The sequence below is a fragment of the Schistosoma mansoni genome, chromosome 5 (genome assembly GCF_000237925.1).
Source record: "Schistosoma mansoni strain Puerto Rico chromosome 5, complete genome".
NCBI lineage: Eukaryota > Metazoa > Platyhelminthes > Trematoda > Strigeidida > Schistosomatidae > Schistosoma > Schistosoma mansoni.
In genome coordinates, this window is record NC_031499.1 from 2907926 (window position 1) to 2980014 (window position 72089).

The following is a 72089-nucleotide window of genomic DNA, read 5'->3' on the forward strand; positions in this document are numbered from 1 at the left end:
TCTTAAATTCATTTTCTGGTTCCATAACAGATATTTTTATTGATTCCAATCATTTTAAGAACCAACTATTGACAATTTTCACTTAATTATTAATAGCATACCACTTATCTATGACTGCACTTTAGATTTCGTGCAAAACACACTAGAAACAATCTTAATTGTGATTGGTCAACTTAAGGTCGTCCGTATGCTATATTTTTTTTACTGATTTCTTCCTTCTTAACTATCTTGGTGGTTGTGAATGACCAGTTCAGATCAATGCATATTGTTCATCAACAACAGAGTATAAATATTACTGATGAATATTAAATATTTTTCAAAGATAAAAGTGAATACCATAGTATACATTTCTTTGTTTACATCACGAATAATTCTTAGTTAGATAACTAATGAAAGTTAGGTAACTTTGGATAAATATATTGTCCTAGTATGAGACTCTTCATTCTTAAACATCCACAACTTTACCGGAAACGTTTATATCAGTAAAAAATAGCTATCCGATGCTTCTTGGTCTTCCATGATTATCTAAATAAGTTCAGTCTATTATGTAAACTATGAAAATCTATCAATTTCACAATCTTTCCGTTAATAACTTTTATATATAACGGAAACGTAAATAGGAAAAACGATAAAAATCATTTTTCTCGACTGGATCATGTTCATTTACCATTCTATTATGGGACACCTCAGTAGTGCGCATCCACGAACCCGCCACGCGAGATTCGAATCCAGGACCTATCAGTTTCGCGCGCGAGCGCTTAACCTCTAAACCACTGAGCGGGCATCCGACGGTGTTGATGTCTAACTTAGAAGGGAGTTTCACATAGTACGATATAAGTGCTGTCCACTATTCTTATGTATATATATATATATATATGTATTAAGTACAACCATGACGCTCCCATACAAACCGATTTCAACCAGTCTCATATCAGTAATTACAGTGTAACAATCAATACAAAAGTTAGTGACATTATACTTCTATAGCAAGAAGACGAGAATTAGTAAAAAAAGATTAAACTATCAATAAAAGTACATCATTATTATTATTAAATGTGAAACGAATAGAGAAAATAGTTTAATGGATACGGTACGATGAAAATATGTTTTATCATTAATACAGGTTTTAATAATCCCATTGTTAACATTCAAGACTTAATTTTGATCCGTCATGGATATCACCTTCGTCGAAAAGGTACAAGTATTCATAAACAGTTGTCTATAGGAGATACTCAACATTCACTGGCCGTATACTATAAGCAACGGCGTTTTATGGGAGAGGACAAACCAGCTTCCAGCTGAAGAGGAAATTAGGAAAGGACGTTTGAAGTGGATCGGACATATATTAAATCACCGAACTGTATCACGAGGCAAACCCTAACTTGGAATCTTGAAGGGAGGCGGAAAAGAGGGAGACCAAATAACACATTACGTCGGGAAATAGAAGCAAATATGAAAAGGATGAATAACAACTAAAAGGAGTGTCCAGGACGGGGTTGGATGGAAAATACTTGTGGGCAGCCTATGCTCCTCCACGAGGGGTAACAGGCTTAAGTAAGGAATGTATATCACCACCGTTGTGTCTGAAGAAGAATAAATGATGGGTAACTTTTGATAAGTATTTATGAACTGTCATTATTATATTAAATATATACTTTTTGTATAAATATTAAGTAACTAGATTATATATATATAGATATTTCTCTTATTCTAAGCTTTCATTAGACCTACTGGCTACTGCAATGCAATTTACTATTCCTAAGTTATTCCCAATCAATCAGTTACAGTCTCTCACACTTACAGCCACTTTTGTCTTGATCCTGTATAATTATTAGTTTTTATTTTATGGGATGATACGGTCTGGTATGCTTGGATATAAACCACGTATTTCTGAAATATACAATTTATATTAGCGGGGGCTGATATTTTTGTTCTAGACTGGACGGTCTGGGCTACTCTATACAGAGAGCCAAATAGGGACTCAGAGTTGACTCAAGGCTGCTCGTGCTGGTTAATTTAGCACAGGGACAAGACCAAATAAGTTGGTGTTTTAATTTGCGATTTTGTTACGTGATAATTGATGGGCCATAGGAGACAATAAACACTAGCTACAATTTATCCGTTCTAAAAACTTGTAACAAAACGATTTTATCCAGACAATCCATTCATGTTGCACAAATGCCGACCAGAACAAAAAACGATTAAAATTCAGTCATGAATAACGAAACTGAGATAGCTCAAACTCATACTTCTAGAAACAATATAAAGATTAAACAGGTTGGATAAGTTAGTGACTATCTGAATTGAACAGATTAATAGATAAAGCATAGATATTTCAAGAGAATGGCACTGTGCTCAAGTCTCAATATAACACATCAAAACTGGTATACAAATACATCCAGTTGATTAGGTCTAAACAAGATGAAGTATGTACAATGAATTCCACTACTAACCATAATTCATCCATTCTAAAAAGTTTTTTTCTAATTTCATACTTTATGTCAATTTCATTTAGTCTGTAGAGGTTTTTTAATTATTCGTTCCATTGCACAAGCAAGTGACTATCAGGAATCAGTAACGAAATGGATAACCCGATGGTCTTTGAAGCGAAAGGTACTGGGTTCGAGTCACAGAGTGAACATCAACTCTGAGATGCAGGTACATCCAACTGACGAGTTCCAAATAGGACGAAAGGCGTGTCCTGGATTCTACTGCTAACCACTATCCATCTTTGGTTTTAATGCTTATTCATTCCATAGTTCACATAAAACCCAAAGGCATGAACAGAACAAAAGAACAACATTTCTGTCATTACATCTTATTTGAAAATGTCAAATTTACAATATTTTAACATACAACTATTCGTCTATTTGTTGATTTGTTCAATAATACGAACCAATAAACTTATACATGCAACAACAAAAATTCACGCGGTTTTTATAAAAAAAATTTCTTTACATTCAAACACATGGTAATAGATATGAATACATATGTGTATCCATGAGTGACTGGGGGGGTATTTTATAAAGTACTGTTAATAACAGACAATTAAAGTATAGTTCTCGTTGAGGAAATTGTCTCGAAAGATTTCCTTGAATTGCTTTTTATCCAAAGAATGAATGACCTTGAAATTTGTTTGACTTGCAACTAATCAATAATTAGAAGGGGTTTTTGTGGAGATTTCAGTATTTTCATTGTTGAAATAATGAGTTAATTGAAGCTCACTGGTGACTGACTTCAAGAGATATTTCCTGGAGTTCTAGTGAGAAGCAGTGACTGATGGAGTTCAACCAGGTCTGTTGTGGGATAGGAACTCACTGAAGACAATTGGTGAATGGTTGCTCAACTTCGTGGATTGGTTGAAGTTAGACATTAACACCATCGGATACCGGCTCAGTGGTCTATCGGTTGAGTGCTCTGGCGCGAGACTGGTGGGTCCTTAGTCGGAATCTCGCGAGGCGGGATCGTGGATGCGCACTGCTGAGGAGTTCCACAATAGGACGAATCAGCCGTCCAATGCTTCCAGGTTTTCCATGGTGGTCTAGCTTCAATGGATTCATGATTTCAACTATGAAAACAATCAATAATTGATACATTTACAATTTGATATTGTTTCTTTATATCGATAGGATAAAGATATTGATTTATTAAATGTTAGAGTAAATGGCACAAAACATTTATGTATATACCTATTGTGAAGATATCAAATGGTTACAGATTGTATTTATGTATGTATAGTATGGTGTTAAAAAGTTACATATAAAACAAAATCATAAAAATTTAGGGAACTAGTTTAGGGGAAATCAACTTGTATGCTTGTTTGCTAGGTGTCTTCATAAATCAGTAGATTCATAGCACTTTTTTAAAGAACAGTTTAAACGGTAAACTATTTTCTACTTTACTGCTTTATAGATCAGACCTTTAGGTTGAAGGCTCCAGGTGTGGTCTCCTAAGGAAAACACCTGCTAGAGTCTGGGAACCCGGGCAGTAGCCCAGCCCACACACAAATCGATTGACTTGCGTGGCGCATATACATTCGGTGCCTCTTTGTACCAATATCTATGTGATCAAATGAATAAATAAATAATAAATACCATTAATAATTACTATTATCCTTTACTAATCATGAATCTAATATATAGTTAACTAATAAATGTAATGTTCAGTATCCTTTTAAAAATGATCTTGTCATGTACATATTAAGATCTACTGATGTTAATATGTGATGCTATGGTATTTAGCAGATCTAAAATATACAAGGTATCTAACTAGTTTCTTTTTAATATTGTAATGTTGGTGTTGTAACTGTTGAATCGATTTGATAATCCAATATGAGAAAAATGAATTGGATGACTTAATTAAGAATATAAAGACGGTAAGTGAAGATCAGGTGAGTTTTGTATAGGCCTATCGATTGTGAGCACTTATAGAGTAACTGAATTAGTTTAATCAGCTTTATTAGTTCACTGCAAATCAAAACACATGAATCTATAATATTAAAAAGGTTTAAGGTATGTTGAAGTGTGTAATACCTAATTAATCAGTATCATATAACGAGGAATGATAATGGAAATGTCTGAGAAAAAGTGTCACTATGATAATTCTCTTATCAGAAACCACTGGTTATATGATACTTCTAAGTAAATGATCCGTACATGATTACTAACTAATAACTAATGTTATATGTCTAATTGGGTTACCTGTGTTTTCACCAAGATGTCCGGCTAGCAACCAAATAGCGTGTATACTACTCTATTTTATTCTACTGAAGGTTTTTAATCAAAGATGTCTTCGAAACATTATTCACGTATAGTAGAACGATCGAGTGAGCAGTGTCGGAGCTAAGCATAGGGTGATAAAGGGATAAGACAAATTAGTTAATGAGGTAGTGAATCATTGGATGAAATGGTTGTAATACGTGCTTCGTGTATCCAGTCCCTGCCTACCTCGGTTACTGATATAAGGGTGAGTCGGAGAAAATCTAGGGATGATTAAGCTGAAATGTGGCATCGTTTCCCAAAGCGATTGACCACTAGTCTAAGTTATTTTAGTGGATTTGGTCAGTAGACTTAGTTGCAGTCCTCGAACAGTGGTAGGAGATGTTGAGTTAGATGACAGAAAATCAACAACACCTGTGCGATTGCAGTCACTTACCATCTTCTTCTAGATCTTAAGCTCTTTTGTAAATTGATACATACTCTTTCATTTTGTTCTTTCGCACCATCAGTAATACTACATTGTCTCGATCACTTTTGTGATTCATTTTTTAAACTCATTTTGTTGTGCAAATGGGTCAACACAAGACAATTGGCGGTCTGCTTGAATATCTGGACTACCTGTTCCTGCTATCAATATATTCCAACAAGTTATCTGTCTTCGTTTGTTTTACCACATCACTTTGTCAGTTAATGGCATAAGCTATTCAGATGCGTTTATGAAATGTCTACGATCTTTTACTGTATAAATTGAGAAAACGTACAATCAGAGATATCTTGGTGACTGGCAATATGTATTGAAAAGAATGAATATCATTCAGATATCGACTTCTGAAATATTTATCGTCAGGATCGATCAAGAAATAAAAAAGAAGACTTGTTGAAATACTTTGTGCTGAGAATTCCATGAAGGAATACTTTAATATTAACCGATTCCAGTACCAATCACTCTCGAAAATCTAGTTGATTTGTCAATAAAGGCGGGATGATATAGACATTTGATAAAACGTATAAATGTATTAATAATATGTGAACAATAATCACATTATTATTATCAATCTCAAATGATTATATAGCTTAATCACTATGGCTTAATTATAATTAGGACAACACATGTAAGCGAAAAATTGTTTTCAATTAGATCTTCAGTGTTAGTTCAGTTGATCATTCCCATTGAAATAATGTTGTTGTACCATTGAAGAGATTTTAGTACATAATTTCCAGCTTATAGTACAGTAAATCAACATTAATGATAACAAACTTATTCTTACTAATTTTTAGTAAACACTTTAAGGTGAAAAAAACTTGTTGTATTCATGTTATAGTGTATGAGTTTCCTTTTTGCTATATTAACGCCCAATGATACATAAAATACATACGAACAGTCTTGAATGCGTATTGGCCCTGCTATCTGCCTAGCCCAGCCAGTTGAGTCCAGACCACAAATAACAGCCTCGGCAATATGAATCATTATTCACAAGCATACTGGGTTTATATACTAACCAAACAGACCACATTATACCAAAAAATAGAAAAATAATATTTGTACAATAATTGGCCAATGTGGCTGTGGATAGGGGGAAAGTAATCAATAATAATAGTTCAAAGGTCAAAATAAAGGTTATGATAAGAGGAACACGAATACGATTAGGTCAGTTATTTAACAACTATACAATAGGAAATAGGCATATTACATTTGTCCATAAATAGACCTCAGATTTACCATTCATAATTCACCAGGGGATATAACAATTCAAGATAGGGGTTATCAGATTGAACACTTAAACGACTTCACTGAGAGATTAAAAAGAAATTGTTTGACGTCATTTTTTAAGGACTTGAAACAAAAAAATTAAATCAAATTGTGGGTGGCCCTAAAAAGGGCCTTTATTCGGTCTTTTAACAGTTCAAATTTTCCTGAACAATGGCATCACTATGATTCCGTAAAAACGGTGAACATGGGACAGCGGAATCCATGGAATTGTGGCAATTGGTCGTAAGCACAAAACAAATGAAACATTGCATTGCATCGACAAATAATCCAATCACCTCCATCAACAGTTTCACTAGACGACTGAGTAAGATTGCAAATGTCACACAGTCTGTTATCGTCGGCATATTCTTCATTGTCGTTGTCTCGTTCAGTAAACTCTTCTGAGTTAACAGAAACAATTTCTTCTTCATCATTACTTAACGTGGCATCCAAATCAACGTTAGTTTGATAGTTGGTACTTGTCATCTGTTGGATCAACAGCACTGTAACATCCGTTGAAGTGAAGGCCTTGATCTGAAACTCAGTAGCTGCAGATAATGTCAACGGTGTTGGAGATATTTTACCGTGAACCACTTGATGCTCACCGTTATAGACTACTCCACATTGTTCTTCTGACATATGCCTTATTAAGGGATACAATGATTTTTTGAAACTTTACTGTCCTACTTTGACAGCGTCCGTTAACTTGTGCATCCAAGAATTATTGTCGTACCTCAGGGAATTGCACTCATGATTTTGATGAACATTTCCACAAACAACAGTCCAGTAACCTTCAATAAACTTACAGAAGATGAAGACCGGACATTGAGTGTTCTTTGAAATCCTTAATGAACAATATAATAACACTAATCAAATTACCACCTTCGTCTAATCATGTTCTACGGCTATTCCTCCAACACAAAAATTTAAAATACGGTTTCTGATCTCTATGGAAATGAGAATCTTTCACCACATTATGGCAGTACGTCGCTCTCTCATAAGTTCTGATGGCGCTTTGTAACGCTTCAAGTGATTGAAATGCTATCAGATACAATGTATTCAAGAATATGTCATCTGTTTCTGTGACAACGTTAGAAACGACTGAGCTTGTATTTCGAACATTATTATCGTCCATAATTTGAAAAAATGGTACTCTGTCCTCAAGTACCTACATTTTGTACCAATTTCAAGTAATGAATAACCAATTATAGAGAATTTAAAACTAGCCATTTAATTGGACGAAATGGAATAAAAAAAACATTGGAAAATGGGGTAAAAAAAATTTTCCAAAAAGATGAAAAAAATCACAAAAACCGCCATCAAATATTTACATGTAACCGACTAACATTGAATCTTAAATAATCACTATGTAATATTATCTACCATTGATACAATCTTTAAATCATTCAATTAAATTATTACTTACCGACTTATAATCCATAAACAGTGATCATGTTTCATTTTATTTAACTAAGAAATGTATTATATTCATTTTTAACAAGATCACGATACACCTGAAAAGATCTATGCCGACATAAAATGAAATTCCTGGCAAAAAAAAAAGAAAGAAAAGATTACATTCCATCAATTAAAACTAAGTTATTATCAACCAATCCCATCATGATTCAATTTTTTTCAAACAATCAACAGAATATTTCTATAGAGAAAATAACGAAAACTATCCCATTGATGCTTAGGATTGTAAGTGGTGGACAACGCGATGGCGTTTGAAGTAAAAGGTACTGGGTTCGAGTCCCAGAGTGAACATCAACTCTGAGATGTAGGTACATCCAGTTGACGAGTCCTAAGTAGGGGTAAAACGCGCGTCTTGGATTCCACTGTTAGCCACTATCTATCTTTGCTTATAATGCTTGTGAATTAAGGCTATATTGAGGCAATACGCACAGTATGCACATATGCCAATAAAAGACTGATCAATTGCAGTCCTAAACATCAATGTGAAGATTCATACAAACAATACTAGGTGAATTTAAACTTCACCCCATTGCACAAGCAAGTGTCTATCAGGACTCAGTAGCTGAGTAGATAACACGATGGCGTTCGAAGCGAAAGGTACTGGGTTCGAGTCACAGAGTGAACATCAACTCTGAAATGCAGGTACATCCAGCTGACGAGTCCCGAATAGGACGAAACGCGCGTCCTGAATTCCAGTGCTAGTCATTATTCATCTTTGCTTACTTTTCCATCTTGTTATATTTGATAATTGAATGAACATTGAATAAACCCCTTAAATGTTAATAGTAATTAACAAAAAGTGTATGAATCTGAATATGAATGAATGTTATACAAAGATTTAAAAGATTCAAATCGTTTCACAAATAAGTCTGAAGTAAAAAGTCAATTTAAGTATTCAACAAAATGAAAATAATTCAATGAATAGATACTTCCTTTTTCTCGACTATATCATTTACTAAAAAACAATGTTGTACTGTTGTATCTATAGTTATTTGACATATGGTAATCTACAATAAGATCGAATATTGTCCTATCATTAACTAAGATAAAGAAATAATTGAATTCATGAGTCGATCTAAGCTAGACTAACATTGAAAACCTGGAAGCACAGGATGGCCATTCCGTCCTACTATAGGACTCCTCAGCAGCGTGTATCCACGATCCCGAATGCGGGACTCAAACCTAGGATGTTGGGTCTCGCGCAATAATGTTTAACCTGTAGACCACTGAGCCGTTATCTAACGGTGTTAATGTTTAACTTCGGTGGATCTTGAGTTCGGGTCGCGGGAGCACATTGCTTAGGAGTCTCGTACTAGGAAGAAACGGTCGTACAGTGCTTACAGGTTTTCGATGGTGGTCTAACTTAGATTGACTCATGAATTCAACTATTACAATTACTATAATTTCCACGAAAGCCCTATTCTAACAAGATAATGAAAGTTAATTAGACATTTTTAAGGGACCAATAGAAGTCCACAATAGTCGAAATGTACTAAAAATAAAAATAACACATAAATGGGAAATATAAAAGATAGGTGCCCACTTGAAAAATGTATATACGATTAAAATTAGATGAATATATGTCAAAAGCAACTCACAAAATAAGAACCGATGAGGGGATGTTTAGGATCATGTTAAAATAAACGAATAGACCTTCACTTACTGAACACTTAAATAACGTGATTGAATTGATAAATTACCTAGATATCCACTATAGACAAAATTCTCAACTGGTTTTCCTTAGAACTAGATAATCTGACTTTGTGAATAATTTTAAAAGAAGATTTTAGTGGAGATAAATGATCAGAATTGATTAGATGTTCATCAATAAAACTATTAAGTGATTTTCATTTACCGATAGATAACCATAATGAATAGTGCTTAGACGTCTATCAAGAAAGAGTACACCTAGTATGTCTAATAAATCATCCTTTACAGTAGTAAGGGCGAGACTATAATTTATGGACAAAGCAATCAGATTCAGGATAATAGGTTTCGGGTTTTGACGCCAAATTTATTCACCCATTTATCTAAATAGAGTTTTGGTATTTTAGTTGATGTCAGTTCGTGATGAAAAACCGTAAGTTTAATTTCTAAACCTAACCATCAACTGTAAAGCATAATCCTTATTATTCAAAGTGCCTTATAACCCTCATTTATTCCTAGTAAGTAGGTGGACATTCTCATAGTTACTAAAACGTCGCTTTAAGGTTGTCCATAAATTAAAGTCTCACCAGTTCGACTTTTAAAACTGTCCTAACTGAAATTGTTATTCATAATTTTTTCTCATTCATTATTAAACATTTAAATTATTGTTTTATATTTTTCTATTTGTTAGGTTTTTCTTGATGCATAAACCGTTGTTATAAGTTGTACCTTTCTAAAGACAGTTCTACTGTATGGGGAGGAAACCTGAAGAACTACGAAAGCCATCATCCAGAAGTTACAAGTGTTTATTAACAGTTGTCCATGCAAAGTATTTCGGATCCGTTGGCCAGACATTATCAGCAACAACCTACTGTGGAAGAGAACAAACCAGATTCCAGTGGAGGAAGAAATCAGAAGAAGTACTGGAGGTGGATAGGACACACACTGAGGAAATCACCCAACCGCGTCACAAGGCAAGCCCTCACATAGAATTCTGAAGGTCAAAGGAGAAGAGAAAGACCAAAGAACACATTACGCCGAGAAATGGAGACAGACGTGAGAAAAATGAACAAAAATTGGATAGAACTAGAAAGGAAGGCCAAGGACAGAGTGGGTTGGAGAATGCTAGTCGGCAGCCTATGCTCCATTGGGAGTGACAGGTGTAAGTAATTAAGTAAGTTCTTAAGATATTGTTAATGTATTATGAACCTATTACTCAGTTCTATTCATCTTATGCTGTAGTTATATTGTTATTGTAACTTCCGCGTTATTTTGATGTGTGGTCAAGAGTTTACTCTGTATTGTTACATACTTTATGTGTCATAAGTGAATTGAGTACAACAGAGTAATAACATCCTACGTATATATGTTTTCTGATTGGCCACTAGCTTAAAAGAAGTTTGTGAATAAATAGGTACTAAGATCTTGGTTGTGTATGTTTTGATCGGTACTTAAATAGTCACCGGTCCTACTGCCATTATAGATGGACTGGTCAGTAATCAGAACTCTTCCTTGTGAATTTAGCACATGATATCAATCAGTGTCACAATACATAACAACAAAACGTCTGTCACCTCATATGTTTAAAGACGGTCATAAGTTCAATGCAGATGGCTATATGATGATTCGGAAAACGTAGATCAAGTCTTCTTTGAAAAAGATAATTTCTAATAGGCTGTATATGTGACTATAAAATTCAGAAATCCGATGAATCTTGATAAAGCTTCAAAAGTGATTGACTCAAAGATTTCATAACCTCACTAGTAGCAAATTACAGTTCATTAATTACCCTGTTTTCAGTCCAGTTAATTATCGATTTTACCTATAACCCCAAGTTTCAGCTGATTAACAAAATTACGAGAGGATTTAAGGTTCACTTTAATAAAACTCTGAAGATTGTTTATACCAGATTCAGGTGCTGTATCTATCCTAAGTTGATTAGTGAATACAGCCTCTTTGAGTAATTCAAACCTAATGTATAACACCTAATGAAATGTAGTCATCTGTCCACCTTTAAAATAGTTATACTTTATTTCAATGATCAAATTCTTTTATAACCAATAAATGACAACTGTGTAAAAACGAGTTTTTTTCTCTCAAATTTATCTTCTTTTAAATAAATGATTTCTGTATTCCAGACAGTAGTAGATACATATCTCCTTGTTATTTTTTTAATGGTGAAATCTCTTGACAAACAAAACACAACTAAGACTTTTAACAGCATTTCAATCTAAAGTAATAAGAACATAAAAAGATTGTCTAGTTTTCATGTCGTGAACAAGAAAACGACTGGGGGACAATCGAATGTATTTAAACACGAAATTACAGACTATCTCACTAAAATCCGACAATCATACAGTAAGCAGTTAATTTGCAAACTATCAATCTATTGTCTCAATCTTGAAAGTTTCTTCTGTAAATATCAGTCCATCGTCTCCGAATATTACTGTTCATGCATTTTCATATCAATTGCGTTCCGTTATCGATCTTCTACTGAAATGCATTCAATACCCGACCACTGTTATATACTACTTATGTGAATATAAGTAACCCACACCACACATAAATGTACATTCCAAATTATATAAATTACTATTTAGTTTTTAATAACAATTCAGTCGGTCAATCAGCTACAACGTAGGACCAGGTACACATATGCATCGGTCCAAGTTGCCATACCTCACCAGCACAACAAGATGAACACCGGATTCACAGAAGTAGTTAATTTAATGGTGATAATATATAAAAGAAAGATTGTATGTAAGGATATAGTATAGAAATGAAGACAGATATGAAGCAATTTCAATCTCAAGGTTTAACGGAAGACAGAAAGTGTATACACCTACGCCATTGTGATCGATTATGAGCAATGTCACCTACAGTCTCCAATCATTGGTTACGATAGTCACGCGGACCCCAACCAGGTAGTCTGCATCTACCAATATGGCTCAGACTAGAGGTTAGTAACTTCAAGCACTGATGCCACGTTTTGGTTTGGCCGCCCCTAACTCTCTTCCAACCACTCCCAATACTAGTCAGCATAGCGCATTGTGGTAATCGGTGTTCAGGCATACGTAACACCTTGATTTTATAGTACATTCAATAGTTATGATCGTTATCATCACTAAACTAGTCAATACTGAAATATCAACTATACAAATAATTCAATTATCAATATAATCAATACAAAGTTATCTATGTGCATGTAACCTGATAACACTTTTAATTTTAAATACCAATAACAATGAAACAGAAAGGAATTCAAATCTGATTCAGAACATTTTTTTTAAAAAACTTATCTAATTATATTTTGATTGGATAAGAAAATAGGAAACTTGAACATTGAATTAACCAATCAAATTGTTTCATTCTATCATAATGTTGTATATGTATATATAATGAATATGGAATGTCAAGAAGAGATACATTTAAACAAATCAAATTAAACTGTCAAAAATATGAAACTATACACATTGAACATACAAAAGCACAATTTGAATTTAGGGATATTTGATGGATCTGAAAGCAAATTTCATAGTTGTATATTTATCTGTGCATTTAGTTGTATATTAGTTGCAAGCATAGTGATAATCATACGAATGGTCATAATATAAGATTTCTCTTTTTTTTTGGTTGTTTAAATATGATAAGAAGAAAGAAATTTCTATCTAGTGTCATACGCTGTAATTATCTTTCAGTGATTTTTACAAAACTGATGTGTGTGGAAAAAAACCAACTTTAATCACTATGATTCTAAGGAAGTATTGATTTTCGGAATACTTTGTAGATGATGATGATGATGATGATGATGATGATGATGATGATGATGTAAATTATTAGTGACCAATGAACCCATTATAATTCATTACAATGACACTTTATATTATGTAATGATCGTATGTGTTAGACGAATGACAAACGATATCAGTTAGTTAGTTATGTTATTTATTTAGAACCTGGTACATTTGTGTAGATAAGACATACATTGAGGAAATGACCAAACTGTATCACAAGGTAAGCGCTAACCTGGAATCCTGAAGGGAAACGAGAAAGAGGAAGACCAAACTACACACCACATCTGGAATTGGGAGCAGACATTAAAAGGATGAATAGCAACTGGAAAGGATTGACCAAGACAGAGTTCGATGGAGAATGCTGGTGAGCGACCTATGCGCCTCCACGATGGGCCACATGCGTATGTAAGTGAGTAGGTACATTTGTGTAACAGTTCAGCCTAACACATCATCCCAACACAGTGGTATGAAATAATCAAGACAAATTCTAAAGCACTGGAAGTAACGATAGTATCAGAAGTAATAGAAACCAAAAAACACAGTCAACATGATTCGAGAAGAATAAATGAATTCGCTGAGTGAAAAAAAGTGCAAGCTGATTTTAAAACTCAATATCTAACGGAAGCTAAAAAATGACTGGATCTGTGCTACCATGACTAATCGTGAGTCATATCACCCAATATCTCCAACCGTTAGTTATGATAAACAATCGATCACTTCACAGACTGAGACGTCACATTTTGCGTTGGGTACCCATATTTTTTCCGTTGACTAAAGTCATGAACAGAAAAAAATATCACTCGTCGAGGTAAGAAACGATTTTACATATCTAATCCACATCTTAATCTTCTGAATTTGATGGATATGAACCTATATTTCTACTTTTATTTCCTCAATTTTCGACTGATTTATTCTCTTGGATATCATATTTCCTTATTATTTAATTCGTACTATAATTAAAATAATATCCATCACTGATGAGCCCTTACTTTTGTTTGAAATTGTATATTTTGACATTTTGTTCTTAATAGATAAATACATTTCACTTGAAAATACATTTTCATTACAATCTGTACCCTGATTTAGCTATTCTGTACATTATCAATCCTTGAATAACACACTTAGATAAAGAAAACAAGATTTCATAGGAAGCTGAGCTGCAGAAATATAAATCCAAGTACTCATTAGCTATGAATTAGTATATGTAGTTATACTGGTCGAGACAGATAGATTTGTAGGAAATCTGTGTAAGATAATACGAAAAATAAATAGTCTAGCAAAAGAACACATTGACTAACAATTAGATAACTATGTAAGATGAAGGTTACCTATAATGCAAAAGTGGGAATTCACAGTGATCTGTTAATTTTTATGATAATAAACCTTGGAATGGATGAAACTAATATATAAATTGTTACGAGTAGACTACATACAAATCATTGTTTACCTCAACATCAACCAAAATAGTCGTCAATTAACTTTTCCAACAATAAACTTTAAGACATGAAACTCTAAGTGACAATTGGAAGGGATTCGGTATTCAAATAACCTTATTCAATATAAATTGACTATGGAAAGCTTAAAGATAGACTTAATTATGAATCAACTTCAACTAAAAAGTAGCAGTAAAATGTTTTGTCCCAATAGAGTAGCTCCAACGGTTTTTACTCACGGCCTCATTTAGGATAAAAATTAGGATTTTTAGTTTTTTAGATAGGTGCATCATCTTTAGGCGACTGAGTAGAAACTGAGTTTTACATATTTGTAAACTTAGTTAGTTTGATGTACAGAATAATCTTCAATCAATAGAATCAGTCATTTTGGCACATCTTGTCACAGAATACCCAGACATTGACTTCTTAACTGCTTTTTCACAGAAGGTTTCTAATCTTGTGATAAGTCTTACTAATTGGACGTTATTCTCGGATCCTAAGCCAGTCTCGACACCCCCAAGCTAAATCTACCCAGCGACTTGAACACGAGAAAAAGGCGAAAAGTATGCGAGAAGCACTTTACTCTGAAGGTTAATTTATGTGCAAAAAATATAGGGTTTTTATAGTATTTTAGAAGTCCTTGGCTTTTCCTGAAAATTCCGGAATGCTACTAAACATAGTAGCAGTGTAGTAATCAGCCAATCAGAAACTCTACATGTGACTTTTCACTTTCGTGATGTTTCTGGCAAAACTTCTAGTGAACGCTAATTGGATAAAATGCTTCTTAACTTTTCCTGAGCCTTTCTTGTCTGTTGTGAGAAATTTCCTGGATCACCCCAACATCTTGAACCAAGAAATAGGAATCATGCAGCGGCAAATATGGAAGAATCTCTACTTCTAAGGTTAGTTCATTTACAGAAGACAAGAGTATCAATGATATTAGATGTAATACTAAGATGCATAAAGCCTCTGGGAAATATGATAAAATCGGTTGTTTTCACATTTTAAACGACAAACTAATCTTGACAATACCGCTATTTTAAACATTAAAATCCTTTTATGGCACTCCTCAGCAGTCAGAATACATGACTCGACATCTATGGACCAAACACAGGAATTACGGTCACTCGAATGGACACTTAACCTCTAAGCCAGTGAGTTGATATCCAAAGGTATTCATGTTTGACTTCAATCAATATGCAATACTACGCAACCCTCATTCATTGCTTGCTGATAAAATTGCCATCAAGTGCTTCCAGGTTTTCAGTGGTGGTCTAACTAAGATCCGTTCATGATTTAAAACTATGAGAAATTCTATAATCTCTACAAATTCCCTATAATAATTCAAATAGACAATTGTCCATTCAGATTATAAAAATATACTCCGTTATGTCCTACGATTCATTTGAACATTCCTACACTATGTTAACTGGTCAAGGCATTTCCGACAATCTATAGTATCACTAACTCAACGGATGAAGGGCAACAACCAATTGACTTCACAAGAACAAACAGCCTTGAAGAAACTCAGAACCAGAAAAAATATTGTCATCGTTCCAGCGGACAAAGGACGTACAACAGTGATTATGAACAAAGAAGAATACATCAAGAAAGCTGAGGAAATACTCGAGGACAAAAGCACATAAAAACCGATGAACATGAATCCAGTCAAAAAACTAGACAATCGTATTTCAAAAACTTTAAACAAGCTCGTTAAAGCAGGAGAAATAACGAAGCAAGATCAATAGAGAATGAAATCCGATGGACCAGTACTCCCTCGATTCTACGGCAGGCCGAAGATATACAAACCAAACATCCCACTACGTCCAATTGTAGCACTACCAGGAACACCAACGTACAATTTATCAAGAGAAATCTCAAGAATACTGAAACATTTAGTGGATTCGTCGAACCACTCCATCAAATCAGCCACACAATTTCTTAACCAGATCAAGAACATTTAAATCAACGACGATGAGTTAATGTTATCCTTCGACGTAACGGCGCTATTCACTTCGATTGAACCAAGCTTAGTAATAGAAACTCTGTCCTTGCTTCAAACCAACGACGAAAATCTCGCGAATACCAACAAGTGTAAGATACAGACCTCCAACCAACTGTCCATTAGGATGGAGAATAGCTGAGCATTTCCGACATTACTCTAACTTCTAAAAACTTCTCCAAGGGGATTATCGAGACCTCCTACTTAGATAATAACCTTACTCTTAATTAGAATGATGTTCAATGGATTGAAATTTCTAACTAGAAATTTGAAAGATCCATACCGAAGCTAGTCAATAACGAGTAAATGACTATAATCATTAATTGAGACATGTTTTGATATATCCAAATGAAGATTGGGAGGAATGGTAACTCCTAAGACTAATTTATGAATTATGACCATTATTATTACCATTAAATACAGTCCATAATTAATTGAATTACTATGTATATGTATCTCATTTACTATAAACTTTCGGTCAATCCTTTAACTATTCTTGTTGCCAGTCAACTACTTACAGTTTCCCCTATTCACTGATACTTTTGGCTCGTTTATTTTCAGTTGTCATTTTTCATTTTATAATGTGATGCGGTCAAAGTTTCTGTATATAAACTACATCTTTTTGAAACATAAGCCAGTTGCTACATCTGAATTCAGAACAGTACATAAAGAAGGTCTGGCAAATAACGGACTATTAGGAACTTAACTGTCATCTTAAGGTTAATAGTACTGGTTGGGCGTATAATTAGTCAAGTCAGCAATAATAGAGTATGAAGAAAACAGTAGACTAGGAATTGACAAAAATTAAAATAAGGATTCTAATTGGTAAATTGAATCAGCGGTCTCATTTTTGTAGAAAATTTAAGTAGGAACAAAGATTTGAGCAAGATAACACGCATTCATTTTATTTGTTTGATTCTCTTCAGCTGCTTACAACTTGTGAAAGGGTGTATCTTTGCTGATCGAACATGTTTCAAAAGCCTTCAAGCAAGAGAAACAACCACTTTAAATAATCAATTATTGATTATCTCTTGAAAACGGAATATCAGGTCAATACCTTGAAGTATTTCAATGTGCTTAATAAATAATCAAGCTTCAGTCTTCTGAGGTTTGCTGAAGTTATTGCTATCAGGTATCGGAAAAGGACATGGTTGTTAATTTTTCCCTCCCTTGTTGACACAAAAGTTTCCTCGTTACATCTTAAAGGTTAGTACAGATCGTTCTTTCGATTAATAACATCATTGCCTTTTTTATTTCAACTGTCTTCTAGATTAGTACTGTCATATTAACTAACCGAGCTTAACTCATTTGACTCATACTGACTTTCACCATTTTTTCTTTATGTAAGCACTTGTTCCTAGCTCTGTGATCCTTTATTACTACTTGTGTTGTAGAATGTCCTCTCACATGACATATGTTGGCAATATTTTATTTAGTCTCTTAAATGTATTCACATCTTTGCTATACTATACTGATGTGTGATTATAACAACTTACAATTAAATACCTTTATGTAAGTAGTTTAGACCCATTTCGTAATAATGATTTTTAAATATTACAGGTTGTAAGCAGCAGGTGAAAAGCATACAAAATAAAATGACGATAAGGTGTTGTGAAGATTGTTAAGTTTCACTGAAATCATAAGAAGCTGTGAGAAGTAGAGCTAAACGGTGTCCGTTGTGAAGCAGTTACTCATAGAAGACGATTAAAGATGGTCGCGCAATGTCGTGGATTCATTGAAGTTAGACATTAACGCCGATGTATGCCGACTTAATGATTTGGAGGTTAAGTGTTCACGCACGTGACTGAAGATACTGGATTGAAGTCACATGTACGGGATTGTGAATGTGCACTGATGAATCGGTCGTCCAGTGATTCCATGTTTTTGATGGTGGTCTAAATTAGCTCGGTTCATAATCCCAATAAAATAAATTCATGTTATGCTTGTTGTGAATTTAAGCCCGCTTAGTTACCACGTGACTTATTCGCCAACCGAAATACGACTTATTCAATCTTAGTACTGTGCCAAACCAATGACGTTCGAGCGGTATGAGCAGCCTGGCGTCCTTATTTGTCCTTTGTCCGCCTAGTCCTTCCAGTTGAGTCAGAAACACCATTAACAGCTTCCACTACTCGAATCATTTATTTCGAACATATTGGGTTTATATACCAGAAAAACAGACCGCATCACACCATAAAATAGAAAATAATATTTGTACAAGATCAAGTCAAATGTGGCTGTGAACGTGGGAGACAATAATCAATAAACTGAATATAATTTAGGAATAGTAAATCGTATAGTAATAATCCATATGTCAAAATGAAGCTTATAATAAGATGAATATAGATCTACACAATCCAATTACTCAATAGTTAAAACAATAAGAATATACGTAGAATAATCGGCCATTAATAGGTTCTGGGAATTACCCGTACTTATGTCTTTACTAGGATATAACAATGTTGCTCACAAATTTGTTCTTGTTTTCTTCGAAATAATATCGATTAAATCATTTTAATAACCTTAAAATATCCAGTTTTTGTTCTAAGAAATACACAATTTTACAAAAATCAATAAACATTTCATATCAACAAGTCTGATGGTTTTTCAGTAAGATATAAATCAATAAAAGTGTATAGAAATAAATGAGCACATTTATTGATTGTGAAAATTCAATATCTATTGTGATACATCAATCTGATGTTTCTTGTGAATATTAAATGGTTAAATGGTTAAAAATCAGTTCAGAATATCAATAGTAAGATTATTTAAATATATACTATAAATGGTGGTTGAAGGTGGTCAACAGGAAACCCTGGACTCGGGTTTCGTGCTACTCGGCACTCGTCAGCAAGGTGTACCTGTAATCTTGAGCGAATTGGTGCTCCCTGACGGATTCGATCCCGTGTCACTCAGCTTCACAGTCAGAGACGTTATCACTGAGCTATTCGGGCAGCGACCGACCTCCTGTAGGACTGAGATGTAATCACAATTGATTGATCACCACCCAGTGATCAATCAATTGTGATATACTATAAATACTATACTCATTGAACAAGTGATTATCTGAACTCCATAGATTAGTGTTTAACAGGTTGTGTTAGGTATTGAGATCTAATTTCAGTTTGATCAACAACACTGAGATTTAAATACATCCATTTGATGAATTCTGAATAACATAGAAAGAAAGTGCTGGATTTCAATGCTAATCATTATGCGAAAAACTTAATCAGACTATTGTATCGCTTCAGAGAATCGTTTACCGTGAAGAATAGATTTAAAGGAAGTTAGATTCTTTCATTTATTAACTCATTTTATACTACTTTTGTCTATCTAGTATTTTAATAGGACTTTAAAAGGCTAAATATTTGTGTAAATTACGATTGAATTGAAGGTGGACATATGAATAGATGAATGCTAACTCAACCAGCTCGCTGTGAAAGCTGAAGATACTATTTATGTCTTTTTTCAGAAGCTGAACTGGTTACCAAGATCTAATTGGTCGTTATAAGCTATAGTTGTCATCATTTAGAGAATACTAGGAGCCAACGTGACTGATGAGTTAGTTAACATTCTCTTGTCTGTTTCAGAAAAAATAGAATAAAATTGATCCACAAATTTGTTCCATTAAACTAGGCTGAAAAATGATATATTGCAGCTAGAAATTAAATCCATAAAATCATTTATTATCTCCAATTATATCTTTTCAATTGAGCTCTAATTCCTCCCTTAAATATCACAGAAGTTAAAGGTATACGATTCAGCATTTATGGTAAGTTCATGTTAGGTTATTCGAGGAATTTGACAGGAAACCCTGAACCAAGGTTTTATGTTAATTAACACGAATCAGTAAGTCGTACGTGAAGCTTTGAGGAAATCTGTTTCTAGTCACTTAGTCATATCACACAGTAGTTGATGGAATTCTACCAGTACTAAGGACTAGACTAAAACCGTATTAGTCATTAATCAGCAATCAATCAATGTAAATATATTACTCGTGCAGAAAGTCAGCCACTGCTCGGATCTTTCAGCGACAAATTTTCACACTGTGAAACTGCTTGATGTCTATTCGAATCAATCAACTAAATCAGTTCTCTCAATATTACAGGTAAGCCTTGTTAATTAGTGTCAAATAATACGAAACCTAGATATTGGGTCTCATGTCGACTACCATCAAATATCTCAACATAATGCGATCGATATTAGTTCACTCAGGCCATCATCTGATGTATAGTATTCGATCACTATCAAGGATTAGATAAACTCAGTGATCGTTCAGAATCTAATACCCCTATTTCTTCTCACATAAGAAAAAATTATTTAAAAAAAAGACTTTACTAACCGATCGATAATGACGGAGATTCAGTTCATTTTTAACGATGTCATATGATATCACTTGATCATTTATTACATAGTTTCTCTTCATATTTCACATGTGTTTTACTGTTTAGAAATACAATATACGTAAATAGTTTACCACTTCGACTTTCTCAAGTGCCGTTCAGTTTTTGAACTATAAATATATATACTAATTTAGCAGTGTGAAGGTTGTGAGTATTGCTAAACTTTATTGAGATTACGAACAGATGATTCGTGCTTGTATGGAACTTCTAAACAGAGCTTATTAACGACCACGCCACTGGAGAACAAATCCAGGACCTTCAATCTCCTGCACAAACACTTAACTTTTAGACAACTAAACCGTTCTTCAGTAGTATACGAGTCTAATTGTAATCAGTCTGAGATAATACGCGAACATTTTAAATTATCTTTAGTGAGCATCTTTAATGCGCTCGATAAGATTGAACTTCATTTGTCATGGTCTCCCACTAGAACTCAGAAAATTTCTTCTCGAAGCTACTAACTGCTGAGTCATGACCACGGGATTTCAACTGTGTTGCGTGTAAGGAGGCATTAATTTATGTTAATCAGTGTAGTTTTTCATCGTTCATTACCACTTCATACTTTTACTAAACAGTTTACGACTAATAATCTAATGAATCGAAATTATTATTGTTGTCACAGTCATTATTGATTATTATTTTGTTAACACCACAAGCTATGACATCATTTCATGAATTCATAGATTGTCCAACTGAATGATATTGGTAGTTTTACACCACCTAGTTCAGATCAATCAGATTATTGTAACCAATGATTGTAAACCATTGTATGACACGGATCAGAATCTGTTGAAATGGTGCAGATTCATACACTATTTATCTCCTATTTGATCTTCAGTTTTAAAACTATCTCATACATTTTTTATTCCATGAATTCACTCTTTGTTCTAAAATCATATTTTTCTATGGTTAATTTATTCTACTACCATCACGACCATTACTACCCCAATGAACGAGAACACAGGTGGGGAAAACCAGTTATATTTTAATACAAAATTACAGTTCTTTCATAAAATGTGAAAACCATACGTTCAACACTTCATTTGCAAATCCTCCATCGATTGTCTCAAACTTCATCGTCCCTTCATTCCCATAACAATTACTCTGTCTCCGCTCTCTTTGATCCAATCTTCCGAAACTTCTTCTGCCAGTCCTTTCATTTCTAATTAGTGGTATATACTACTTATGTCTGTCGACATAAGGAGAATACACCACACTACTACTACTGATACTGTTACCACTCCTTCCACTACTGTGATATTTAACTTGACAACTTCACCCAACTTTGCCGTCATGGTAGGGTAACTTAAATCGATGTATGTACGTACATGGTTATGCGTTGCTTATGACTAAATAATGTGAGGTAGACAAATTATAGCCAGGCGAATAAAGTCAAGGAATACTCAAAGTCTATTTATGGGTCTAATCGTGTTTTGTGTCATAATTGGAGCTTTCAATTTTGTGTGTTGCTTAACATCACGATGTTTAATTTAAGTAGAGATATCTGTTTGACCTACAAAAATTTCCACCAGAACACAAATTTACACGAAAAAAATACCTGCCGAAGACAATGGAAGTTGTTCGCGCAAAATCATGGATCGATTGCTATTAAACTAGTACGCCATTGGGTGACAGACCAGTAGTTAAGTGTTTGGTCAGGAGATCGAAGGTCCTGGGTTCCATCTTCATTTGCCAGATTGTGGATGTGCACTGTTAAAAAGTCCCATAACAGGACGAGTCAGTTGTCCAGTCCATCCAGGATTTCAATGGTTGTCTAAGTTAGATCGGTTCGTGATTTCAAATAAATTTTCGTTTCGAGTAAACATGTATTGGACTTCATGGGAAAAGGCAACAGTGAATTACTGAAATGCAATAAACCGGTGATTTTTTTATTTATTTGACTTATTTATAAATCATTGAACTCCAAATTTTCAATGACTTGGTTTACCAATATCAAATCACACCTGCTTCTAATTTTAGAAAACACCAAATTCTCTCAAGAGTATCCAAAAACAAGCCGAAAATTAGTACATCATTACTAGTAAGGACATGCATTATTCAGGTGTCAATATTCATGACTGAATCTTGATCAGTTTTTGTGAGCATATGTGCATCTTATACGAATCGCCTCTGTATAATCACTTTACTACAAGTTTTTTGGATAGATGGGTGATGGGTACCACCGATGTTATTTGACGGTAAAATATATCGGTCCGAGTGAATGCTTCATTTGGAAAATGTCAATCACTTAACTCAAACTTGACTGTTCATTTTGCAAATATCAGTCCATCGTCTCAGACTTCATTGTTCCTATATTTCCATACCAATTGCTTTCTGTTCTTGTTCTTTCCTCCTCGATCTTTTCGACCTTCTGTTGCCAGACATTCTATTCCAGACCAGCGTTACATACTACTTATGTCGATATAAGTAGTACACACCACTATGTCTGTCGATGATTTACGAACTTACTTCAGGTTAGATTATCATCGAATCACTCTATAAGAAGTCTTTACATATTTCAACAATTATATAATATCGACATTAACTTACAAAAAACAAATTAACTTCTAGCCTTTTAATAGATAACTTTCAATAATAAATTCATTAATTATCCATGAAAAACTGTCAAATCATGAAGAAGAAGAAGAAGGAGAAAAAAGAAGCAAAAAATTATGTAGGTAATTCCTTTGAAATAGAATCAATAAAATAATAACCGAATGAATGAATGAATATGATAATAAGTTACATTTCATTGAGACCAACACACATATATGAATCCATAAATTTCCACCTACTCATTTAGTAATTTATATTATTGCTTAACATTAGAAATATTAGAAGATATCACATAGTCTATGATAGAATATTATTATTATCAATATTATTGAAATCATGAGTCGATTGAGACTAGACCACCATCGAAAACCTGGAGGCATTGGACGGCCGTTTCGTCCTATTGTGGTACCCCTCGGTGACAGTGCGCATCCACGATCCCGCCTCGCGAGATTCCGACTAAGGACCCACCAGTCTCGCGCCAGAGCACTCAACCGATAGACCACTGAGCCGGTATCCGATGGTGTTAATGTCTAACTTCAACCAATCCACGAAGTTGAGCAACCATTCACTAATTGTCTTCAGTGAGCTCCTATCTCACAACAGACCTAGTTGAACTCCATCAGTCACTGCTTCTCACTAGAACTCCAGGAAATATCTCTTGAAGTCAGTCACTAGTGAGCATTTGATCATTAACAGAAGGGGTTTTGTGGAGATTTCAGTATTTGCATTAGAAATATTAGAAGATATCACATAGTCTATGACAGAATACTATTATCATTATTATTATTATTATTATTATTATTATTATTAGTAGTGGTGTGCTGTGATCTACTTATATCCACATAAGTAGTATATGATAATGATCAGACATAGAATGTATTTTGGCAGAAGATCGATAAGGAAAGAACAGGAATGAAGCGCAATCGGTATGAAAATGCATGAACAATAAAATCAGAGAAGACGGACTGATATTTGCAGAAGGAACAGTTAAGATTGAGACAATTGATTGTTATTTTGCAAATTAACTGCTTACTGTATGGTTATCAAAATTTAATGAGATAGTCTGTAATGTTGTGCTTACAATACACTCGATTGTCCCCAGTCGTGTTCTTGTTCACTACAATAGTAGTAGTAGTAGTAGTAGTAATAGTAGTAGTAGTAGTAGTAGTAGTAATAGTAGTAGTAGTAGTAGTAGTAGTACAATAGTAGTAGTAGTAGTAGTAGTAGTAGTAGTAGTAGTAGTAGTAGTAGTATTTAATAGAACTATCTAAAGTGACTACAAAGAAATACTCATTATTGATTGGTTCAATGGTAAAATAATATTAACCAATAAGATTGATTCAAATAAAGTTCGTTAATATGAAATGAAATGTTCAATTAATAAAACACTTTTTTTATTCATCAATGAATAGTCAAATTTGATCAATTCTTATCAATATTAAACTTGATTGTTTTAACTTATTATTATTCGCTTAATATTTCATATATCAGAATTATTTCAATGTCTTCAAATGTTCATTTCTTCATGGAATCAGTACACAATTATAAATATATATAGATATAACTTAGACTGTCAGAATGTTTTATCATCCCTGGGGTCAGAAGGTAATTTGCATAGAATGAATAGAACACACACACACACATAAGAAAAAAAAAGAATTTCATAACAATTCAGACAAGTTATTTTTCATCTTTTCAATATATATGATATTCGGTTAATACTAAATATTACATACTTGCATAGTTACTTACTTGCATACATGGTGACTTACTTACTTAGTGACTGACTTACTATCCTTTTGGGAATTTCAAATCTTCCGTGTATTCTTGTCTTCAATTTATTTATTGATTACAATACACAGTCAGACAATAATTTATACAATGGCATTGAAAACTAATATCAGTTTCTTTTTAGATATAGCTAACTATCATGAAAAAAAACACAATATCAGATATCCGATATAGATAGATGGAGATAGATATCGGTGAATATATACATACATATATGATAAATGATTCGTAAAAGTGCGTGTTATTTATTCACTTGTTAAAGAAAACGACTATGTTGTGTGTGTGTGTTTTTTTTTCTTCTTTCTTACTCTCTTCTGGCGGACAGTTGGAATTTGCATAAAATTTCTTCGTTTTTTTTTTCAAGTCATATTGAACAATAAATACAATAGTACATCTACTGATTAAAGAAAGAAATAAGTAGTATTGAGGGAAAAAAAAAAGATAAATCACAGTTTTATACAATTTAATCGATTAATCATTTCCAGATATATGCATATAGTTATGTAATGTAATACAATGGTAGACTCTTCTTCTCATTTGGTATAATGACGTCAATAAGTAGTATAAAATTTGAGTAAATTATGAATATAAGAACTTTCGTCTAAATTAAAGCGAATTGTTTCAAAGTATTTGGGCGCCGAGTTGATGTAAAACATTAAATAAGGAAGAATATATGCTTGTAAAATCTCAGCGAATGAATTTGAAGGAAATCCAACGTTTTGCCTGGTAATCTGGTCCAAGCATTTTCAAGGAAATTTGTCCTTTCATTTGCTGAGATTTTACAAATACATTATTCCTATTTGATTTTTGTTGTATCCCGAAGAGAATTATGAATGATAACTTTTGAGGACTATTTATGGACCAATGTAATATGTCTATTTCCTATTGTTCAATTGTTACATAACTAAACTATTCATATTCGTGTTCCTCTTATCATAAGCTTTATTTTGACCTTTGACCTATTATTATACGATTCTTGAGTTATCATCAGTCTATCGATTACTTTCTCCCTACTCACAGCCACATTTGGCCAATTATTGTACAAATGTTATTTTCTATTTTATGGTACCATGTGGTCTGTTTGGTTGGTATATAAACCCAGTATGTTTGAGAATAATGATTCATATTGCAGAGGTTGTTATTGGTGTTCTGGACTTAACTGGCTCAGCTAGGCAGAAAGCAGGGTCGATACGCACTCTAGACTGCTCGTACGATTTTATGTATCATTGCTCCGATCAATAAATTCACTCCTCTCTAATTGGGCGTTCATATATTAAAGAGGGCACGCACTTAATCGATATAACAACTGGACACTCACACGTCATAACAATTTCCAATACGGTTAGTGTAAATTTATTGAATCTAACAGAAGTATTGTAGATTTTACTCAACAGGATTCAACTACCATTTATGATGCAGAAGACAGATTAATAAATGTACAACTTCTGTTTAACAAGTTATATGTATATAACTCAAAATCGCCTAAATTTTCAAAACATAGATGTAATTACCCTTTGTTCATATGCAATGCCAGTCCTAAACATCAATGGGAAGATTCAAACAAACAAAACCAAGTGAATTTAAACTTCACCCCATTACACAAGCAACTGGCTATCAGGACTCAGTAGCGATGTGGATAATGCGATGGCGTTTGAAGTAAAAGGTACTGGGTTCGAGTCCCAGAGTGAACATCAACTTTGAGACGCAGGTAGATCTAGCTGACGAATCCCAAATAGGACGAAACACGCGTCAAAATGGATTCCACTACTAGCCACTATCCATCTTTGCTTATAATGCTTGTAATTTAAGGCAATATCGAGGCAATACGCACAGTATGCACATATGCCAATAAGAGATTGATCAATTGCAGTCCTAAACATCAATGGGAAGATTCAAACAAAAGATGTCAAATGAATGCAATATGAATCGTTCACTTGGTACTCTTGCTATTTCCACTATATTTTATATGCTTCGTATTATAACATACATTATATAATCAATTACAGAATATTCTGTAATAATGATTAATTTTAAAACTCATTATCGATCACAATATAAAGATTGGATGCATCTTAACTAGTGAAAACGACCCTGAATCATCAAATGTCTTCAACCATCGGTTACTATAATCATCTTAACTTAGATAGAAGACGTCCGTGGATCAAATGAGGTGTGCTACTTTTAACATCAACCTTCTTTGACCTTATCGTCTCGTAGTGAGAATCATTGCTATAGATGCTAGTCCTTTGAGTGAAACACCTTACTGTTATCACACCTCGGTACAATCAGCATTAGGACTTCCATATTAAACCATAAGTTCCCGCTTCTGATCTTACCGTTCTCAAACTTACCTCCCTGTTATGGTAGATACCAAGGAAATAAGAGTTAATGGTTAATTGATTTATCACGATAGACTACCTTGATCGCCACATCAAGGTAGAAGCTGAGATTTGAATTTTAAATGAAATAAACTATCTACATTTACTCCGATTATTAACTACAGTACATTAATTAAGAAATCTACTCTTCTTGCCGTTTGTTAGAAATCCATGTTCATGTATAATAAAAACAAATGCAACAATTTGAAAACAAAGACGATTTCCTTAAAACAAATATGTTCTACCTCATCACGCGAAAATTCGTGGTTTCCAAGTATTTTAGCGGCTGAGAATCAAAAATAAATCAACATATTGATCAACGAGATCCTTGTCAACCTAATGGTTGACACTGTTCTATATATCATACTAATTTTTAGAGATACATAGAGCACTTAAGTCTTCCCCAGGTAAACAAGACCACTCAACTTTTCAGAAGTGTTTCAGATGATCTAATAAAATTACCTAAACGTTATTTGTGATGCCTCTTTTAGATTCAAAACATTTCAAAGCAGACACTGCTTCAAAAATCGTCACAATCTCAAATTACTTGAAATTGACTGAATGGAAAAGTTATCATAATGAAATATCCTATAAAATCCTGTTTGCTCACAAGTATAGCTAAAAAGGTTAACAATTTCAGTGAATATGACCCAGGATATTTCCTCAAAAACAGAGGCATATTTTAAAAGGTGGGACTATACCATTCAGAAAGTCAATTACATTCATTCCATATGAGACTTTAGTTCAACGATATTAATAAATTGGTTTGATACCACTAATTTCTCATTTATAAGTGATGATTCTTATTGTTATAAATTAAACATTCGAAGTGTTATAGCGTGTAGATCATATCATCTGAGAAGCCGTATCAAACTCATATTTGATCTGAATTATACCTCCGCCTACACACCAACCCTTCCCTTACTCGTATTGAATGATATACGTCTGTCTGTTGTTCCAAACAAAGAGTTGTGTTGAGCCTAGAGAAGAGGAAACTTGGAGTCGAAGATGCTCAGTGACACTTGGTGTTTGATCATGATTTGCTCCGAAGGATTGTTGGTATTCAGTGGCAACACTATTTTCCGGCACAGAGACGATAACCCAGACGGTGTCACCATCAAGAAACATAGACGGGTTACAAATGGCTTCCCAGAGACAAATTTCGTGTATTAATTGTTGATAGTAATATGGAGTAGTTGTTTTATGACATGTAATCGTGGTAGGAAAAAACCCGTATGTGGATAGTGTTTATCGCTACGTTATGACTCCCCAGTCAGGGTCCTTAGAGCATAACTATTCGACTACCTAGAAGATTGAAAACTCAAATTTTTTTGATACTCAACGCTGAATTTATTTCTAAAAACTTACGTTTTGAAATGAATCTCAAGAGAGCAATGCGTAATAGACTACATGACTAACTATTCTCAAATTATTATCACTACTCCATCCACTAGTGCTCTTTACGCATTGAAGTCATCCAGTTCATTCGGAAATTCTGGCCTCAATTTTCGTTAATCTAATTTAACTACTTATGAGTAGAGTGAATCAAAAGAGATGCTTTAGTTAGTTTGAGGGTGCATTTCGACATACAAATTTATCTAAACCAATTGAGAAAACTCTTATCACCGATTATTAGACGGATTTTTAGTGTCACCCCTGATAATACCATGTATTTCTTTGACTAAAAGATTCCTGGTGCTAGCAGTAAGGGTTTCAAAGTACAGAGCTAACACATAAAAATCTGATGACAAAGAAGCCGTATCTGACAAGCCTCTAACAACTGTCTCTTAGATGTTATGATCACGCTCCTAGGTCATCAAGACCACTCATAATCTAAATTGCTCGTCAGACGCCTCAAAAAATATCCTTCTTTGATGTGCACGACTGATATTCGATAATTACCCACAATATCTTTAACAATATTTGCATCGAACTTATTTTTTGGCAACAATGTAGTATCCATAGTCCTTACATAAACAGTGAAAATTATTTTATTTTATTTAAACACATAAATATTGGTACAAAGAAGCACCAGATATATATGCGCCGCGCAAATCTCATTCGATTTGTGTGAGGGCTGTGATACTGCCCAGGTGCCCAGACTGAAACAGGTGGTTTTCTTAGGGGACCACACCCCGAGCCTTTGACCTAAAAATCTGATCCACAAGGCAGTGGAGCATCATGAGGAGATGCAGTCCCATGCTAGCCGGTGACCAACGATTGGTCCATACGCCATTTGTCCCCTCAGGATACTGGGGCCCATGTGCACCATTGGTTTGGAATCAGGGTTTTCCAACTCCCCTAGGTGGACTTTCCGTGTCCACCGACCCGGTTAAAGCGCCGGACATCCGCTTTTCGTTCTCTCAATTTCATAAACAACACCCCCGCCACGAAAAGGCAGTTAGTAGGACTTCCCTGGCAGAGGCTATATACGCGTGGCCATGTGAGAGCATTTCGAGAGGGAGAGCGGACTCTCCCTACTCTCGGCCGTACCAGTGCAAAGCCTAAAGCTGATTAGTACATAAACTCTTGTATATGCTAACGGAAAATTGTAGTGGTCATTCAGTGTTTAAGGCATTCAATTCTTAGCCACTAAGCCACAGGTTTGAACCCCACCTCACCTAATTCAGTTTGCGGGAACGGATAGTACAACTAACCCTCACAATTAATATAACTCCTAACCAATTACACAAATCTGTACCTGTTATGGAATGTGCTTTCTGCGTGATGTGAAATATCTATTGTTAAAATCGATGGATGAACACAATAATATATAATGTGACCGAGTGATGGCTACTCACAAGACCGTATTATTGCTTCAAGGTCTCAAAAGACAAGATCACTAGCCAAATAAATAGGCTATTTAGATGTAATAAAATAACAGCCTTAGATACAAAATATGACCACAAAATAAACATGATAAATTGTTACGAATGATTGGAGGAAATCAACTTGTAGGTCATTCATTCTCCAATAAATTAAGAGTGTTAAGCCTGAATCTTTGGAAATTGTATCAATACCCACCTAGTAAATGGTTTAACAATAATATTTTAAGAAAACAGTAGTAGTATTAGTAGTAGTAAGTAGTAGTATTAACAATAGGATAATAAACAACTATATTGTTCAAAAAACCAAAACATTAAACCTGTCGTTAATGTAGCTTTTAAAGCTGATGGTATCCAACCTTTATACAACCCATACAAACCATGTTCTTTAAAAATATCTATTAAACAATAGAATGAAGCAAAAACTTGTTTACAGTGTAATCGTTTGAAATTAATATTTTTATATGTGGATAATGTATAACCTTTAGGCAATTCACCAAATGTTAAACGAGCTTTTTCAAATCCACGTATTTCTAAACGTTTTTTAGCTAAATCAAGAGGATACACAATTGTCTTAGCTAAGAGACCAGAAAATCCACCAGCCCAAAGTGGAAAATGCCAGTCTAACTGTTGGTGAGGATGGCGATCAGTTTCCAATGATGATTCATGACCTAAAAAGAAATATATACGTATATATACGTTATCTTAAAGATGTACTAAACATTTTATGAGTTCTCACCATTGAATCGAATTGACCAGCTATTTTCGAACAACAAATCACATTTATGAATACCTTATCATAACAGAAGAGAGAAGGCTAAGAAAGGTTGGCTAAAAAGTAGTACACCTCAGATTCCTCTAACGGATTTCTGTCACCTCTAAAGTATAGAAATAACACATCTAAAACTACTCATAAAGTTCAATGTGATCTGCCTCAAGTAGTTATTCTTCGGGCACTGTTGTCATGCTATCAGAAAGTCATGGCCACTCATACACATAATTTGATTTTCTCTTCAGATAACCTAAAGAAGTATTCTTCTACAGCTTAAGTAACCAGGAAATGACAATCTTTCTCATACCTCTCACAGCATTATATAAATTCTTATAACGTGTGTCGCCAATTGTTATATCTTGTGGCCCGCCTATTAGAGAGCAGCGATTTATCGATCAGACCAATGACACACGAAACCCGTACGAGCAGTCTAGAGTACTTATCAGTCCTGATTCCTGTTTAGACCAGCCAGTTGTATCCAGAACACCAATAATAGCCTCTGCAATATGAATCATTATTCTCAAACATACTGGGTTTATATACCAATCACACAGATCACATCGAACCATCAAATAGAAAATAACATTTGTACAAGATTTAGCTAAATGTGGCTGTGAATAAGGGGAACATTAATAATAAACTGGGTATAACTCAGGAATGGTAAATCATATAGTAATAGTGTGTGGAGCATTTTCCTCTTCGTGAACAGAGTACAGCAGCATCTCTCCCGTATCTAGCCTTTGCTGTCCAGCTTGTGTCCGATGGGTTTCGCTGATTCCAAGTACTGCCAATTTGTATCTCCTCATTTCCATTGCTATTTGACTGGTCTTCCCAGTCTCCCACATTGTCCGGAGGTTCCATGTACATACAAAGAGTGTTGCTGAGGTTGTTAGAAGGGGCATCGGCCTCGTGACTTCCGAAGAATCTCGACTTTCATCTTGAGGCGTCACAATTCTTCCTTCAACTCCCAGGGCAGAGTTTAAATGGTTTGAATTATTCTTTCTGGTTAGCGCTTTTTAGCGAGTTATTTTTTTACGGGATGGGGTCGCTAACTCCATACCCAACCCTCCCCCTTTACCCAGGCTTGGGATCAGCAGTAACTCTAGAAAAGCTACAGGCGGAGTTGAGAGCTCTTTTAATCCATATTAAGAATGAAGTGTGTCAAATTGGGTTATTTGTAATAGTTTAACTATGAAAAGTATTGATAACCACTTCTAAAGACATAATACAACCATAGATAAATACTTGAAATATATGGTGATTGGGCGAGTACGAATAGGAATATTCATAAAAAACCAAATGAACCCACTAGTCAGACCCCATAGTAAATTTATCTCTTGTAATGAGTTCGCTTTTCTTCCAAACAAATCTCTCATTAGATCTGTTTAGTAATACTATATGTAAATCTGTTTAACTTACTAACATCGTTATCCAAAGAAGCAGATTTGTGCTTTACAGGGATACTCTCTTTTGATTTGAATACAATATGAGAACGTTTTAACTGTTCATAAACTGTAAAATAAACAGTTGTTTGTGGCACCACGGATATAAGACATGGTCCAAGTCCTCGCCATAAGCCAAGTAATCCTTCTTCATGAATAAGATGACGTATACCACATAAGAAGCCTGAATAAATCTTCATTTCAAAACACAAAATAAATTCATGTAAACACTGGTCCCTTATTTTGTAGCAATAATAATTTACTAATTAACTTCAATGTATATGTTCACATTCATGCAACAGTCATAAAATTGTCTCTACTTGTTAACTCTGAGAAAGAAATATAAATGGTCTGTCGAATAAATGTCCGCACTGAAGTCATACAAACTTTAACCAATAAAATTTGGGTTAAATTCATTTTATTCCTTTCAAAATATTTTCAACTGTTCAATACATCCATACAAGTCTACCGAAATCAGACTCTTCAGATGTCTTATCATTTTACGTCTCGCTAGAATAATGTGAATCTAAGTGACTGGCAATCGTTCAAACATTGATTTAGCCACTGGACACAACATAAGAGGTCAACGACGACCATCATGACCTCACCTCATACCCACAGTCTTCACGACCTTCACAGAAACCTTTCATCTATCTAAAAATAACTGTTATCTTCAACAGATTACACCTGTATAAATGACATGGAAACCCTTAATTGTTGGGACTTACAGTTCGTCTGTATTTCAATTACGACTTAACTTTGTTAAACACCTTAATTTGGATTTTATTTGCTTTATGAAAACAATGAAATTATTCCCCAGATTAGGTTTAGTGAATTCAGGGTCTAAAATACTCGTTTAAACAGTTGAAGGCATTAGGTTCAGTTTGGTAAGAAGTTTAAATATCCCCATTTATTTACTACTAGTATTCATGTAACTAGTATTGTAAGTAATAAATTCTTTTTCCAATACATTTATATTACTGAAGTACAATGTACAGTTATCATTTATATGTAGTTCATATCAACCAAATAAAAGGACGGCAATAACCTCGAAAAAAGTTAAAGGATCAAATCACTGACTCGCATATATTTGTCCCAACATTTTACGGCTTCATCATATCTTAATTCGATAAGGTATAGAAATAAGAATACAAATAATCAGCCATCTATAAGTTTATACACTAATATATGGGTTACAGTTATTGTATGAACTAACTATTCTATCTTACTACTCAAAAACCGCTAGATAGAAGGACTACAGTCACACTTAAAATGAGTATAAAGTTGATCCACTATTCTAAAAGTATTTGTCTGAAACATCTATACTCATGCAATGGCTTGCTTTACTGTGGCATTTTGTTCAGATAAACAACTTTAACAAATTGACTAGTGAAACACTGGGCTTGAGAAAAACAAGCTTCAAACACCCTGTTTTCACTTGATTTGGCTAAGGCAGCTATGTATTATCACCAATCCACACATAATATGGGTTAAAATCCAGTACATAAATCTATACGTAGTAAATAAGTTACGTTACTGTTATTTATCTCAACCATAAAAAAACAAGCACAAACATCAACTTCCAATCCTTATAAACAAAATTGTAAAACAAATAGTCAGTAATTCTTTTTAGAAAACCTTTAAATGGTTACCTGATTTTTACCTTGAGCTATAAGTCGTGTCCTCATGACATCTAATGGTTCACTTAGTGTAGACGCAATCAGACCAGTTGCACTACCGGCTATCATATCATGTACCCATCCAGATGATGAGCTAAGATTTATTCGGTTGACTAGTAAATTTTCAATGGCATAAAAACTCCCAAACTAAAATGCAAAATTATTCGCAAAAAAGAGATTACATAAATATTTTCAAGTAATACAAAGACTGTGGTAGGGTTTATGAAAGAAACATGGATTATTGCTGCACTAAAACACATAATTCTCGACTTAATAGTACATTACTAGTAGTTGAACTGCCATACTACTGCCGTAATTTGATATGTTGCACCTGATCATTAACCATACTTCGGTTCTTTTTTCACGTATAGAGTTACATGTTCATTTGTGTTGTGTAAATGAAAAGCCTATCTGTCTGCGTTTCATCACATTAGCTATTCCGATCAATATTCTGAATTAGATGTGAAGTATAACGAAAGCAAATGATTAATTGGTAAAACTAATTCGCCGACAGTGTCGAATAAAGTTCACTAATAACAAAGAAGTGACCATTCTTGCAAGAAACTAATCGAAATGTGAACAACATAATCTTCGATGCTCTTACAGGTACGAGAGCGGATGTCGATCCCCGAATGCCTATACTGTGGAGGAATATTTCTTCTTGAAGCACATGAAAAGGAAACTCGGTTAGTGGTGGTCTTAGTGACCTGGGAGCGTAATCACAGATTTTGAGGGGCAATAGCTTGAAGCTCGTCAAACATTTCTTTTCATGGGAAGTTTGAGATTAATTAGCTCCGTAGCTTAAAACCCTTACTTCTGAAGACGAAAATCCATGGGTTAAGATGAGGTAATATTTTTGGGCTCGATCTTTTCTAACCCCTTCCTTCCGTTGTGATAAGAAAGCATAGCTGAAAGTGCTGGTTGTTTGAAAGGAATACTTTACTGCTATCACACTCCTCTATAGTCAGTAGTACAACTCCGTCTTCAAACTTTAAGTTCCTGCTACTATCCTTAATGTTTTCCAATCGACCTACCTGACATAGAAACAAGTGTTTCAGTCAGTCAGCTACAACGTAGGACCAGGCACACATATGCATAGGTCCAAGTTGCCATACCTCATTACCACAAAAAGATGAACACCGGATTCACAGAAGTAGTTAATTTAATGGTGATAATATATAAAAGAAAGATTGTATATAAGGATATGGTACAGGAAGAATGACAGATATGAAGCAATTATAATCTCAAGGTTTAAGGGAAGATAAAGAGTGTATACACCTGCGTCATTGTGATCGATTATCAGCCATGTTGCACAGAGTCTCAAACCATTGGTCACGATAGTCACGCGGACCCCAACCAGGTAGTCTGCATCTACCAACATGCCTCAGACTAGAAGTTAGTGACTTCAAGCACTAATGTCACGTTTTGGTTTGGCAGCCCCTAACACTCTTCCAGCCATAACCAATACTAGTCAGCATAGCGCGTCGTGGTAATCGGCGTTCAGGCATACGTACAACGTGGCCCAACCATCTCAGTCGATGAAGATTCATCACCTCATCAACTGATTTAACATCATTCCCTAATACCCTGCTTCTAACCTCACCATTGCTTACCCTGTGATCCCAACAGATGCGAGCAATATTCCTAAGGCATCTGTGGTCAAACACTAGTAACTTACGAGTATCTTCTACTATTAGTGGCCACGTTTCACAGCCGTAAAGTAGAACAGAGCGAACTGCTGCACAGTATACTCGTCCCTTAATTGATAGACGGATATCTCGCCTTCGCCATAGGTGACGTAAGTTGACAAAAGCCAAACGAGCTTTCTGAATCCATGAAGAGATTTCGTCAGACATCAACCCATTAGGGCTGACCAGACTTCCAAAATAAGTGAAGTTTTCGAAGCGTCCGACTACTTCACTCCCTATCCTCGGTTCAGGTGTTGACGCAGGCCAGTCCTGGAGAAACAATTTAAATTTAGAGGGGGAGAAACGCATTCCAAACATCCTTGGATTGTTACTCAGTGCTATCAAAATACTCTGCATTTTGTCAGCGTCTTCACCAAACAGTGTTCCAGCCAATATAGCTCGGTTGAGTTATTAAAATAAGTAATCCCGACCACCACATCAATGTGACAGCTACGGATGGGGCAGAGAAATAATCCCTAAGCAACAAACAAGAGGTGATTATCGAACATCAGCATCCTGGTTTCATGAATTTCATTCACCAGAAATAATGAAAAGTCTAATTTTGAGCATGGTCAAATACAGTAATACATTTATATAAAGAAACCTTGAGTAGTGAAGAAGGTAGGCTTTTTTAATACAAACCTTTATTCTAAGTGGCATAAAAATGTGTCGAGGTTATGATAGACCAAAGGACCAACTACATTGTGCAGAGATTCATCAAAAAATAACCATTTTTTAGCTTAACAGTCAGAGGCTGATGTACCGCTATCAACTTGCCACAATATTCACTTTATTTGGATTGTAGACAATAGTGAAATTAAGGACATGCATTCCGTCTAATTTGAAACTAGCCAATTGAACGTACTTGTTTTGCAATGATAATATCCACAGTGAGACTCGAACCCAGTACTTATAGATTTAAGGATCAACATGTTATTTCAGATAGCCACTAATTCGGGAGAATCCCAAATTATTCTGAAAGCTGTAGGCAATATCGGGACATCTGTTCAAGGTGCACACATGCAGCAATCAACCGAATGCAATCGCGAACATAAAAAGCACAGGAAAACACAAACCCTTACAAGTAGAAAGTATTGATCTCAAGAATTCGCAGATCATCTACACCAGTAGAGTTGAAAATGAACGGTTTAGTTGACAGAAATAAATGGAGTAGCATGTCAAGCAAGCGTGTATTATTGACCAAAGAGAAGAACTAAATGAACATTTTTAGGTAAATCTGCACACTTAGGCATCAACCACAAAAAAATGCACCTCAATTGAACTAAGAATGGAAGATACAGTTCGATTATTAGTATTAATAAAAACGACTTCTTATATAACAATTTTTATTTATTTAAACACATATATATTGGTACAAAAGGGCACCAGGTACATATGCGCCACACTATTTGTGTGTGTGGGCTGTGATACTGCCCGGGTGCCCAAACCGAAGCAGGTGGTTTTCTTAGGGGGCCACACCCCGAGCCTTTGACCAAAAGGTCTGATCCACAAGGCAGTGGAGCATCGTGACGAGATGTCCCATGGTAGCCGTTGACCAATGACAGGTTCGTCCGCCATTCGTTCCATCAGGATACTGGAGCCCATGTGCACCATTGGTTTGGAATCAGGGTTTTCCAACTCCCCTAGGTGGACCCTCCGTGTCCACCAACCCGGTTAAAGCGCCGGACATTCGCTTTTCGTCCTCTCACTTTCGTAAACAACACCCCCGCCACGAGAAGGCAGTGAGTAGGACTTCCCTGGCAGAGGCTATATATTCGCTGGCCATGTGAGAGCATTTAGAGAGGGAGAGTAGACTCTCCCCACTCTCGGCCGTACCAGGGCATTTGGGGGCTCTTATATAACAATGAATATGTACCACTAGCTACTACTGTCTTATAGATGAATCACTAGTCATCTTACATCCCATTAAAATCTAAAACTTACAACAATCGATAACTGCCAACATTAACATTCATCTACGAATCTACTTAAATTTTATGTACAGTATCAGTCAGTCACAACGTAGAACTTCGTACGTACGTACATCAGTTCGAGTTGCCATACCACATTAGCACAGAGATGCAGTTGTCGATTCAAATCCCATAGTGGTAGAAGTAGTAGGAGTATAATCAGAAATCCAAAAGATTAGGGGTTTCAAGAAATTATTGAAGGAGTATAGTACAGTGAAATAAATTTGGAAAGAGAAAAAGATAAAGACATGAGGAATTTAGAAGATTAGAACTTGGGAGAACACAAAGAGTGGATGCACCTTCGCCATTGCAAACGATTTTGAGCCATGTCATTCAAGGTCTCTAACCATCGGTTGCTGTCATCTCGCGAATCCCAACCAGGTAGTCTACACCTACCAACATGGCTCAGTCCACTTGTCAGTGACTTCATTGATTTGTGCCACGTTTTGGTCTGGCCACCCCTAGCTTTCTTCCAACCTACTCCTACACCATGAAACATTGCACGTCGGGGCAGTCGGTGGTCGGGCATACGTAACACATGTCCCAGCCATCTCAACTGATGAAGTTTCACTACTTCATCAATCGATTTGCCATCCCTACCTAGTACTCGTTTCCTAACAACTGCATTACTTACCCGGTGGTCCCAGGATATACGAGCAATGCTTCGAAGACACCTATGATCGAACACTAGTAGCCTACGAATATCCTCTACTCTTATTGGCCATGTTTCACTGCCATAGAGTAGGACGGAGCGAACTGCTGCACAGTAAACCCGTCCTTTGGTTGCTAGACGGATATCTCGCCTACGCCATAAATGACGCAAGTTGGCGAAAGCTAGACGAGCCTTCTGTATCCGTGCTGAGATTTCGTCACATACCAGACCACAAGGGCTGATGAGACTTCCAAGATAAGTGAAGTGGTCTACACGCTCAACTACTTCACTCCCTATCATTAGTTCAGGTGTCGATGCAACCCAATCCTGAAGTAACATTTTGCACTTCGAGGGAGAGAATCGCATTCCGAACATGCCTGCATAGTTGCTTATAGTGGTCAGAAGACTCTGCATGTTGTCAGCGTCTTCACCGAGTAAAACTATGTCGTCGGCGTATTCTAAGTCGACAAGTGAGTCTCCTGGTAAAAGTTCAACTCCTGGAGGTTTAGCTGATGAAAGTGCTATCTCTAAAAGTAAGTCAATGACAAAGTTAAACAAGAATGGGGAGAGTGGACAGCCCTGACGAACGCCACTTGTGGTAATCAGTTCTGATGACAGTTCGCCATAGGCTCTAACTCGACCAGTTGTGCTCGAGTAGAGAGCCTTTATGAGGTTAATGTACTTCTTTGGTACTCCTTTCAGTGACAAACATTGCCATAGAACCTCACGATCAACAGAGTCAAATGCCGCCTTAAGGTCAAGAAATACTACTATTGTGGGACGTCTGAATTTGTGTCTATGTTCTAGGACCTGACGTAGGGTGAATATCTGGTCTATGCAACCACGTCCAGGTCGAAAACCAGCTTGGTTTTCTCTAGTCTGCTCTTCACGAGCTTTGGTTAGGCGACCTAGTATTATTGAAGCTAATATTTTAGACACTATATTAGTCAAACTGATCCCTCTGTGATTATCACAAGAGGACTTTTGTCCTTTCTTATAAACTGGCACAATCAGTGATTGGGACCAGTCAGATGGAATTACGTCCAGTTCCCAGATTCTACCTAAGACCTCAGTCAATCTCACTGCTAGTACTGGACCACCATCCTTAAAAATCTCAGGGGTCAACCTGTCAGGGCCTGCTGCTCTCCCTCGCTTCAGATTTCCTATAGCTTTTTCAACCTCACAGAGGGTTGGAGGACTTACATCAATTTGCCATTCAGGACGACTGGGGATCGTGGGTAATTGAAGTGTGGCTGAAGGCCAGTTGAACTGATCCCTAAAGTGTTCTGCCCATCGATCCAACCTCCTGGATTGAGAATGAATTATATGCCCATCTTTATCTGAGATGGTTTCACTGATATTCGGGTTCCTAATACCGATTTCTTTAACGAGTCTGAATAGCTGCCTACTGTTACCTATTGCCGCTGCCTTTTCCATCTCTCTTGCTTTCGCTACCCACCACTGTTCACGATCATTACGTAGACTTCTTATAAGCCTGCGCTTAAGTTGACTCCGCTCTTCGTTATGCTCAGAGCCAGGTGGGATGAGTTTACGAGCATCTATCAGTGCGGTAGATGCTGCCGAGATCCATTGTTTCTCCCTAACGTTATGGTTTACCTTATTAGCGGATATCACTGCTGATTCCACAGCTTTTCGGATGTCATTCCACGCTGCCTCGGGGTGGACACAACTTACATGGCTGCCTAACTGTTTTTCTAGTTGTTCCTGAAATATATTCTTAGCTTGCCTACCATTAAGTAGAACCCTTAGAGGCTTCCCTGCAGTGTCTTTCCTACGTCCAGTAAGACGCAGACAAATACGTGCTCGCACTAGAGCATGATCTGAATCTAAGCATGTGCCCCAGAATGAGCGACAGTCTTCTATCGAGCCCCTCCATCGGTGGCTGATAGCGATGTGATCTAATTGGGTCCAACGTTGGGACGAATTCGGGGGTCGCCAGGTCAAAAGATGTTTTTCCTTATGCTTAAAGTTAGTATTTGCAAGAAATAGGCGGTTATCTGAGCATAGCTGCAACAGACGGTCGCCATTATCTGTTCTTTTCGCCATGACACCATAAGATCCACCCAGGTGTCCTTCCCTTTCACTTAGTTTACCTACTTGAGCATTAAAGTCACCTGCTACTATTACTACATCAGAACGCCTAGCTTCTCGGAGAAGGTCAGAAAGTTTCCTGTAGAACTCATCTTTTATATCGTCTGAGCTGCAGTCAGTGGGAGAGTAGGCAGAGACGACGAAGAGGCAACGACGAATTTCCCTATCTTTCCGAGTCCTTACTGATCCGTTTAGTCGAACAGCGCATAGACGACTGTCTACTGGGATCCAGTCTAAAAGAGCTAGTTCTGCCCTAGGACTTAATGCTATACCTACTCCAGCGAGGCCACGGGAAGCAGCGTCAGGGCTTCCAGATACACGGAGCGTGTATCGAGATGAAACTTTATTTTGATTAGGTGCGGTCAAATGAATGACACTACTCGGATCTTGTATGCGCGTTTCGGAGACGCAGCACACATCGATGGTGTAAGATTCTAGAGTTCTAGCTAAGGAAGCCTGTTGTCCTATTTGGCACAATGTTCGGACATTAAAAGTTCCTATATGTAGTTTAGAGCGTGGTTTCAAGAGACCAGGAATAACGTTCTGTGTTCTCGAATCGTTTGCCCTAGCGGTGCGACGCGATAAAAGGACGTGGGAAGGGTTAGTCGAGGAGATAACAGAGTTATTAGGTGTAGGAGGGATTTGAAAGCGACCAACTTGGTCTTGTGTGCAGTTAAGGGTATGAGGGCTAGTATCACTTCCCGGCTGCCCACACCGTGGAAGGGTATTTCTTGAGGGACCTGAAAAAGAAGTTGGATTAGTGTTGGTCTTAACGACCTGGGAGCGTGACCGCAGTGCCCAAGGGACATCTGCTTGAGGCCGGTCACGCACGGCCTTTTTGTGGGGGATTTTTGACGTGTTAGCTCCGTTCTTCAAAAGTCCTTACCGCCGGAGACGGAAATCCGTGGGATAAGGCGAGGTGTGCATTTTTAGGGTCGACCTTTTCTAACCCCACCCCTCCTTGTGGGAAGGCAGCATCGCTGTCATGCTGGTTGTCTGAAGGAAACACCTTACTGCTTTCACACCTCTGTACAGTCAGCAGTACGACTTCGCCTTCGGACCTTGGGATTGCTGCTTTTAGTCTCACCGCTCTTCAACCGACCTGTCTGGCATGGTAGGACCTTGAGGAACGATTGTTCCAGCCAGCATAGCTCGATTGGATCATCACGATAGGCAAGCCCGACCACCACGTCAAGGTAGCAGCAACGGTCGGTGTTGCTCCTGGATGTTAACAACCATTCGGAGACAAGGATGATCAAACAGAGTTATCTGACATCCTGAAATCGGAGAAGCTGGGTTTCACAAGCATACAGCAAAACTGCTTTCAACGATACGTTGTAGACCCAACCTTTTATAGTCCAACTAGCAAAATTTAGCATTCAGGTGCGAGACTAAGGGTCCTGGACTCGATTCCTGACGGTGAAGTTGTGGGCGCATGCTCCTGAGGAAACCTATAGCACGGAAATATAGTGCTCCCATGTTTTTAATAGTTATCTAGGATTGTTTCGAGATCTCAATATTCCCTACAATTCTTATACTGGCAATCCTATTACTCTGAAGACAACTCAGTGGAAATAAATGGCTATTTAAAGTATTTTCTTTCAACTTTGGCTTTATCCTGAACCAATATTTTATCACTTTAGCCATTAAACATAACTTGGAGTCACTTTATTAAATGAGACAACCAAAATGGACACGTTTACCTGGGTCATATATTCCAAGTTGATAGGAATAGACTACTCAAACGAATACAAGTAGCTAGGTATTTTAAGTCTCTACAAAAATGTACTTGACAATTTGATATTTGTGTTTGGGTGGAAATATACTAGTGACACTTATGCACTACTTTGGACTTCATGAACTTCGTCATTGAAGCCTTAGGATATACATTCACGATGGTGTAAGTATTACCGTGACATTTATTTAGTACGAGGATGAATCATGTAAAGATGGGATTGGAAATCGTATAAACAAATATACATTCGGTCGACATTGACTTCGACACAACTGCATAGGTAGTGTTTAAAATGTGTTGTGATGAAAATAGCACCCAAAACCCAAAACATTGATGATCTATTCGTGAACAAAGCAACAAATCTTATTTGCACGGTAGTTGGCTTTAACTGCAATTAATTGGACTATATCTACTGATTATCTGTGGAAAGTGATTATACCAAGAGAAAAGTCCGAGGTTACGAATTCATACTGACAGCAAAGACGCAGCACATGCACCAAAAATATTGACACATGTTGTAGCTGCCTTACAGAACTCTTAGACAGTTTGATGAGGAAATGTTTAATATTTTATGAGTCACATAGATGAAGCCACATGGAATATCGCGGTATATAAAAGACTTTGATCTACAGGGCATGACAATACTCGTGAGTGAACCGAACTCAGCTATATGTTGACTAAAAGACTACTCAAATGATTCTACGTTGGACATTCAAACCTTTTTGATTTCTTCCTCATTATAGCATGTACTAAGATCGTATTAACGGAACGATTACTGCTATAATTCCGGAAAAAAATAATTTTCGGGGTCATTACGTGGTTTAAAATAGAAACTGGGCTGGAACCAGTTGTTATTTCAGCTTCTTTGATGACCAGTAAATGAAAAGAACGACAATCGTCAAACAAACGGAGCCACACAAATGCCATCTTCGACAAACATAAGTATATGCAAATATGCACATAGATATTAAACATGGAATTTACTTTCGAAAGCATCTTGGTCAGAGTTCGAGAACGAATGTGAAAGGCGGCCACGAGTCAACACATTACTCAGTATTCAGAAAGACAAAAAGATACTTACTATTAATTTCATACCATCACTTACTTGTGCTCCACAAAATGTAACAGAAAGAAATTGTGCTGGCACATGACCCTTCCACAGACCATATACACCTTCTTCTTTGTAAATACGGATAAATGCCTGTAGTAGGCCAGTGTAATATGATTTTCCTGAGGGCTTAATATCTTCAACTTGTAACTGAATTATAGTTGTTTTTAACACAAGCATAGAATTAAAAAACTCACTTGAAAGCGAATTTTTATAACATCTAATGGTTGAGTAAGGAAACGGACAGTAAAACCGGACAAGCTTCCAGCAATTAAATTTTTTGTATCATTTTTCATACTCTAAAAATACAACTAGATATTAAGTAAATATTTGCACAAATCTAGCTTATAATTGGATGACAAATTATTATAATTTAATGAACTAAGACATACTGAAAGATGAACAGACATAACAGAATATAAGCACGAAATTTTCTGTTAGATTAGATAGTCTATAATAAAAAGTGTAATATAAATATTGGTTTGAACATTCGACTTTGAGATAGTGAAGATTTGTAGCTCAGTTGGATGATTTTGGTGGCTCTCAACAACATGATACCAGGTTTAAACCTAGCCTTACTTTTGTTTTGAGTAGACAGGTTTTATTATCATTCACTACACACAATTACGTAGCTCAAAGCGGAAGCGATAGATTTGTACCGGATAAGCAACTAACCCTTAACTTACGTTTTATGAAAGATAAATCATTGTTACAACTATCAACTTTGGTCTTTTGCATTTTAATTAACAACAGATTACATCAAGTGTTTTGCTTTTATAAAAATTAAGGTGAAGGTGAAGTACTACTTGAAGTAGACTATGTGAATGAACCAATCAGATCTAAAACAAAGAACACTGAGTTTTAGCGCGAGGTCTAAAACTATGTGACATATAGTTTGTAACTTATTAACAGTTATATAGGAACTAATACCTTCCAGTATTCAGTAACTTGAATTCATAAACTTGAAAAACAGTATAAAATTAAAGAGTAGAAACAAACTTGGGTGACTCAGTCTTCAGCGGTAAGGACAGGAGGTCGAGCAACCTGTGTTAATCCTCATGATTTGCAGTAATATGAAAATCTAACCTGGATTTAAACGTATCAATAGAAGGTGCTGATGATGTGTTCTGTCAGAGAACTTCAGTAACTCACGACTCTACGTAAAAGAAACTTCAGACGTAGACGATTTGATCTCGGTTTTTGGAATTTATAAGGATGTCCTCTCAGAAGATCACTCTTGGTTGGAAAATAAAACATTAGAATCAAAATTATCGTTTAGTATACGGTTAACTACTGATATATCACCTCATAACTGACAATTAGATAGAGGCGCCTCAGTCTGTCTTCATAAGGAAGGTCAGATAGACCTTTCAGCATTTTAGTTCCTCGTTGTTGAATCCATCCTACCATATACGCTTTAAATTGAAATGAATACTCGTTCAAAAGTTATTTCTAGCTGTGACTTCCAAATCTTCAGAATTATAAACCTTAAGTAATCCCATTCCATTTATTGCGTTATGTACATTTTCGTAATGACCAGTTTAGATTACTACACTCCTGCTAGAATTTATTTCTACTGATCACCAATTCATCCGTTCAACTGAATTTAAAGTTTCCTGTAATCCTATTTTATTAGCCGCAATTCGTATGGATAACCAGACTTAAATTTCATCCTCAAAAAAAATAATAGATGTAGGTATCAATGCCAAGGTTGGACTTGATAGTTTCAAATAAGTTGAGCACTAGGTGGAAAGTTAATAATAAATTTATTTTCTGTTATGTACCAATGAGTAGAGAAATTGTATTTCTGACGTTTCATGACTTAATGTAAGCCATTTCTTCAAAGTAAATAAGTAACTGAATTCATTCCGGTTATTTATTGTAGAAGTGCATTACATTAAGTCATGAAACGTCAGAAATACGAATTTTCTACTCATTGGTCTGTGACAAAATATTTATCATTAACAGGTGTCTGTAGGACTGGGTAGACCATTTGCGCAAGGTAAAAAACGGAGGGGCAAGGATTATTCCTTGAGGGACTTTACTCTTCACAGATCCCCATTACAAAAAAACCACCATCTACTCTTGTTCGTACCCCGATATCACTGAGGAAATTAATTGTTCACTTTAGCTATAATTAATCCCAAAATTCTCCAGTTCTAACTTAAAACCTAGGTGAGAGACTTTACCGAGCTTGTATTAAGTGACCAGCCTGTTGCTGCAACATAATCCTTCATGGCCGAAGTATTTGTTCTCCATAAATCTGAGGGAAATCGAACCTCAGAAGTAAATGTCACAAGCTCTGAACTTGAATAACAAAACATTATGATCACTATTAGCCTACGGTGTGGGAATATTTAGACAAGTAATATTCTAGGTTTCACGAGTTATCACTAAACCCAATAAAGACACGTGGTTTAAACCAAAAAATGTGGGCTAATATACATGCTGTTTTAGAGCATCATTAATTACAATCGTAAGGAGCTTACTAGCGAATGTACTACCGGATACTACGGTGGACATCAGTTCCCAGTTTGTGTCGAGTGCATTGAAATCTCCTAATACTAGGCACTTATCACTTTCGCGCTATAATTTTTTTTTGTTTAAAATGAAGTTTCTAAGCACACATATATAACATTGATGAGTTGATTAATCGGCGAGACTAAACTACACGGATGACATTTGAACGAATCTTAAATGACCTTGGGAAATATTAGCCAATCAGGAGACAGTTAGTATACAGTAAAAATATATTATACAAAACTCAAAAACTAAAAGGGATACTGTTCTTTTACATGACTCAAAAACTTATCAAGGTTAGATATAGGTTCAGAAGTTCTAAAATCATAGTGCATCCGGTACAGGAACTCATCCATGTGGCTCCATAGTAGTCGACCTCTGAAACCATGATAAGGTCTCAAAAATTCTTTTAGCCTCGACCACATAGCTTCAATGTTGTTGGTATGTTGGTATGGTTCTGGGTTTAGGGTTAGAGTTAAGGTTTAGGGTTAAGGATGAGAATATAAATTATGGACGACCTTTGAGCGACGCTAGAGTGACTCTGAGAGTGTCAACATAATAACTAAGACTAAATGAGGGTTATATACTTGTGTGAATAATTCAATTTATGATTTACAGCTCATGGTTATGGTTAGGAATTATACTTGAGGTTTTCATCACGAACTGACATCAGCTATGATGCCAAAACTCTATTTAAACAAATGGATAATTGAATTTCACGCCAAAATCTTATGATCACTTTTCTTGTAGACGCTGAATTATCACATCTCTAAAATTCGTTTTAAACCGACCGTACGTAAGCATCAGGTACCGAACTTAGCGCCGTGACCTTGAAAACCCGCGAAAGCTTCTGATTGGCTCGTCCATATAGTTTTGTCTCGCCAGCCACATCAAATAGAAAGATAGACGTTTCGTACTTATTTACACTTTATCCCCCTTTGTCTCCCTTTAATTTGCTATTACTACTCTTGCAAGTGTATGTTGATATTACACAACTAATGATTCTAACCCTTTCTCATTTGTCATGAGATAATTTAGCGCAAAGATTTGCTAGCAATGTCTAAACTATTTACCCTGTGTGATTCGACTTTTTCCTTATTATACATAACCTCTTATGACACCAGTTACCTGGCTTTTTAACCGGTCAAGGTCGCCGGGATGCTTTACTTTTGCCGCCCTGACCCTAATGGTTCAAATGGTCGAGGACGGAATAGAACAAGCTTTCGCTTAACGGGCTTCCGTGTCTAGTAGCAGTGGATCACCAATACCTCCAGTCGAGAACCTGGGTATATTAACGATAATAGGGGAAAAAAGAATTTGGTAAATCAAAATAATATGTTGTCCTTCGTCGTTAAGAATAATTCAAGTCTCCTCTTACAGGATTCCTGGAAAGTCGCTTGGACTAGCTCAGTCAGCAGCGAATTCCAGCATTTGACAACTCTTAAGGAGTAGAAGCTGTGTCTGCAGTCTGTTCTGCTATGTTGGGTCTCCAGTTTCTGGGTGTTACACCTTAGGTTAGTGTTGTGACTAAGCTTAAGAAGATGTTTAAGGGGATGACCAGAAGTATTGAGGATACTGTGAGTCATAAGGAGGTCACCTCTAAGGCTGCTGTACTCTAAAGGGTAAAGGTTAAGTGATTAGAGGCGCTCTTCGTAAGGTTTGAATTTGAGTCCCCGAACTGATTTCGTGGCTCGCCGTTGGATACGTTCCAAAGTGTCCTTATCCTTTTGGAGGAAGGGAGGAAATACTATGTTTTCGTACTCTGAATGGGGACGAATAAAACTGTTGAAGATTATTTGGAAAGTTCTACCGTCAAACTGGCCAAAAATGCGCTTCAACGTTACTAGTGCAAGGTTTGCTTGAAAGGCGTTTTTGTCACAGTTCGCATACGACTTCAAGTCGTAGGGTACCAACACTCCTAAGTCTTTTTCGACTTGGGAAACTTCTAAAGTGGAGTTTCCCAAGTTTTAACTATAGTCTGCAACATGTCTCAGATGGACTACTTTACACTTTGAAGTGTTGAAGGAAAGTCCGTTGTCGTCTGCCCAACTTTGAAGTCAAGTCAGATCCTCCTGAATTACTAGTATATCCTTTTTGTTACGTATCTCTCTCCAAAATTTCACATCATCAGCAAAAAGCAATAAGTCAGATGAAACTTGTTGAGGAGAATCGTTAATATAAATCAAGAAGAGAAGAGGTTCTAGTATTTAGCCCTGAGGGACCCCACTAGGACATTCCATAGCCTGAGAGAGAGTGAAGTTAACCCTGACCTTAAAATGTCGGTTTTCTAGATATGAGGCGAGCCAGTCAATTAGAAGTGGTTTGATATCCAATCGTTCGGGCTTTTTGATAAGAGAGATATGGTTGGCCCTATCAAAAGCTTTTGAGAAATCTAGGTAAATGACGTCAACCTTCCCCTTGCTATCAAGGATGGTTGTCCATCTATCCACCTCAGTCAGCAGGTTGGTCATACTAGAATGACCCTTTCTGAAACCGTGCTGATGAGGTGAGAACTTTAAAGATAATAAGTATTCTTGTATACCGTCGTATATTAGAGATTCCATAATTTTAGAATATGGGGAGGGAAAGGCCACTGGTCGGTAGCTTGAGGGTTCATTGCGTTGACCTCCTTTGAAAATTGATGTGATATGAGCCAGCTTTCAAATTTCCGGCAGTTTGCTTCGGCTTAGCGAGTGTGAAAACACCACGCTATGTGGTAATGTCAGGATTGAAGCTGCTTCCCTCAATATAGCAGAATGAACCATATCCGGACCGGGAGAAGTGTCTTTTCTTAGGTGCTGCAGTTTACGGAGCACCAGGTCAGTACTCAGGTCCACTTCGGAAAGTCCAGTACAGGTGCATGTGGAGCTTTCGTCAGTATAGTTGGTGTGAGTCGGCTGGAATGTCTGAGAATATTGTTCAGCCAAAAAGTTAGCGGCGTCACCGTCGTTATTGGTCGGACCATTAGGACCTAGCAGTTGGGAAACCCCAGTTTTGCCTTGTCGAAGAGAAGCTGCGTAACAGAATAAGCTTTTCGGATTGGAGACAAATTTATCGATAAGCTTGGCCTGGTACTGAAGCCTGTCTTCTCTTATTGCCTTTGAGCATATGTTCCTTATATGTTTGTATTGCCTGTATACTTCGTTATTGTCAGTTCGTTCATATTGGCCCAACACTGCCTTTTTCGCCTTAGCAAACTACGAGTGTGGTTCTTGATGATTGAAGGTTGTTTGCAGCTTTTGGGGACCATTTGAGGAACTGAATGCTCAGTAGCACATAAGATCGTGTGCAGTAAGAAATCCCAATGAGCATCCACTTCAAGTTGAGGGTGAACATCCCAATCCACCCGCTGTAGATAGTCGTGTAAAGCTAAGACATTCAACCGTTTGAAATTCCAGCGCCCGTTGTTGTTGGGATATCTTAGCTCAGTTTTGCTGACAAAACTGAAGGATAGAATGGCGTGATCACTTTTCCCCAGGGGAGCCAGGATTGAGAGGTCGTCGACTAGGAATTCTACATTTGTGAATACCCAGTCTAAGCGCGACGGCGTCTGACTGTTTCTCCAACGAGTTGCCGACTTCACATTTTCGAATAATCCCAGGTCACCGATGAGATTGAAGAACAGAGCTTCAGTAGAGTTGTCACCTCCAATGTTGGTATGTTCCGCGAAGTTGATTCTAGGAAGATTGAAGTCCCCTAGAATCATGATACGAGAGAATCCAAGACGCGTAGAGCCGGTTAATCCTTCCAACAAACGATTGTCATACTTGATGTCAGAAGTGGGCTTCCTGTAGATGACCCCAACTAGATACCTCGAGATGGTAGACAATCTTACTGAGCACCATACTGATTCATCAAGATTAAGAAACTCTTGGTTGTGAAGTTGGTGAGCCTCTAGGCATGACCGTATGTATTATGCTACCCCACCCCTCATGATAATTTTCCTGTCGTTGCGAAAATAAAGACATTCCAAGTATTGCTAACTTCGGGTCCTTAAACTGAGACGTTATCCAAGTTTCGGATATTCCTATCAGACGAGTATCATTAGCGTTGCTAAGTTCACGTAGCTCATCCATTTTGTTTGGTAAACTCGCGGCGTTCGTGTATAAGCAGTTTATGCTTTCAATTTGGAACGCGTGAGCTTCTTCCTGTGTATATATGTGTATGTATAGCCTTGCGTGAGTGGACATGTAGCCCACCTATACAATGTTTACCGAGTTGGTAGTCCCTGTCCTTTACACGTTTTCTTATGATCAAGACAGTCCACGAGTGAAATTGTCAGTTCCAGCTTGCGTTTGTGCTTGATCCTGCTGTCGTGTGGCCTATCCGGATGCATATGGATGCCAGTTGGCAACCGACGTCTGTTGGCACGAAATGCTTCCAGAGTTGCAGCCACCATATGGGAGGAGGGGAAGGTTATCTTCAATAGCCGGGGTCTAGAGTCTCCGTCTTCCTTGGTTGGTCGCATCACCTGTTGGGTACGTTTTTGAGTTTTAAGGAATGCTTGATGAATTTCCATTCCCGAATATCAGAGTTTGATTGAGTTGGATCCATATATTCCGGTACACCTTGCACAATTATATTTCGTCCACAGAAAAACGCTTCGCGAGATTCCTCGGGGATGTTCCGCATGAGATTGCGTTCAGAATACGGTATGTTGGGCAGTATTCTTACGCTCTACATACGTCGAAAACCTCAGCAGTACATCTTGCACAAGAACAGCGAAATATATGACTATGAAGTCCGCACTATAGGTGAGTCTCAATCAAAATAGTGGATTTGCCATGAAACCATTAAGTGCTTCACTCACCTTGGTCACTGAAAATGGAAAAGAACTGATGATGAGAAAAACTCATTGATTTCTTTTAATGTCCAACAGGAAGAGTAGTCTGATGAGAAGTAGATCAGCTTTTGATAAACAGGAGTGCAATAAATCCTACATCCTACTTGACAAAGGTAGTACCATAGCCAAACTGTCCAGCTTTTAAAGAAATAGAATTACATTGAAAATTAGACTATTTACACTTAAATTGACTTTGAAGCCCAGCGGTTAAATGGTTCCCGAGTATTAATGTTACATTTAAAAAGCCTTGGTTAATAAGAAGAGGAATTAGGAAGGAAACATCAACTGAAGTAGGTGTACACGAGATATTTGACTTGATTTGCGATAATATGGATGGAGCCTAACTACCTCACATCCAATAGTTGTAGCGGTCATCACTCCACCTGAGTAAAAATACAACCATAGCGATTAGCGTATCCTATCATCTTCACTCGCCATACCACATGACGGTAAGGTCTCTCATCTAGATGGAGCAAAATTTGGGAATCGAGGGGATCTTATTGAAGTCCTCCGAACTTCGTATGATGTGATGAATGACGTACATTGGGACATCTGGCGTGGTAAAAGCCAACTGAAATCAGTAAGACAAGAGCGGTGCAACCAACGAAAAACTTTGTTTCAGTGCCAGTTGACTTCTATCAATAACTCATGATGTGGCACGAAAAGCCCAGCCACAGAAAATAAACTCATCACACAAACAAAACATGCATGTTTGCCAGCTTCCATAGAAATGAGTGACCTGCTCTGTCACGTGGTCTGTTTGCGACCCTTTAAACAGATGCTGTAATAAAAGAGCACTCTCCCTGACATCACAGGTGAGGACGTGAGCATACAACCCACGATACTTTTCACGAATGATAGGGAGCACTACATTAGCCAGCTGTTACCTCGAGGGAACGAAGTCGAATTATCTCGTAGTGAGTAACTTACAGGGGTTCAGCCAGTGTTACTTGAAAAACGAACGGTGCGATGCATTAGCTCCAAGGAATTTACCATCCTTTCACAAGAGATAACCAAAAATAAAAACAGATATTCCAGATGCTGTCGCTAATGTTACAATGGCCATTCGATAGGTTGCTCGTAGCAGGTGATGTTAACAATCTATATGCAAACCTTAAAAAGGATGAGGTTCAACAAACATCTATAAGCCACTATCAAAATTTCAGGGCCAATCGGACATACATTTAGTGTCACAAGGTGTGGGAAGGACGGGAAACCATCCTAATCAGCTATCAACTAACCTTCTTTTAGTCGAAAACGAGAAAAGCCTAAATAAAATGAGGCTTGGAACAGGCGCTAAGTCCAATCGAGAGGCTCTTACAATGACCTGTATAACAAAATTCAGAAGGAAGTCCATCATATGATCAAGGGTTGACAGGAAATCCTTCAAACAAACTTGGTTGAGAAACAACTGTCGAACGCGAAGCACATGTATCATGTTTTAAAATCAAAATAGAGGTCAGCGAATTTTCGTCGCTGAGAAAACTCAAGGTGAGACCGTCTATTATTTCAAGGCTGACTAAACCTTTAATTCGGACCTTGATGAACAAAACAATCATTGACAGTGCCATATAGGTCAGATAAATGCTCTGATAACAATAGCGAGGAGCAGTATGAAGGCAGCATCAGGGCTAACACGTCTATCCAGCTAGTCGCCGAGCTACAGTAGCTTGCTCCTCATCGTACCAGGACAATGTTATTATCTAGTGCGTGAGCTGTTGCAACAACCCTTAGAATGCGAGTGGTTAACTAGTAAGTGGACATCAGAAATCCTGTCCCTTGTCTTCAAGGATAAACACAGAAAGAGTCCAGATTTTTATGCGTCTTCACTACCACTTCCAGAACTCTCGAGGCTGTTATAAAATTTAGAATGCGACCAAATGAGAGAGTCTACAAACTTTCATGAACTATTTTACTACATGCAACACGAAGTCAGGAAAAGCACCCTAACCGCATTATTAACGTGGGAAAGCTGGATAGACCACCGGTATCAGAAAGTCCCTGTACATGCAATGTAACGGAACATTGTTAAAGCGTTGAATACTGTGCTGATCTATCCTCTCTTAGTTAAAACCAAGCAAATAGGACTCGCAGACCTACGATTTTCTTGATTAAGGAACCACTCATATGCTCAAAAATTCTGCAGTAAAGTTGAGACAGTAAAGTCAAGTTCCAGTGTTTATCTCCAGGGTTCCACAAGACGCTACATTAGGCTCTTTTCTGTCACCAACATTCCCCAACTGTTCCTAATTCCCACATGTGCAGACGATATCAAACTGTGTACGCTGGTTAGATGTGAGGCTAATTGACCTACGTTTTAGAATGGTCTAACATGACTGATTAAGTAAACACTAGAATAGTATGACATCCAACCTCCAGAAATGTCAGATGTTTCGATTTCAAACAACAGAGGAAACCAAGATCAAGTATATCTTCTGTTGCCTCCACTCCAGAATTTCAAACGACATGATATGGTGAGCCAATTAGAAGTGGTCAAGTGGGAAGACCAACAATCGGCTGTGACCTGAAGGACAGTGCATATCACTGGCTAAAAAATGGATTTATTTTCTAAGGGGACAGATGTACGTATATAAGTGAATATTTGTGCATATCATTCGGTAGCCCAATACATTTGTTGGTTTGTGTGTTACAACTATCCCGAAAGATCTCAACAACCTTTTCGTAGTTTCTGATGTGCCTTTTATGTATGGTAGGATGATCCGTGTGTTGGTTTCTGTACTTGACTTTGTTTCTGATGATGCGTTTGGATAGTATTTTCGGATGAAGTTAATCGGGTGATCGTTCCTTTGGAAGATAGTCACCAAGTGTTTCAGTGTGTTCTCGCCCTCTTGAACAGAATTTGTATGCAGTTGATTTTGTAAGTTCTTGGGTTGTTGCTACTGTAATTGAGAATTTGATTTGTATAGATCGGCTCCTTAAATGCTTGAGTCTCCAGTCTTCTTGTGTTGGTTCTAGTGATTAATACATCCAAGAGTGGTAGTTTGTTGTTCGATTCCTGTTCCATTGTCATGTCATTTATGACGTTGTTGGTTAGGTCTTAGGTGTTTTCCAGTTTGTCCTTTTTGGCGATGACGAATGTATCGTCTACATGATGAATCCAAATTTTTTGGCCTGGTCCTTGATATAATCGGGGCTTCCAACATCTACACTAGTGCTTCTGAGACAAGTCCTGATATTGGTGATCCCACCGGCATTCTTTTTGTTTGTCGGTAAATTTTGTTGTTGAATTGAAAATATGTTGTTAGGCATAAATCGGTGAGTTCTAGTAAACTTTGATTTTGAAGCTTCGTGTACTTTGCGAGGTTCATGTCTTTCTTGAGAATCACAAGTAGAGTTTCTTCTTCTAAGCTTGGTGTAATTGAGGTGAATAGGACTGTTACATCAAATGCCATCATCAGCTTGTCGTTGTTAATATGAATGCTTTTAATCTGACCCAGAAATTATGTGTGAGTTTTGATGAAATGATTGAATAGACTCACTAAATGTCGTAATATACGTGATATTTCTCTTGAAAAATTGTATGTTTAGGTTCCGGGGAGTGCTATAGTTGGACGTAGTGGGATGTTTGTTTTGTGTATTTTCGGTCTACCGTGAGATCGGGGGAGTACTAGTCCAGTGGATTTTATTCCCCATTGATCTTGCTTTGATATTTTTCCTGCTTTAACGAGCTTGTTTAAAGTCTCTGAGATTTGGTTGTCTAACCTTTCGGCTAGATTTGTGTCCACTGGTTTGTATACGCTTTTATCCTAAAGTAGTTCCTCGGCTTTCTTGATATATTCTTCTTTGTCCGTGTAGCGCGTGCTTTGTCCGCTGGAACTATGAATATATCTTCTCTAGTTCTAAGTTTCATTAAAGCTTTTTGTTCTCGCGACTCTTTCTTCTGCCTGACTTCTACTGTTGGGTATGTGGCCTAACGTCATAGATTTACCTGGCTACACTTTTAACACTTTACAGTTAACCATGGACCAACACAAGCTACACTCCTATTGGTCCAGTATCCATTTGCTTTTCCCTCTTCTCTTCCTTAAGTTCAGAGAGGAGTCACCAGACAACTGCTCTATATACATTTCACTCACCCAGTCCAACTAAAAAACAAAGCCAACAACTATATCAAACACCTACTAATTTATATGTACGTGGTACCAGGCCAAACAGCATACCGAATAAGGAACCATGCTTTAAATACAACAGTGTGACAAGAAGCAGACACTGAAGCAAGCATTACTTGACCAATTAATAACAATTGGGAAATAAATGTACGCATAGCCACAGTTTACAAATCCTCTGGAAGCGTACAATGAGTAGAACATACAAATACGATAATTCAGTTATTGACTAATTTTACAGTGAAAATCTAAGTCATAATAATTTGGAAAATTGTTTAAAAGTCTCAACTTGTCCGGTACTTGTCTTGCTTCAAATGATAGAACTAATGGACGAATTCTATAACAACCAATTTCGTCACCTAGGACTGTTCCCTCTAATCCATAAGAGAATGCGAAGCAACGTGTATTGTGAAACAAACTGGGCATTCAGCTACACAAGTAAAGATTATCTTTTTATTTCTTGAGGCAACCGACGACAAATTTTGTATCAAAGACCCAATGCCCAAGTAGGACTACACTTTGATTCATATGAGTCAGCCCAGTCTGGAATGTTCTTCAAGCCGACTTGACGACATTCATTTCATCTGACAGCATTACGAGCAGCCTCAATATCTATATATCCACCTATGGCTAACAGCCTTTACTCTACGTCAGCTATGCATAACGTGTGTCATTCTTTTCATTACTACCACCTGTTGTTGCCTCCGTTTACATGCTACTATTAAACTTTTGTCTGTTCACATTACTTGAATAAAGTATTCGTTCACTTATCCTGACCGCTATCTTATGTTCCCTCCCTCAAATTCTAGTTTTATGGTTATCCAGATCGCAGCGACCCCATATCCTTCTCAGTAGTGTGATAGCTGCTGATCTTGGCAAACCCATCGCCCTAGAACAAACGCACTCATTTATACCCAAGAAATATTAACTTGGGATTAACTTTCAAATCGACTAAGGCTATTGTAACTGAACGATACCGAAGACCTAGAACCATATACTAACACTGAGAAACATGATCAAATATTGTAAAACTAGTTGCCAAGATATTGGGTATTTGACGCAATCACATCACTTTTCAGAGCTGTTATCACGTCAGTTACAGACGGATGAATAAAATTATTTAAGACCGATTGCAGAAATTTATATATTTACTTTATTTGTCATGAAATTAATGTTCTAGGCATGAAATTGTTTCTCGATGCTGATTATGACTAATTATGAAGGTCAGTGGAAAAAACAAATTCCTGCTGATGGTTGTTTAATTGTAGTTACTAGGCCTTTATCTAATAAGATATGAATACAATCAATGTTTTTAGATACACACCAATCATTGTAACTTTTCTACTTATTTCCAACTCAACCATGGCTTGGAAGTCGAGCGGTAGCACACATGCAGAACTTATAAACAATCTATTCAGTAATTTGACTTTCCTCTTAACCCTCCAAACAGGAAATCGAGTAATATCATCTGAAATTGTCAGGAATACTATGCTTTCCGTGGATCGTGGATATTTTGCTAAGTCGAATTCTTACGAAGACCGACCATCGTCTATTGGCTATGCCGCGACTATCAGTGCTCCTCATATGGTAAGATTGATGGTTCAAGTTGTATAACATCATTAAAGTACTAAAAATCTGATAAAAAGAGCCTAGGTTACCCAAGAGGGGCCAGTTAGATCTTAAATAAGATAAGACTGTCGGATTATTATAATTTTAATAGCTATTCGGTGATGCGTTCTTTTCTTGTCTAAACCCTATCGATTTATCTGGTAAGAGATAAAACAAGTCCTCTCCTTCCAACTAGGGTTTCTCATGCAAATGAACGTTTTTACCTTCTTTAAGACCATTACTGATGTAATTGTCAGTATGAATTGACTTAGCGAATGCTTCGTCTTTAGGATTTGTCATAATATGAACTCAACAACTCAGGAAGCTGACTGAGTAGTTCTAAAGAGATCTTTATTCGCAAACCACTACGTAGTGAATTATCTCTGTTTTCAGTTATTCGAATTGGATGGTTGTGATAAGCATGTTTGGTGAGACTTTAATGTATGGAAGACCCTCGAGCGATGTTAAAATGATCCTGAAAATATTCACCTGCTTACTAGGGTTGAAAGAAAGTTATAAGTTGATGCGAGGATTTAGGGTTAGGATTTAGGATTGGACGTTAGGATTCGGAATTAGAGTTGATGTTCTCATTACGAATTAATGTCAGCCATAATGCCAAACTGCTATTTAGACACTTGAATGAGTGAATTTTACGCTAACATCCAAGACTTGACGTCTTAAATCTGATTGGTTCGTCCATAAATTATAGTCTTGCCACTATTTTGGATCATCAATTCAACACCGTTTTGTTTTCACTGCATCAATTTATTAGGAATAGAATCTGTTGGAATTTCAAGCACTGACTAGTGTTGTATGAGGCTTATTTGCGGTAAATTGACGTAGTTAAACTTGCATGTACACCATGGAAGTATTCTATGGTATTAACTATGTTCCGGAAATAAGTAATATGGAATGTTCCCAAGCATTTTGAATACCGATTATTTCGAAGCATCTCTAGGGTTCCTTAGCATTGCTATTGTGGAAGTTGTTCGAACTTTAAGATCGTAAATTATTTTGGTAAACTGGTTTACGTTAACCGGTTTACAGCATATTTTTTGCCTATATCCAGTCGCATTATAATATATTTTAAGATAACTGCGAAAAATATGATAGGATTTATTCCCTGTAGACCTATGTTGCTGATGGATTATCATTGATCCAGCAATTTGCTCCTAATTTTTGATTTGGTTTACAGAGCCAAAACAACCTTACATGTGCTAAGGCAGTCTGTTGATATCTGTTAACCCGAATGTATGTGTCTGACATCTTGTCATAAAAAATCCGGTGGTTGCAACGTTACACAATATTGCATCCTTTGTCAAAATTATTCATCACCTTAACGTGTTACTTCTTATTTCTGCGTTGATGGTTTTTATGCTATTGAAGTGTCACAACTTAAATCACTAGACTTTCGTATGAGTTTTAGCCAGTTGGAATATTTCAAATTGGATCATCAGAAAATTATTTCATCCGATTTCTTCATCAGATTGGTATAGCTTTGTTTTACCCTTTGAATTTCATGTAATTCAGACATGCACTTAATCTCCATCATTTTAGGAAGCATTAACCCTCAAAATGAGTTGTAGTACGTTAACAGGCAAGACCTGTTTCGAAAACTCCAATAATCATTCGAGTAATTTATGTCCACAACTATCTGATTTCTAAAATGAATGACTTTTAATGGAAAGAGGCTTATTGGTTGAAGCACTTGTCTTCTGACCAGTAAGTGGTGAGTTCAAATCCTCCATTCACGTTCGGGTAGCAAAATAGTATCACAAGAAATGCAGCGCAAAAGCATTATTGGAATTATACCTGGTTAATAAGTTACATTAAATTAGAAAGTGAAGGGTTGGGATTTGTAAATGAAGTTTAGATACATTTTAGACGTTCATTTCCTCGTATTTGAAAATCTCTAAAGTCAGTCTGATAAGTCAGAGGTTATTTTGAAGACTATTAAACTACCTGTAAATCAAAAAGCATCATTAATTCTTCCTTTCCACTAAGTATTTTCCTGATCCCCTCCAAACTATTTTCATTCTCCTTCGTTATCATTTTCGCACTCTTCCGTATCGGTCTTTAGTTATGCTTTAAGGTATCCTTATACAGGTTAATTCCCGTATATCTGACTCCAATAAGTAGTATCACGTTAACTGAATATTTAACGCAGGCTAAATCTCCTAATAGAATTATGGGTTTACTCGAAATTATTCAAACGCCCGAACACCAGTTATAGAGATAGTATATTGTCAAAGGTTAGTAAAATCCGCAATCATGCAAAAAGCAAACACACAGGGAAACGAGTGTGTGTGTTAAAAATCCATATGTATTTATGAGTGTCAACTGGTTGTGGATAAATTATTGATTGTCTTTGTTTACAACCAATGGGAGAATAGATAAAGATTGATGTGCGGACACGCGCTCAATCCAACTCACATAATTTTATGTAGTGGATTAAATATCTAAACTACAGTGAGCAGACAAATAATACAATAGTTGAATGGGTTTACTATACAGGCTCCCATCCAGAATGTTTTTTTAAGAAAAATTTTAATAGCATCTATGTTCGAAAATGAGATAAAAAATTGTCGTTAGAATAACTGTACAACACAATGTGATAGGTAAGCGTTAAGTTGAAATGACAGCTTGTATGTGTTGAAACTTTTTATATTATGTATATATACAAATGTATATTTAACACCAACTGATCGTATGAAGTTAGAAAGTAAGCATAATAAATATCTGTGCGGCCAATAAAGAATAGTTAATGAAAATAAAGATAATAGTACAGAAAAAGGAAGTTTTGTTATAAGAATAATCTCAGGATTTGGTCTAGATAAATATGGTAGTCGCTACGTGCCTATCAGGCCTGTATACTCTTTTTCCTGATGTTGTAGTTTCTGTCGCTGCTGAAATTCGGTGTGAAGTATTGTTTGTTGCAGGTAGTTTGGGGTGGTGCTTGCTCTGCTGCGGATTTAAACAATTTTATCGTCTGTTTTTTGGTGTACTCTAAAAACGCCTGTTTTGCCGTCGGTGTCAACAGTGTCATGTTTACCTGCTCTTTCTACTGTGACTGTTTTACCATCTTTTTCGGATGATTTTAAAATGGCCGTCGTAAGGAGTCTGTCCCGGCTGTCGTACTCTATCATTCCTGACGAATACATGTGAGGATTTGTCTAATTCAATGGGTACGAACGACCTCACCTTCTAGGTTCGTGGTTCGGACGTGATTGATTCCATCTGCTTTTTAAACTGTTGCACGTAGTTGGTTATATCTGCTGGGATATCTGTTGCACGGTCAAAGAATTCACCAGGCAAACGTAACGTTGTTCCATAAACCAACTCAGCAGCACAACAACCGATGTCTTGCTTCATAATCGAGCGAATGCCTAATAGTATCAGAAAGCATAACATCCCATTTGTAATCTCCCCCTGCGGCCGTCAAAGAGGCTTTTAACTGTCGGTGGAACCTTTCCATCATTCTGTTAGTAGTCGGATGATAAGCAGTGGTTCTAATCCTCTTTATACCGAAAGTTGCTGAAACAGTTTGCTTTCAAACTGGGCTCCACGGTCGGTCGTAATTGTTGTTGGAACACCGAAGTTTGCAATCCATTGTTTCACTGATTCCTTCGCCACTGTTAATGCCGATGTGACTTTTAACGGGACGGCTACGGGCCATCTCGTGAATCTATCTATACATCTTAGTATATACGTATAACCATTAGAAATTGGTAATGGTTCAACGATGTTGATATGAATGGGGTCGAACTTAGTGCTAGCGACGGGGAAAATTTCTGTAGGAGATATGATGTGCCTGTATGCTTTCGACTTCTGGCATTGGATGCATTCTCATGACGATCTTCGTACATCTTTGTTTATGTTTGGCCATACAAACCTATCTGTGATAAGCTTGACAATGGCTTTTATACCTGGATGAGATATGTTTTGCAATTTCTCAAAAATGTTTCGTTTCATGTTAAAAGGTACAAAGGGGCGAGGTTTACCTGTTGAGATATCACAGGTTAAGGTATCCATGTCGTTTATAGGGATATTTTTAAATAACAGTTTCGTTTCCATATACTGCAAAAGTTTTTCTAGCTCCATTTCGAGGTTTTGACGTTTTACCATATCTCGATAGCTTATATCGGATTGAAAAGGTATTAATATTGAATCTCGATAATGCATCTGCTGGATCGTTTTCCTTGCCTTTTATGTAGCATATGTCATCTTCAAACTGCGAAACGAATTCTAGTTGACGAATTTCACGTGGACTATATCTATCATGATTATGTATCAAGGATTTAGTTAGGGGTCTGTGATCAGTAAATATTGTAAAAGAATCGCCTTCTAATATATACCGAATTCCGAACCCCAACGTCCAATTCTAAATCCTAACCCTAAATCCTCGCATCAACTTATAACTTTTTTTTAACTCTAGTAAACAGGTGAATATTTTTAGGACCATTTTAACAGAATATAGGTAAAAAATATGCTGTAAACCGGTTAACGTAAACCAGTTTACCAAAATAATTTACGATCTTAAAGTTCGAACAACTTCCACAATAGCAATGCTAAGGAACCCTAGAGATGCTTCGAAATAATCGGTATTCAAAATGCTTGGGAGCATTCCATATTACTTATTTCCAGAACATAGTTAATACCATAGAATACTTCCATGGTGTACATGCAAGTTTAACTACGTTAGATATAGTGGAAATTAACCCCAACACATATACTTATAAGCTATCTGATTACAGTTTGCACTTCAGCGACATTGTGAAGATATACCGACCGACAAATAGTAATCAGAGTGATATTGTGTTTGTTCGTGCTAATATAACTGGATCGATCAGGATAACAGACATTAGGTTTCTGTGTTCTCTGGAGAGTAGCATCTCTAACACTTCTCAAGTAACCTTTTTAGTGATTTATTTGAAGTTCAATGCACCATGATATTTATTTCTAAGCATTACGAAGTAGGCGTCAAATAAAGACAACTACCTATTTTGCCAAACGTTTTGCACCATCATAGAGTGGTATGGTGTTAGGTTAATTCAAATGTTGCGTATATTGGCCGATGAATGTTTGTAGACGTCGAAAAAACTATCTGTTATGTAACCGTCATGCCGTTTGCATAGCTCACTAAAGGGCATTCACTTATTGATTTTCACACTAAAATCTCAACTATTTGGTTAGAAGCTTAGATCCTGCTTCATCTAATAAGGTTTATTCAATTAGGTAGTACCATTTGTTTGTTAAGTCTTTATTTCTCATAACTTAATGATATATGTACACATGAGTGCTGCTTCGGGTTGTTATTTATATACCATCGAACTGATAATGTACTGTCTCTGAGTTTTGGTTGAGATCATGAATCGATCAATGTTAGGTTAATATGGAAAACCTGGAAGCAATGGACGGCCGTTTTGTCTTAGCACGGAACTCTTCAGTAGTACGCATCCACGAACCCGTACCTTAACATCTAGGCCACTGAGCCAGCATCCAACGGTGCTAGGGTCTAACTTCAACCAATCTACGGTATTGCGCGACCATTCTTCATTGTCTTCGGTGGTAACTGCCTCATACACGACAGGGATTAGCTCCAGTGGTCACGGATTCTCACTAGGACCTCGAGAATTACCTCTCAAAAGTAGTCAACGATGAGCACATGATAGTTGTCAGTATAGGATTGTGGAGATTTTTGAGTTCCGATTGAGATCATGAATCGATCAATGTTAGGCCACCATTGAAAACCTGTAGTTGTTCAGAAGCTTTACTTTATATTTAGTTTCTTTTTTTAAATTGTGTAGCATGCTTATGCTCTGGAAGCATTAAAAGATCATCTTAAACCTGGTGCACATGTTTTAGATGTTGGATCGGGTAGTGGATATTTAACGGCGTGTATGGCTCTTATGGTAAGTTTGTCTCGCCCTATTGAGACATATTATTATCATATCACATGTCATCGTTATATCCTCTACTTATAAAGTGAATATCATATTTATGCATATATAGCGTGTGCTTTACTTACTGCCGTTTTCACATAATTTTACCAATCTACCAAGTTCATTTTTGTGTATTAAACTTTAAGCTGTATTTATTATGGCTAGTTATACTACCTGGCTTCTCACAATGAAACGAATAGTAGAAAATGTGAACTTTCATCTCTGATTTAAAGTCGGATAGTTAAGCCATCATGCCGCTCTGCTAAACATATTTTCATGTTTAAGGATAAGAAAAATAGTGATATCCCCTAGACTTAAGATTACTGAAATATGACTACTTATCATTTGTTTTTTCAACTCATTTATTAATGACATGTTCGTGTGTTTGATCTCAAGCTACACTCTAAGTATAAGGGCTAGTGATACTATTCGGCTGTCCAAATCGATGTAGGTTGAGCAGATTTCGACCCCTCCACTAATAGTTAAAAGTTAGATGCCTTAACCACTGACCTACCACATCATAACTACTGATGTTATTTCAAAGTGATATTTTCTTTCGCCATTAATTTTTGGACAGATGCTTCATATGTACCATAGGATACCAAGTTCTTATCAAAGATATCATCCTGCTCTAATAAATGTCATTCAGAATTCAGCTTTACCGTTATGATTATTATTTAAATGATTAACATAATAAACTACATTCAAGAATATAGTGTCATATTAATAGATAAAAAGATTACCGATTCCATTAGGAATTTAATATGATGATAAAAATCTGGCTACTAATTGTCAGAAGTGATGCTTAGTGAAAACCGAAACGTTTATCGTGAGATGATCTCGGGTGCTGTTAGAGGTCTAAGGGGCCTGAAAAGTAAAACTGGGTTAGTGGTGGTTTTAGTGACATGAGAGCGTAACCACAGAATCCAGGGGACAATGGCTTAAAGCACGTCACACATTGCTTCTCATGAGGTTTCAGATTTATTAGCTCCGTATCCTAAAACCCTTACTTCTGGAGACGAAAATCCGTGGGTTTGATTTTTTCTAAACCCTTCTTTCGTGTAAAGAAAACAGCTGAAGATGCTGGTTATCTGAAGAAAATACTTTACTGCTATCACACTCCTCTACGGTCAGTAGTACGAATTCGTCCTCGAACTTTTAGTTGCTGCTTCTAGTCTTACCGTTCTCCATCTAAGCTACTTGATATAGTGGAACCTAAACGACCAAGTGTCCCAACCAACATAGCTCTATTGAAACATCAAGACAGTAAGGCCTGACCATCACGTCAAGATAGCAGCTACGGTTATTACGGTACCAGCTACTGATTGTAACCATCAGGTAGTTATTTTTGTTCAACAACATGGTAACTCCCTTAATTAAACTTAAGTGCTTTGATATAAAATTTCATCTAACTAGAATAAACATCGGTATATTTCTTTCAAATTACTATCTCATAAATCTGATATTGATAGTTTGGAGGTTATAATTGATCAAAGTTGCCTAATTTAATATGTTAACAACTTTCGTTACAAACCAAAAGAAATTTAATTTGGCAACTTAAAACACTGATTAATCGATACTTAATCTTAAATATCAGTCAGTCACAACGTAGAACTTCGTACGTACGTACATCAGTTCGAGTTACCATACCACATTAGCACAGAGATCCAGCTATCGATTCAAATCTCATAGTGGTAAAAGTAGTAAAAGTATAAGCAGTAATCCGAAAGATTAGGGTTTGAAGATGTTATTCAAGGAGTATAATCCAGTGAAATAAATTCGAAAAGAGAAAAGATAGAGACATGAAGAATTCAGAAGATTAGAATTTGGCAGAACATAAAGAGTGAATGCACCTGCGCCATTGCAAACGATTTTGAGCCATGTCATTCAAGGTCTCTAACCATCGATTGCTATCATTTCGCGGATCCCAACCAGGTAGTCTACACCTACCAACATGGATGAGTTCGCTTGTTAGTGACTTCATGGATTTGTGCCACGTTTTGATCTGGCTGCCCCTAGCTTTCTTCCAACCTACTCTTACGCCATAAAACTCTTAAATATCTATTTCTTTCCTTTTATGACTCAGTAAATAAGTGCATACTCGTGTACTATTTTTTCGTGGAAAGGTTAGGGACGATAATATACTGTCCAAACTTCAATAGTTTTAGTGAGTTTGAACTTTCAACCCACTGGTTCACGGATGAAGTAATTTAACTACTAAGCAATTGCTTCATATCATTATCAATAGGCATCATTTCAAATAGATCAGTAGAGTATAGCCATAAAAAAACAACTACAAATATAAGTTCATGGTTATAGTACTAATTCTACTAAAGCATCGTCACTACTTTTTATTTGTCTGTTTCTTATCATATCCTTTCAGTTTCCTTTAATATACTCCTATATGCCTTTGGATAATGTGACAATACAAACTGATATTCTATGTAGTTGAAAGGGTTTGGTGGAGAATGTTTAAATTTATGAGTTATATTCTCAAATCGATCTCAGTTGGTTTACTGTAAAAAACCAAGGGGTACTAAGTATCTGTTTTTATCTTAGGTCTCACAGCAAATGCCGAACCATCAAAGCTACTGGGTTGGCGTTTTCAGTGATATTATTCGGAATACACAATTTAACCTGACAATTATTCATCGCTATTGGTGAAAACTGTATCTGTTGTTTGGTAATTGTTTCTAACTCAGTAAGACATAAAATGAATGTTTTTCTACATATTACAAAGTTTGGTCAATATAATAAACAATGATGATTGTAACTTGATGACTGACGGTTTTATGAGTGTTAAATAATTCAGTATTGTTGAATTATTGCAGTTATGGATAGTCCCATTATTCTTTTAAATAACTTACTCTATAAATTAAATTTATCTTAAAATATTCATTTGTTTTATGTTCTCTAATTTCGATATTAAGGTAGGCCCTACAGGTGTTGCTGTAGGCATAGAACATATTGATGAGTTGACTAAATTTTCTCTGTCAAATGTTGAAAATTGGTTTAATCATAGCCAAAATGCTCGACTATCTGGAATTGAATTAGGAAAACAACTTAAACTTGTTACTGGTGATGGTCGTGAAGGATGGCCGTCAGATGCACCTTATGATGCAATTCACGTAGGTGCAGCGGCTCCAGTTATTCCTAATGCAGTAAGTTCAGAGATATATTTTGTAACCTAAACTTCATGAACATTAAAAAGTTTTCTTTGTTATGTTTTTGGATGAGTCTGTTCACTTTTTATTTATATCAACTTGAATGTTATTAGTTTATGAATAGCTCATCCTTTTATTTGACTACTTCCTTCAGTGTTGCACAATTCTACAATGATCACCTCTATCTCTTAAACTAAGATTCATCAGAGGCTGAATTTTGGGTGTTTATAAAATATACATCTAATCAAATAATTATGATGTATTCCTCAAAATCTATACGATAACTACAATCAGTATCTGGAGACATTGAGTGGCATTTCTCACAATCTTTCACAATAATACGGACGTATTCACTCTTTATTTTCCTCTTGATCTTTAGTTCCAATATTCCTTTCCACATACCTTTTCATCCCTTCTTGAACAGTATTTCGAATCCTTTATGTTTCTCACTATTATTGCTACCAAAAATTATTTATACTCCTTTTCTATCCATCTTTTTAAATTCATTTGATCGTGCTAATGTGGAGTGACCAGCTGACCTGGGAAACATTGAAGCTGGCTGTACGTTGATTAGAACCCACTAACTGATGTGTTCCCCTCATTTTTTATGTTTGTTAATTTAGCTAAAAGAACAATTGAAAATTGGTGGTCGTTTAATTTGTCCTGAAGGACCAGAAGGTGGAAATCAAGCGTTAGTTCAAATTGATCGTTTGCAAGATGGTTCCTTTCAAAGAAAATCTTTAATGGGTGTGATTTATGTTCCGTTAACCGATAAAGATCGACAAGTTGGGCCAAGGTAAGACTTTGATTTCTTTGAAAGATGCCCATATATATCAATTGTAAGTATTTTAATCATACTGGAAGTCAGTTGCTACTCTAACGGTTCAGTAATACCGTCTTAGATTGTGAAGCCGGGTGACATGGAACCCTACGGAGACCATCAGTTCCTCTCTGATTGCATCTATGCCTTGCTAACAAATGCCAACTAACATGAAACCTTGGTCCAGTCTCTTGCCAACCACTTATATGTAGAACCATTGTTTACAGCAAAATGAAATTGTTCTTAGTTTGTGATTTTTTATCTTATAAATGCGCTGAAATCAAGTTACTTCACTTCCCTAAATGATGTTGTAGTACTGGTAGTGTGAGTTTTAAATAGTTTATTAAAGGTGTCATGTGAATCGATGTGGAAATGTCTCAGCTATTACTGCTACTTTAATTTGATGGTGGAGATTCACTTATGTGACAAATACTAGACGTTATATTGTGGAGAATGCTTATAGTCCGGTATGAGAATTTCGTGAGTGTTTTGTTGTGTGAGATGGATAGTCGAATCATGAAACTGTCATTGTCTTTCTCGATAACATTGTCAGCGCACATTTCAATAAAAAGTGAGTTATTAGAATTTTCACATAATTGACTAGCATCTTGTTCTGTCGACCTAGAACTAGTTTGCTTGTTGTTCATAGGTGTGTAGCGTTGCTTGCATGTTTGTTTTGATTGCTTTCACCTCTGACCTTGGAGTTGTTTATCTTTCTTACTGGTTGATAGATCGGGTCAACCTCTATATATCTGTTGATCGATGAGTTGCCAGAGTGCTGTTTATAAGAATTCCCTAGCCTTCTTTGTACTTCCGTTCAGTATTTCGACTTTTTTCTCGACCAAAACCATCCTCATGGTTGTTCACATGGATTATGTTGACATACTGGACGTAGAGAATACGAAGAAAGCTAGTTCTTAGAAAAAAGAGGTTATATTACGTAGAACCCTTCGGCACTTTTTGGCAGTGCTTACCGCGCTATTACGACTAAAAAATAACCACTTTATCTTCAGTGATATCCAACACCATCACCTGGCAACTTGTTTGATCATCTTTACCATCACACCTTCATGTCAATGCAGACTATCGATAATTAATCAGTTCATCAATTTCCTGCACTAGTGAAACATCCCTTCACATATTTACATATGTACATTGACAACAACATTCAAGTATAGATTTTGACCTGAAGTATTTTGTGTGCTATAACAGAATATATAATTTTAAGTTTATGAGAATTTGACATTTATCTTCGTCGATCCACATGAGATATGTGTGCCTGCATATCATTGGTGTAAATAATATTTATGTTAGGAAAATTAGCTTATTTTGTTTTCGTTTAACCGGGACACAATAGATTAGTAGTTAAAACATTTAGGCAATAGATTACTATAAATTCATTTAGTATTGCTTGTTTGTTAGAACTGTAACTGGTCAGTCTCTAATTGGCATATGTGCATACTGTGCGCATCGCCTCGCTATAGCCTTAATTCACAAGCATGGTAAGCAGAGATGGAGTCCCAAATAGGACGAAACGCGCTTCCTGGATTCCACTGCTAGCCACTATCCATCTCTGCTTACCAATAGATTATTATTATTATCGTATTGCGTATACATGTTCATCGTTTACATCTACAGGGAAATTTACCCATGACGTAATATGATTACGCATATATCGTCCAACAATGGATTGTTGTTTCATAGGTTAGGTTTTTATATTTTCTAATGATTTTATCTTCTATATTATTCTGAATTTTTCTAATAAGTCAATTGAAATAACTACTACTAAGTATCTAACGGTTTTAAGTTGTTCAACTTGTTTGAGATTATTTTTTACGGTAAGTCTTTCTTTGCAAGTAGTATGTAGATTGTAGGTGTACACTGTTAAAATATAGTTCTAAACTAAACTAAAACATTTGTTCAATCCACTCTGGTTTTCAATGGTTACTCATTAAAGTCACAGTGATGTAAATTATACTCAAATTTAGTGATATATATATATACCCCCTACCTCGACTCATGTTATTCACCGTTGTAAAAGTTGGAAGAAAGTTAGTAGTGGCCAAATGAAGACGTAACATCAATCCATGAAGTTATTGACTGTTGGATTAAGCCATGTTGGTGGTAAGTACAGATCACCCGGTTGGTATTTGCACGATTATAGTGACCAAAGATTGTGCAGACATTGGGTGAAATGGCTCAGAATTGATCACAATGACTTAAGTGCATTCACCATTTATCTTCTTATAAATATCGAGTCCTAGTATCCCTCAGTACATGTTTTTTTATTCCTTTATTAAAATCATATCGCTTAGAATTCTTATATTTCCTCCATTTATAAAACTCCTTCATGTTCGCTTTTGACTTGTTAGTTTGATATTCGTGTTTGTTTTGCTTTTTCACAATTCTTTTCTCTATTTTTCTCTCCCCATCCAGGAAGTGGCATTAAATCACCATTTTTCTTAACTACTGTTATTAATTTGTTTTGTTTTTCTGCTCACAGAGATCAACCAATCATTGTCACTTCACCAACAAAATCATCACCCATGCATATTTCTTACCATAAACTATTAACTGTGTTCTTATGTTACATGAATGTGATTTCATTAATACAGAGCACTAACGAGTAATTGTCAGCTTTCATACTGAACACTATTTTCTCCTCTGTTAAAATGTGGAAACCCATTTTACTTTTTCTGGGGTGGGGTGGGAGAAATTAAACTATCAAGTCGTTCTTATTTAGTGTGCTTTTTTACGACTTATTATACCTCATCATGATTTTGGTCTGCATTTAAATCATATGCTTTCATCCATGATTATTATTTATCAGTTGAATTTCTATTGTTTTCATTTCCTATCGAGATTACCGCCCCCCCCCCTCAGTATTCATTTTAATTTCTGTACTTATTGGCTGGTTATTACTACTAATAATCGTCATCTAGTAACTGATCAAGTATTTTTTTTCCTGAGGAATACTCATTATAGAGACATTAAGTGACTTATTTATATATACATTTATTTCATTTTGACATTTTATGATGATAAATTTTATTCGTTTTAACCTGTTGCCCTAATGATTTGTTCTATTTATCTTTTTCCGCATTCCTTTCATCGCCTCCAAGTCTATCACGAAAATGTATATGTGTATGCATGCGCGTTCTTTGAGATTAGACACATGCTTCGCTATACGCTTTGTAACCAAAAGAAATAGTTGATATGTAGTCTTTAGTTTTCTGTTTAATTATGCCTATTTGTATTAGATTGATAATTACAAGTTATAGTGATAAAGTTGCGTCATTTCCCACAAATGAGGAATGGTAGCATATTAGTGTAACTAACTAGCTTTTCAACAACTTTTTTTTTACCGGTTTTAATCCCCGCCCAAACCAGATCTGGTTTAAACTTCCGATCATTGATATTATCATTACCACTCCTTTCACAACAAAACGTCCAACCTAGCTCCGAATATACAAATCTCTTGTAACTGAATTGCATTCTATCGAGTTACAGGCTGAAATAATCTGTTTTTATTAAAAAGGCCGGATTTTCGTTTAAATAGCAGATGGTGTCGTAAAAAAAATCGGTTTATACTAATCTACCATTATTGTTTATACACAAATAGTGCAAGGAGGCGCCATATATATATATTCGCACTACCTCGCCATTCGGTTCGTTTAAGAGCTGGGATTCTGTCAAGGCACCCAAACCGGTGATTTTCTGAGGGACCTACTCCCCAAGCCTCTAATTTAAAGGTCTAATCTACAATGTAGTGAAACAACGTTAGGAGATTCAGTTCCATGGTAGTCGGTAACCAACTATAAGTTTATACGCCTTTTGTTTTCTCAGTATCCTGGAGCCCAGTTGCAAGATTGATTCGGAATCGGGGTTTTCCAACTCCCTTAAATGGATCTTTCGTATCTACCAACCCGGTTAATCACGTTAACTTGTATTGTCAGTGTTCAAATTATGAAGATCTTAGCAAGGGAAGCTTATACCTTATGCAGATCATATGTTAAGCAGTCACCCTCTACATGATTACTATTTTGCATTTCTGTTTTCAGTTGTTAGTGTAAATCAGATAACTTTTAGTTTTGGATTCTGTTAATAACCTAAGATTGTTGACTCATACTTAAATGAAATCGTAGGTCTTCTTCACTCAAGTAGAGATTCGTATACTCGGCTTTCAGCCACACTATAAGTGTAAGTGCTGGTGATACTACCTGGTTTCTCAAACGAAGGTAGGCAGAGCAAGGTTCGGACCTGCGACCTAGTAGTTGAAATCCAAAGTCCTTAATCACTGCTTCACGGAATTTAGGATTACAAGCCCTATAAATCGTTCACTGCCTGTTTATCAAGATCGTAATTTCTTCCTCACGATTGACTTCTCTGTGATCAATAAAAGTCGTTGGTAGCACTGTAGGTTACTATCTACGTTGACCCTCTGGACAATTAAATACGACAGTAAGAGCTGAAAAAGTATTGTTTTGTTCGGAGCTTACCACAATAGGTTCTTGACTTCAAACAATAACCAATTAATCGTGCTATCCATCAATTAAATCTATCTAAAGATTTTCATTTTCCTCGACATATGTCGAAATCGACTATTTAATCAGCTATGAAGCGGGTAGGGTGAGAGGGCTCTTTCCTAACCAGCTTTTTCTGCCCAGAGCCAATAAACTAACTATTCACTTTTGGGTGTGTTATATTCTCTGAGCTAGATGGTTTATTCGCGGAGGTAGCGTTCTACCCACACATTATGCAAATTTATTTGGTTTTTGCAGAAGGACAGATACTGGATATAGTTGAGCAGTTATGTTAACCAGTGTCAAAGAAAAAAGCAATACTGCTTCACTAGTTACTGTAATCTTAATAAAATATATTTCCTTAAAATAGTTGTCAGTTTCATTTAACGATGCGCGACCGCGCAGGAATATACAATTTATTTGTTGCAATAATCTAACACGTTGACAAATGACTACGACAAAACGTACTGAATACATATCAATTGAAAGTAGATCTGATATTTATGCTAAAGGTTATCTAGATTGATGTTTTTTGTATGACAAATATATATTTCAACTAGACTCTGGTAATCACATCCTGAATTACTAAAAAATTCAAGATATTTAATTGG

The 72089-nt window shown here is 36.4% G+C and overlaps 2 protein-coding genes across 6 annotated transcripts in view; one reads left to right on the forward strand and one right to left on the reverse strand.

The window, feature by feature from the left end:
* Positions 1-31000: 31000 nt before the first annotated feature.
* Positions 31001-45164, reverse strand: Smp_058130.1 (mitochondrial carrier protein-related; the record flags this gene model as incomplete). 2 transcript variants are annotated; one of them, XM_018797627.1, is made up of 7 exons in its annotated part: positions 45018-45164; positions 44931-44975; positions 44129-44230; positions 43929-44081; positions 34640-34813; positions 32965-33181; positions 31001-31444 (listed from the first exon to the last, which is right to left on the reverse strand). In XM_018797627.1, exons 3-7 carry the CDS (start codon positions 44225-44227, stop codon positions 31041-31043), a joined length of 1047 nt encoding a protein of 348 aa, XP_018652651.1. In that variant the 5' UTR covers positions 44228-44230; positions 44931-44975; positions 45018-45164. The 2 variants fall into 2 exon arrangements, with proteins under 2 accessions (XP_018652651.1, XP_018652650.1); XM_018797628.1 differs by having other exon boundaries at positions 31041-31444; positions 43929-44230.
* Positions 45165-56668: 11504 nt separating this feature from the next.
* The window catches only part of Smp_058140.1 (putative protein-l-isoaspartate o-methyltransferase), a gene marked incomplete at both ends in the record, with an annotated part of 15633 nt that continues 212 nt past the window's right edge, over positions 56669-72089 (forward strand). The window contains 6 exons of one of the 4 annotated variants that reach the window (XM_018797633.1): positions 56669-56685; positions 56738-56838; positions 56872-57008; positions 62837-62941; positions 65902-66132; positions 66759-67208. In XM_018797633.1, coding sequence (XP_018652652.1) covers positions 56784-56838; positions 56872-57008; positions 62837-62941; positions 65902-66132; positions 66759-66935 — 705 coding nt within the window. Of the gene's footprint in view, positions 56686-56737; positions 56839-56871; positions 57009-62836; positions 62942-65901; positions 66133-66758; positions 67209-69391; positions 70120-72089 lie in introns of those variants that run through there. The other 3 variants (XM_018797630.1, XM_018797629.1, XM_018797632.1) reach the window with 3 other exon arrangements.